Here is a 60,964-nt window from a genome sequence, read left to right on the forward strand (position 1 = left end):
CATTACTGATCATGAACAGCCAACAGCACTGTAACTCATGCCTGAATGAAGCTTAACTAACACTCTTATTTTCACCGCAAGGTGGACCCCGACCTTCTTGTGCTTGGAAACGCTAGACAGCCCTTCAGGACCATGCACGGGGGCCACTATAAACAGCAAAACCACCAACGTAAAGCACAAAACTCATGGTGCTAAATAAATCCCGAAATGGGCAGTTTACAATCTGGGCTGGAATCAGAAGGCAAAACGGTGCCTTGTTCGAACTCACCTGGGAACATGTACAACCAGCACTCGAATTTTTCATCGCACTTCCTTGTCTGCAAATGACCCGGAAGGCACCATGAGTATTGATTTGAGTGTCACAAATGTTACCAATAAATTTCAGCCAGTAGGCAATTCACAAATACGGAAACAACTAATAATGAGGATCGAATGTCCGTGATTAATCAATCCCCTTTGCAAATCAGGAAAATGACACTCAAGGAGCGTTAGCAATTTTTTTAACGTTTTAATTTTTTTTTTTACATTTTTATTTATTTTTGAGAGACAGAGACAGAGCACAAGTGGGGGAGGAACAGAGAGAGAGAGAGAGACAGAATCCGAAGCAGGCTCCAGGCTCCGAGCTGTCAGCACAGAACCCAGCGCGGGGCTCAAACCCACAAACCGCGAGATGGTGACCTGAGCTGAAGTTGGACGCTTAACCAACTGAGCCACCCAGGCGCCCCGGAGCGTTAGCAATTTCATTGCCTCGATTCAGTATAATGGCATCTGACTACGTTTCGGGTGTTATTCTCACCCCACTCTGGTGATGTTTGGGGCCAGGTAATTCTCTGTCATGGGGAGTTGTCATGTGCCTTGTAGGGTGCTGAGCAGCATCTCCGGTCTCACACACCCAATGCCAGTACCATCTCCGTTCCCCAAGTCATGAAAACCAAAAACGTTCCCAGACATCACCAAACCTCCCACGGGGGACAGAATCCCCGCCCCACCGTGAGAACCACTGGCTAGGGATCTGAGAGATAGCAGTGACAAAGTGCAACATCTCTGATGTCAAAAAGCTTACCTTATGGAGGAATGGCTAACGGGGAAGGTGAGTTCGTATTTAATGGGGACAGAGTTTCAGTTTGGGAAGATGGAAAAGTTCCGGAGATGGATTGTGGTGATGGTTGCACATGGTGAATGTAATTGATGCCACTGAATTTCACGCTTAAAAATTATCGGAATGGCAAGCTTTATGTTCTGTATGTGTGTTTTAACCACGGTGAAAAGTAAACCAGGCGAGCTGGGTTCACGCGCCGGCTCTTTGGCGGCGGCCACAGCACCGCGGACAGCTCCCCGCGCGCTCTCGTGAGGGAGGGGAGGTCGCTTTGCAAACGCCGTTCTGCCCAGATTGTTTTTCTCCAGCGCCTTCATCCATCCAACTCCTACTCACTTCTCAGGGCCCACCTCACATCGTCACTGCCCACCCTCTGCCCCTGAACGTCTTCCCATGCACCCTCCCCCAAGCCACTCTGCTTCAAAGATGTCTCTAAATCAGCCCAGACTCCTTTGCCCATCTGTTTCTCCAAATGGGAGTTCGACAAAAGCGAAGTCTTTCTTATTCACACGCTAGACCCCAGTGCCCAGCACGAGGACTGGCCTGGATTTCCCACTGAATTAACACACGCGTCTCTTCCCAGGGCTCCACTTCCTCCAGCCAGGGCGCATAAAGTCCGATGGATCTCGAGCTTCAGGCTCCAGGCTGTCATCCCCTGCTGTGGGGCAGTGCCTTTCCGCCTTTGGCTTGGAGGGGCACAGACCCTGATGCAGTGAGTTTGGCAGCAAGGTGAGTAGAGTGTTGTCTGGTATCCACGGGGCGGGGGGAGCCGACATCAACACGTTCTACCTGCATCTCCTGGACCTCCCCTTTGTGTGAGGTGCTGCTGACCTCTGCAGAGAACACAGCAGGGTACAAGACCACCCAAGTCTCATTTATCTTGAATTTTACATTCTAGCTAGGGAGTCAGAGAATAAACAAACAAACAAAAAATAAGTAGGCAGTTTCAAATAGTGGTAAGTGCTGTGGGGGAAAAGTCAGGCTCCTCAGTGTATGACCCAGCAATTATACTAATGTATGTACTGAAAAAAAAAAAAAAATCAGACTGGGCAATGGAATGGGGTGATGAATTGGGGGGCAAAGTAGGGGTGGTTAGGGAAGGCCTCTCTGAGGAGACTACTCCTGAGCTGGCACCTGAATAATGTGAACCTCTTCTGGAAGAGCATTCCTGGCAGAGGGAACAGCATGTTCAAAGGCCCCGTGGTGGGGATGAACTTGATGTGTTCACAAAACGGGTGGAAAGCCACTGCAGTGATTAAGGGAGGCAGGGCAGAGTAATGGGCATTGGTTGCTACTCAGGGTGTGTTCGTTTTCTGGGACTGCTGTAACAAAGCACCACAAGCCAAGAGGCTTACGACAATAGAAATCAAAATTCTCTCACAGTTCCGGAGCCCAGACGTCAAAAATGAAGGTCGGTTCCTTCTGGAGGCGGTGAGGGAGAATGCATTCCATGCCTGCCCAGCTTCGGGTGGTTGCTGGCAATCCTTGGTTCTCCTTGGTTTGCAGAGGTAAAGACACTTGGCTTTGGCTCTGGGATTTATCCTCAATCCAGATGATCTCATCTCAAAATGAGAGTACTGGATCCTCAATTCTGCCTGCAAAGGCCCTTTTTCCAAATCAGGTCATATTCCCAAGTTCCAGGGGTCAGGATAAGAGCTGCCATATCTTGTGGGGACCACCATTCGGCCTCTGCTACAGGTCTAAAACCCGAAACAGCAAGGGCGAGAAACGTAGCAAAGCGTTCTCAGGCACCGTGCTAAGCGCTCTCCTACACGATCTCATTGAATGCCGAAACGCCAGTACCACGATGTTCCCATTTCACAGGTGAGGAAACTGAGGCCCAGCAGCGAAGGTCACTTACGCGGTCGTGTCTCTCCCGGCTAGGCAGCCGCCTAGCCAGGGTCCAAACCTCCTTCTAATTTCAGAAGCTGCAACTCGTGATACTATTATACTGTCAGGCTGGAGTCCTCCAGGGCAGGGCCGCTGAGCGCACAACTGTAGGGGGCGCCTTTCCATCGGTGGCCCGAGCAAGCGTGGCCGGGAAGATTCTGCCTCCCCAGCACGCGGCCGGGTCCTTGGCACACGGCTGGGGGCCCCACGTACTGTGGTCCTCGGGACGCTTTCCCTCCCTCCTTCCTAATCTAAGGAATGAGGCCACCGCCGTCCTGTGTTTGTTTGTTTGTTTGTTTGTTTGCTCCTTGTTTTGTTTTTAAATCCGTGATGCGCCATCAGGAAATCATTTCCGCTTCTGCCCCCGGTGAGGCCCTTGGAAACACTCCCCGTTCAGCCAATGGAGAGCACCGGATTCTGGCAGGGGGCTGTGCTTTTCGGTCAGCCCTGCCCCCACCCACCCACCCTGCACACAAAAGCAGCATAATTAACTGTCTTAAGGCAGCCGAGCCTCCGCCAGCTGCGAGCTGGCAGGAAGAAAACACCTCGGAGGCACGGCCGGGCGCCGGTGCCGGTGAGGGGGCGCGCTCGCAGCGGGGCGAGGGGCAGCCGGCTGACTGCGAACTGCGTCCGTTCCCCACCTCCGGACAAAAGCGCCCCCCGTCTGCGCCGCCACGTTGCTCCGGGTGACCTTCCTTGCGTGCACAGTCCGCCGCTGCGCGCACCTTCCTCGGATGCTCTGAAGGCCCAGGGACCGCACTCGGAAGGCGAGGGATGTCCGGCTGCGTCGGCGCGGGGCTCGCCTTTGTCTGCGCGTAACCCGCAGAGGCCGCGGAGGTGAGTCTCCTTTCTCTTCGTCCCGGCCCTGCCCGGGCACGTTTGCCTGTGCGGAGACATCCGCTGTTGCAAACGCCCTCCGGGCAGGTGGGGCGGCTGGGAGCCGGGACCCACGGTCTTGGGGTTCTCTGCACGGTAGCACAGCCCTGTCTCCCGAAGCCGAGGGAAAGCAGCCGCGGGCATATACACCCAGAGCCCGCCTTCCGTGCCCACCGCTCACCTGGAAGGCAGGGGGATGCACCATTTTCGGGACGCGCTTGGAGATTAGGCTGATAAAACCCTCAGCCTCTCTCTGGGACGCTTCCTAAGAGACCCAAATGTACACGCCCCACCTCTGTGCATTGTCTATTTATAACACCGTGAGCGGATTTGGAAAGAGAGACAGAGACAGACAGACTTGATGGATGTGTACACGGAGGCTCGCCTACGGGGCGGGGAGGCAGGGAGAAGGTTGAAGACGGATCCCTCCCCCTCTGTCTGCACCTGGACGCCATGCACTGAGGACTCAGCGCCCCAGCGCAAAGGCACACCTCTGGGCTGCCCCTCACTTTGCCTCATTTTCCCTCAGAGTGAAGTCAGGATCTTAGAACAGGAGCGCGCAGGACCCACACGCCACCTGTACAGGGTTGTGGCCCCGGCCTGCCTGGGTCCAGCGCCTCCGCTGTGGGTGGGATTGGGGGGCGTCCTTCGGGGGGGCTGAGGTCACGCCCCGCTTGGGGTGAGGAAAACCAGGCAGACACCCCTGTCTTCCGAAAGGAAATGAATTTCCATTGACCAGAACTTCCCCTTGCAGTCAGGTCCTGGGTGGTGGTTATCACCCCAGGCATCAGGAAGAGGTTTTTCTTTCTTTTTTTTTTTTTTTTTTTTTTTTTTTTTTTTGGCGTACTGCGTCTTACTGTCCCTCCTCCATGAATGGATGACGACATTCAGAGCAGCGACAAGAATCCGGTGGGACACTGTTTCCCAAGTGTGTGTTGGTGGGGGCGGGGAGGGTGTCTAATTTTAGCCAGCCACCCCTCCCCCCTGCCTGGCCTTCTCCTGGCCCAGGCTCCCTCTGGGTCCTCGTCTCTGTCCCACAACCCCAAATGCAGACCCCACCTCCAGGGGCTTCAGATGACCCACCCAAACCGTTAGCCATGCACCAGCTCTGCCGAGGGGCCGCCGTGGCATCTGGAAGGGTGAGGGGCTGGGGGCAGGGGCCTTTGGTGTTGGCGTGCGAGACTAACAACCCAGGAGGTGCTTGGAGGATGGGATGCAAAGACGCAGCGGGCCCTCTATAAGGACTGTCAAACCCTGCCCGGAGACCTTCCGCAAGCATGCGATTAAGACAGGGTTTCTCAATCTCAGATCCGTGGACTTCGGGGCTGGATCATTCTCGGTCCTGGGGGCCCAACTTGCACACGCGCCGAACGGTGTTGAGCAGCATCCCTGACCCTCACCCCCTTAAGGCCAGGAGCCCCCTCCCCACGTTGTGACAACCAAAAATGCCTCCAGACTTGCCAAGCGTCCCTTGGCAGGGAGGGGCAGGGCAAAATTATCCCCAGTTGAAAGCCACTGGTTTAAAGGCACAGAACCCATGGTGTTGACTGAGTTACAGGATCCTGGAAGGTTATGCCCCAAAGGTATTGTAAAGACGATTTCTAGTCCAGCTCTTTAATTTGGAGATGGGGAAACTGAGGCTGGGAGGGGTGAGTGGCGGAGTCCTGCATGCCTCAGGGTGGACCCCAATTCTGCCTCATTCTGCACCTCTGACCGCTCCAGACAGCCCAGCTCTTAAGGCACCGTCTAGCATGCTGTCCGCCATCCTGCCCCAGCTCCTCAGAACAATAAAAACAAAACTTGAGCTTTGTGCTTGATAAGAATCATGATCCCGACTTCCAGCCCCAGTCTCTTTCCACACTGCCTTCGTTGGCCCCAGCAGGTTGTCAGGATTTGCTTCTTTATTCGGGGACAGAGAGGCAAGGCAGGTAGCCTGGAGAAGATAGAGGTAGGGTTTGAAAGTGTCGGTCCCAGCAAGGAAGCTTAAGTATATCAGTCACTAACACTTGAGTATAAATGATTTTAATTGGATTTATTGCTGCCCAGTTTAAGTCCAAGGTAAGGGAGGGATGATGAGCCCTAAGGAGCATGGACTTTGGAGCTTCGAAGCAAAGGGGGCTTATATCTGGGGGCTCAGCTCTCACCTGGGTTCCAACTCCAGACCTACGTGGATGTCATCAGCCCTCTACACCTCTGTTTTCTCACCTGCGTCATGGGGCTGGGTGACGATTCAATATAATAGTGGATCCAACACTCTTATTGATCCGAGGTGCCACACGTGGGTGGGGGGGTGGTTGTTATTACGATGACTGTCCAGTAAAACCTCCACGTGGCTCTCCTTCAGGACTCAGCTCTGCTTCAAGCCAGCGGGCCTCTCCTCTGTTCCCATGGGGACCACTGAAGCTACGCTCCGGATGGAAAACGTGGACGCGAAGGAAGAATGGCAGGACGAAGGCCTTCCCAGGTACAGCTTCCCCATTTCTGCGTCAGCCCTGGCTGGGGGCGAGGCGGGGGTGGGGTGGGTGCCCACCGCCTCTCTGAGGTGGGGCTTGGGGGACGCCGGGCACATAATGAATACTTGCCAAATTATTTAAGATGGATTCCCCCCCCCCCCCCCCCCGCCCCACCACAGCAGCGCAAAGCTCCCATTCCCATGCTATTTTAGGAATTCCAAACATTCTTCTACAACTGCCTCGTGGACGATTAATATTCTTACGGGTGTTCCCACGAATCCGGGTGAGGGTGTGTTTTTACCTGTGGCAGCCGGAGGCATCTTGCCCTAGCCCTGCTTAAAATCCCTGCAGTGGACCCCAAAGATGTCCGTGTCCTAATCCCTGGACTCTGAAAATGTGCCCCTCTGGGGCAAAGACACTTTGCACGTGTTTAGGCCAAGGATCTGAAAAGAGGGAGATGACCTTGAATTATCCAGTTGAGCCCTCCATATCATCCCAGGGTCCTTCTGAGAGGAGGCAGGAGACTCGACTCGGGGGTAGGGGCAGAGGCGACGGAAGTGACAGATTGGTGTCACAGGAGGGAGGGACCACGAGCCAAGGGGGAGGAGCACCTCTAGAAGCCGGAAAGGGGACAAAAGCAGATTCTCCCTTAGAGCTTCCGGAAGGAGCCAGGCCTGCCCACACCTTGCCTGCCGCCCAGTGAAACCGACTTCAGACTCACTTCTGGCCTCTAGAATCAAAAGAGAATGAATCTGTTGTCGTTTTAAGCCCCTAAGTGTGTGGTCATTTGTCACAGCAGCCCCAGGAGACCCTGCGGTGTGCCTAATACCCTAAATATTGTCCATGCGTATCTCGTGTGTGGTATGTTTCCCCCCCACCAAATGGAGCCCCGCGAGAGCTGGGGCCTTTGGTTGGATCGCTGTCGTCCGGCAGCACAAAGACAGACTCTGCTATACAGTCGGCACTCAGGACACACCGGCTGAGCGGGTGACGGCCACTGGTGGGAATAAGAAACCGGGTAGGAAGGAAGCGTGGGCCTCCACTGCCAGGACGCATGAGCCACCAGGCCTGTGTCCCTCTCTTTGCTCTGCTGGGTGGTGTTGGGTAAGAGAAAACACGGGTCGGCACAGGCTCCCCTAATCCGATGGCTGGACACAAAGTGCATCTCTGCCCTCCTTTAGTGCGAGGGTTTTGCCCCAGGGGATGCTGTCCAAGAGCTCGTTATATAACTGTCTGGAAAGGAACAGACGAAGGAGGGAGGGTGCTCACCCTAGAAAAGAGGATCCCCGTCGCTGAGGGTGCCGAGGGCTTCCTTGTGCCTCAGTTGTCCTGTCTGTGAATCGGGTCGATAATGCCTCACTCACAGAGTTGCTGGAAGAATTCTCTGAGGCGCGCAGGGCAAGGCGGCCGGGATGGGCCCTCTAGACGACGAGGGCTGCCCAAATACATTGCCCCCACCCTGGACGCTTCTTTGTCGTATCTCGTTCACTCGCACGCCCCCCGCCCTGATCTTTTAAAAGACACCCCCTCTCCCAAGCCCCTTGTTGAGACAAAACGGGGCAGCTGCAACTATGACTTTTAAGTGAGTTTCTCCCAGCTGCAGAGGGTCGCTGTCCCTTTTCAGTAGCCCAGTGTCTGCGGCACAGTAGCCCTGCTGTGCCGCCCCGGGACGTGAGCCAGCCCTTTGCCAAGGCTTCTGCCTTCCCCGCCATGGGAGGAGTGAGTGCAGCTCCTTCCTTCGGCACCCAGCCGCGTCTCCACATAAGCACCTCTGTCTGGTGCCAGACAACCCGCAGTTCTGTTCCTTCCAGCCCAGTGGTCCCCTTCCCGGGGGCGTCTTCCAGCCTCCCCAGGGTGTCAGAGTGCTTGCCCTGTGCCCACAGCCCCTCCCGCTGCCATGACCTTGTAGCATCTTCCTTGTCTCCCGCCCTTCTGCAGGTTCTTAAGGATCCAAAGGGCAGCCCAGAGATGATGTAGCTCTCTCTGCCCTATTTCTCCATTCGTTCTCTATAATGATATGCACCAGCTGTATGCCAGGCCCTGGGCGAAACACTCGGGACACGTAGAGAACAAGACAGATGCCTTCATGGGGCCTTTCCTCTGGGGCAGGCCATTCCCTCATAAACTTCACAACCCAACGTAAAGTTGCAGCTGGGTTCATGGTACTTGGAGAGTGCCCAGGTGGGGTCTGACCAGGTTGGAGAGATTGGGGAGGCTGGAGAGGGTGCTGGCCCCGAGCTGTGAAGGAGGAAGAGAGACGAACAGGGGAAGGAGACTCTGGGTGGGTCCTGAGTATTCCAAGCTCCGAGAGCAGTATGTGCAAAGGCCCTGAGGCCAGTGGAGGCAGGTTGAGGGGCAGAAGAAAAGCTAAGGGGGATCTTGACCAGAGCCTCACAGGTCAGAAGAGGCAGGTGCAGGGATAGGCGTCTGACTGGCATCTCAGCCCGCCTTTCCCTCCACAAGCAAGTGGCTATGGGTTCTGTTGCTTTGTAACTTTTTATTCTGATGTCGTCTCAGACTTTGAGGAAAGATTACAAGGGTGGTCCAAGTCCTAACTGTAAACCTTTGCCCAGATTTGCCAACTAACATTTCACTCCTTTTGCTTTATCATTCCCTCCCACCTCCCTCCTTCCCTCCTGTGTCTCTCCCCTCTCTCTGTGTCTCTCTGTCTCTCCCTTCCTCCTCTGTCTCTCTCTGCCTCAGCCCAGCACACGCACAGAGCTAATTTTGTGTTGCACACACCTCAGCAGGTCCCAAAAGATGTGTGCAGGAGCCCTGGGCCCTGACCGGCTGGAGCATTTCTGCCGTCCTCAGCCCCGCCCTTCTCCACGCTGGGCTCGTCTCTTCTAGTTTCCTCCTCTGTCTCAGTCAGCTTGGGCTGCCAGACAGAATATCACAGACACTTCCTCCCTTCCCTGGAGGCTGGAAGTTAGATCCATGGGTTCGTTCGGTGAGGGCTCACTCCCTGGCTTGTAGACAGCCACCTTCTTGTGTCCTCATGTAGCCTTTCCTCTGTGCATGCGTGTGGAGAGATTGCTCCTGTCTCTCCTCCTTCTTATACGGCCACGCCCGATGGGATCAAGGCCCCGAAGGACCTCAGTTCACCTTCATTGCTTCTTAAACGCCCCATCTCCAAAAACAGCCGTATTGACGGTTGGTCCTTAGATGTTTGAATTGGCAGGGGTGAGGGAGGCAGGGGAGACACAATTCAGTCTGCAAAAACACAGCTGACTACTGAGGGGTGGAGTCAGGGCTGCTAGGGTGGAGTTGGACTGCTGGGGGTGGAGTCGGCACTGCTGGGGGTGGAGTCTAGGCTGCTTTGGGTGGAGTCAGGCTGCTGGGGGTGGAGTTGGGCTGCTGGGGGTGGAGCCTAGGCTGCTTTGGGTGGAGTCAGGCTGCTGGGGGTGGAGCCTAGGCTGCTTTGGGTGGAGTCAGGCTGCTGGGGGTGGAGTCGGCACTGCTGGGGGTGGAGTCAGGGCTGCTAGGGTGGAGTCAGGCTGCTGGGGGGGCGGGGGGAGGGCGGCTGTGGTGCTGCTGTCCATGGTTCTGCTTACCACCCCAGGCCTTGTGACCCTCCCGGAGACAATGGTGCTGGGGGAGACAGGAGTGACAGGAAGGGACAGAGGTGTTGGAAATTGCAGAGAAGGAAAAAGGGTACATTTATTTGTCTGGGCATCTAAGAACCACCAAAGTTGCCAAGAAATAATTTTTTAGGCCCCACAGAAGTATCCCCTCTGGTTCCCTTGCTTGAGCTTTGCGGGTGTCATATGGCTATCAGAAAAGCATGCCTCTACCCGGAAAGAGATTCTGTGGTTGCCACGCACCAGAAGCGGCCTTGGTCAGGCAGAAACAGAGACTGGAAAAGCCCCTGAAGGGAGACTGAGGCAAGCAGTGCCCAAGTTTGATGCCCCTGGAGCACAGGTTGGGCGGGGCGCGGGGGAGGGGGGAGCAGGAGGCATGGTCAAAGTTTATTCCCAGTTCTCTTGTTTCACATCGTGAGAAACCTCAACCCTGAGGCTGGAATCTGAGGGTAGAGCTGCATCAGGTTGACAGGCCTTCTGGGTTGTGCCTCTCTGACTCATGTGATGTGCCTTCCTTCCCCCTGTCCTTCCACAAGCCACTTCTTTGAGGGCTGGCCTGTGACTCACCAAAGCAAGATAGGAAGAGGCACTTCCTCCCCTTCAACGGCTCACAGTCTGCCCAGGAAGCAAGCGATTAGCACACGTACCACGGACTGAGTGCTCATGGTGGGCTCTGGGGCAGAGTGCAGGGTGGGGTAGAGGCCAGACTCAGTCAGAACCTCCTGGAGGACACTGAACCAGCCTTAAAGGCTAAGCAAATTTACTCTAGACAGAGGAGTGAGATGTGCAAAGGCACTGGGGCAAGGAAGGCCTTGGCATGATGGCCATATTGGGTGGCCTCAGACAATAGAGATGTATGCTTTCACACTTCTGGAGTCCAGAAATCCAAAATCAAGGTGTGAGCAGGGCCCTGCTGCCCCTGAAGGGGAGACTCCTTCCCACCTCTCCCAGCTTCTGGTGTGGCCAGCAACCCTGGTTGATCCCTGGCTTATGGACACATCTCTCCCGTCTCTGCCACATCCTCACACATCCTGCGTCTGTGTCCAAATTCCCCTTTTCCCATAAGGACAACACTCACTGGACTGACGGACACCTTAATCAAGTATGGCCTCTTCTTTTTTTATTAAAAAAATTTTTTAATGTTTATTTTTGAGAGTGAGAGAGACAGACCTCGAGCAGGGGAGGGGCAGAGAGAGAGAGAGAGAGAGAGAGAGAGAATCCGAAGCAGGCTCCAGGCTCCGAGCTGTCAGCACAGAGCCCAAAGCAGGGCTCGAACCCACTCACCGCAAGATCATGACCTGAGCCGAAGTCAGACACTTAACTGACCCACCCAGGCGCCTCCCTCCGCCCCTTTTTAAGATTATTTTTTAAATTGACCTTTTCTTAACTTAATTACATCTGCAATGGCCCTGTTGCCAGTAGGTCACGTTCCAAGTGCTGGGAGATAGGACTTGAGTTATCTTTTGGGGGAGGGGAACAGAATTCAACCCAGCACAGAAAGATGAAAGTCATACTGTGCACCTTGCATATCAAAGAAAGCCCACTTTGCAGGTGGCTTGCCCACTGTAGGTAACCGAGCACTGTGCTTCCGGGAGCCATTGGGTCCGCTCTGAGTTTACCCGAGAGGCTTCAGCTCTGCACAAAATGAGCCCTTCCTGGGACTTGGGGAAATAGCAGGCTTCCACCTGGCCTTGAAAGCCGCAGCCCTGTGGGCCGGCGGGGGTGGGGCCTGTTGGGAAACAGCGGGCTTCTTCTCCGGGGAGCCTGGAGTCCTGCTCAGTCGGCTTCTCCAACTCAGGAGAAGTTCTCTGCTTTCTGGTCTGTTCCTAGGACTCCCCAAGTATCTTCCGGCCTCAGAGCCTCCGCCCAAATGGAAGGCCCTTCCCCCGGTCTTCTCTCTACACAAAAGTCCCCTCCTGGGGGCGCCTGGGTGGCTCCCTCCGTTGAGCCGCTAACTTCAGCTCAGGTCCTGCTCTCACAGTTCGTGAGTTCGAGCCCCACATCAGGCTCGCCGCTGTCGGTGCAGAGCCCTCTTTGGATCCTCTGTCCCCCCTCTCTCTCTGCCCCTCCCCTGCTCATGCTGTCCTTCAAACATAAACATTAAAAATATTTTTTTTTAAAGTCACCTCCTCAAAGAGGCCTTCCTTGACTGCCACTACTGTGCCTCACCTCCTCCCTCTTCTTTCTTATTTTCTTTGTTGCAGGTATCACCTTCCGCTTCCTCCAACTGTTTGTTTACTCAGTGTTTACATCTCTCCTCTCTTGTATCAGTCAGGGTTCTGCAGAGAAACAGAACCAATAGTTTTCCATTCTCTACATGTATGATACGTATTACTAATCGTATTATATATTTAAAATCATATTATGACAATTATATAATATGTCATATTATAGAATTGTAGGTTTACATATAAGTTATATTTGTGTTACTATGTTTATTAATTTACATATTCTTTTATTTTTCAATATTTATTTATTTTTAGAGAGAGAGAGAGAGAGAGAGACAGACAGACAGACTGCGAGTGGGGGAGGCACAGAGGGAGAGGGAGACACAGAATCCGAAGCAGGCTCCAAGCTCTGAGCTGTCAGCACAGAGCCTGACGTGGGGCTGAACCCACAAACCGTGAGATCATGACCTGAGCCAAAGTCAGATGCATAACCGACTGAGCCACCCAGAAACCCCATTAATTTACATATTCTTTATTAATACATTATGCTATTGTATGTTTTGTGTTATATACGCAGTTATGTGCAATTACATACAATCGTATGTATAATTGTGTGTTTTTACATGTAACATAAAGTATAGAACATATTGTATATTTTCTATTTTATTTTGTACGTATTTTATTTGAACAAGTTTTAGGGGGGCGCCTGGGTGACTCAGTCGGTTGAGCATCTGACTTCGGCTCAGGTCATGATCTCACGATTTGGGAGTTCAAGCCCCTAATTGGGCTCCATGCTTTCAGCGCTGAGAATGATTTGGAATCTGTCTCCCCTTCTCTCTCTGCCCCTCTCCCGCTTGAGATCTCTCTCCCTCAAAAATAAACATTAAAAATAAAATAAAATAAAATAACATAATTTTTTTAACTTCATTTATCTATTTTGAGAGAGACCGAGCATGAGCAGAGGAGGGGCAGAGAGCGAGGGGGAGAGAGAGAATCCCAAGCAGGCTCCCCACCGTCAGCACAGAGCCCGATGCGGGGCTTGATCTCACGAGCCGCGAGATCATGACCTGAGCAGAAGTCAAGTCAGGGTGGTTTCTTGCCCCGGGGAAACCTCGATGCCTTTCCCTTGCGTGAGACCCCTATTGTGGAGGGAGGTCTCGTACTTAAAGTCGCCACCTGCTGGACGCGAACACGTCTACCAGAAACCTTCAGGGCAGCACGGAGACTGTGGCTGCAGCCCGGAGCCCAGACACCTAACGTACGTTTGTGAACTGAAGGAAAAGTCTCCCTCGGGTCCTCAGTTTCCCAGTCTGCACCAAGGAGCTGGATGCTTTCCCCACCCTGACATTGCGGCTGCAGCTGGGCCACATTCTGCTAGGTTAGGGGCCGAGGTCGGCTTTATGTGGACCCGCCCAGGGTTGGGAGGCTGAATCACATCCTGATGAGAACCGGACATCCTGGGCTGCACAAAACCCCCCGCTGGGGTCGGTGCACATGTGCGGACCAGGCACAAGGGGGCAGTAGAGGGCAATGACTGGAATCAGCTTGGCCACCGGGTAGTTTCTCTGACTCCAGCCTGTGGGGCCAGCCTCAGTTTCCTCCCCTGTGCAATGGGCTCCTACCTGCCTCCGAGGGTTGCTGTGGGGAGGAAATAAGATCGTGTAGCGAACATTCCAACCCGGCACACAGCGAATGCCCTGTCCATGGGGTAAGTGAGGGTTCAGACTCGGTCTAGACCAGGATTTGACGCCTCGGACGTTGATGGGCAACTGGGCGGGCAGGTGCACGTGAGAAACGGAACCAGAGCAAAAGTCCGGCCCCCAGGTGAGCGGGAGGGGCCCACATTCAGCTCCTGGGGGGTTGTTACCACTCACGGAGGGCAGGTCCGTAATTGAAGAAAAGACGGAAACCCGAAATATTTGTGTCATGTCTCTGACTCGGCCGCAAATTTAAGATGCTTTTAAGTGCTGTGTGGGCAGGACAAGGCTAGAGGTGGGGCCTCAGCCGTAAGTCTGCAGTTGGGGGTCACCTGGCAGGTGGCTGGTGTCTCTCCTGGACTCATTCAGGAGTCACCCGTGTTGGGAGCAAGGGTGGCAGCTACAGACAAGACCGAGAGAGCAGGCGTGTGACTTGACTCTTCAGCCCCCGTCTGCCCTTTCTGTCCTTCTTCAAGGCGTGGTTTTCTTTTGAGGGAAAATTCCACATAGCATAGGATCGACGGTTTTCCGTGCGCAATTCAGTGACGTCTGGCACATTCACAACGCTGTGCAACCGTCACCTCATCAAGTTCCAGAACATTCCATCTCCCTAAAAAGTAACCCTGGCCTCATCAGCTGCCCCCACGAGCCCCCTTCCCGTCCGTGGACGGGCCCGTTCTGGACGTTTCACGCACGTGGTTCACACCCTGTGTGGCCTCTCGTGTCTGGTTCCCTCCGAGCGTCGTGTGTTCGGGGTCCGTTCCTGGGGGGCAGCGGGTGTGGGCGCCTCGCTCCTGCTCGCAGCCGAGTGACCTTCCAGTGCGTGAGGGACACATATCCCTTCACCCATCCATGGACACGGCGTGTTTCCACTTTTTGGCTACTGTGAATCGTATCACACTGGGGTGTAGGTTTTTTTTTAAGCTTATTTATTTTTTGGTGGAGGGAGGGACAGAGAGAGAGAGAGAGAGAGAGAGAGAGAGGGAATCCTAAGCAGGCTCCATGCTGTCAGCATAGAGCCCGACACCAGGGCTCGAACCTACGAACCGTGAGATCCTGACCTGAGCTGAAGAGTCACGCTTAACTGACTGACCCCCCCCCCCCCCCCGCCAGGCGCCCCTGCAGTGTGGGTGTTTGTGTGGACACACGCGTTCATTTGCGTTCATTTCCTTTGTGTCTGCTCGTTTGACCTTTGACCTGTATGACCACAAAGCAACTTCCCGTTCTTCCTTGCCCTCCCAGACCCGCCACTGCGCCTGGATGTTCTGTGAGTGGGGGGAGGGGGGGCAGGAAAGGAAGACGGAAAGGAAGAGGAACAGACAGAGGGAGCGAAGGGCTTTGAAAAGGAAAGGAGGAAGCATTCCATCGCCCTCCTCTCCCCACGGCTCTGGCTCCCCTTTGGGCTGAGCCCACACTGCTGAGTTGCAGAGGTGAATTAGCACTTCCCTGAGTCAGCACGCCCTGCAGCAAGGGCCTCTGGCAGCCCCGGGCTCTCTGCAGACCTTCTGCCTCCCGGGATGGAGTATTTCGCCGGGAGCAAAGGAGCCGGAGCGCCTGGGTCCAATGCACCGGCGTTGAGCTCCCCAAAGCGGTCCAGGCGTTGCCAGGAAAAAACCGCCTGGTTTTGCAAATCCATGCCCGGCCAAGCATCAAGGGCCACAAATGCATGGTCGGTGGCGTTACTTTAAAAGACACCCAGGGACTCCCCAGACCGCCCCCCCCCCCCCAGTCTTGTCCGTGCTGTTTGTTTGCACTCTGCGCTCTGGTGACTGATACCTGCTCTCTGCTGGGTCCGCAGGCCACTCCCGGAAGAGACAGGGATGGACCCGCTTGGCAGCCCCACGGAAGACACGTCCTGTAAGTTTCCACGGGTGCAAAAACGGGCACGCTGTTTCCAGGTCCCGCTCTGCCTGAGGCCGTAGCTGTCGAAATGTCCGAGGCGGACCGTCAGGGAAGGGGGGCCTTCTGCGCGAGGCCTGGAGGGAAAGCGACCATTGGGGGGGGGGGGGTGGGGAGATGCGCGGCCGAGTCATGTGGTGTTGCTGTGTATCCTTCAGCTGGTTGCCCGGCCTCTCTGTGCCTCCAAGTCCTTATTATTAAATGCAGGTCGTGAGCTCCCCGCGGAAGGGGGACTGCCAGGATTAAATGAGGTGACATGTGTTAAGTGCCCAGGGGATGCCAGGCGCAAAGTCAGCCCTGGAGGGCTCTGCTGTCCGAAGCGCTCAGGAAGGCTCACGGCTCTGAGGATCCAAAGCCCCAGAATTTGGGGACGGGGGGTCCAGGACAGCCAGAGGAACTGTCCTGAACATGTGTTCTCCTCAGTGGCATCCCCTCACGTGGTCTTGCTGGGGGGGGGGGCCACTCTGTCTGCATCTCCCCCATGCAGCTCATCACAGCTCATCCTACCCTTTCGGAGGAAAGACTGACCAGAGAGGGACAGCCATGCCCCTGATGTCACACAGCAGTAAGAGCTAAGACCAGCTCGTCCCAGCTTTCTGGGGCCACTCAGGATGGTTGGTCCCCCTAGAGTACTGGGCCTGCTTCTGACCTGAGCACATGGACCCTGCCTGTCGTTGTCACCCCCAGAGGGTGATCTTGGGCGAGTCCCCTGACTGTGTTGGAGCTCTGTCTCCTACCTCTGCAAAACGAGAGGCGTGTGATAACCATACCCCTCTTCCTAGGTGTGACTGGTTGAATCACAGCCCCCAAAGCACATCCAGATCCTAATCCTGGAATCTGTGAATGTCCCCTCACGTGGCAAAAGGGACTTCGCAAGTGACATTTAGTTAAGGAGATGGAGAGACTTGGTGGTCAATTTTATGTGTCCGCTTGGCTGGGCCACAGTACCCAGAGATGTGGTCAAGCATTATTCTAGAGGTTTCCATTGAGAGTCACTCTTTCAATGAGATTCCCATTTAAATGACTAGACTGAGTAGAGTAGATTGCATTCCCTAATATGAGTGGGTCTCATCTAATCAGTTGAGGGCCATACGAGGAAGAAGACTCGGGGCAAAATTCCTCTTCAGCTGTGAACACGTGCAAACCCCGGCAGGTTATTTGCTTCCAAAATATGATGGTGGGACAGGCATGGGATAGATGTCCTCATTCCGAAAAGCAGAAACAGGAGGAAAGAAAGGGATCGTCAGTCCCAGCAAGTCTGAAATTTGGCAGGACAAATTCCATCAGATTTTTTTTTTTTTTTAGTGAAAATTCTATTCGATTTTCTTTCTTTATTTATTTTTGAGAGAGAGAGAGAGAGGGAGGGACAGTGCAAGTAGGGGAGGGGCAGAAAGAGAGAGAGAGAGAGAGAGAGAGAGAGAGAGAGAGACAGAATCCCAGGCTCCACGCTGTCAGCACGGAGCCCGACACGGGGCTCAAACTCACGAACCCTGAGATCAGGACCTGAGCCGAAACCAAGAGTCAGACGCTTAGCCGACTGAGCCCTGCCCCCCGCCAGGTGCCCCATGGCTATTTTGTTTTTACCGTTTTCTGCAAAAGCACACATTTACATCCCAGTGTGTGTCCTGAGGCGGTCACCTCTGACCCGTGGTTTAGGGCTGGAGAAATTCAAAGACAAAAAGGGGAAGGAGCTTGTCCGTTGAATTACGTGTCGATGAATGTCTTCATCTGGCGAGAGAGGGGCAGGGCTCTCCTATTGGCTCATTTATTTTGTCCTCACTGTCCACCGATGATTCCGTCCGCTGACGCTTCTGGGGGAGAGTTCCCAAGGTCTCTGGAAGAACAACCTGTCTCCCTTGAGCTGGCTCGGGGGCATCTGGGGGCTTACCCCCTCCCCCCCCCCATAAGGCAACCTCCATCAGGGGCTAGCCCTGCTCAGCTAGCTGTCGGATCAGCTTTAACCCCTTGGAGGCAGCCCGGGGCGGGGGGGGGGGGGGGGGGGGGAGACCACCTCATACAAGGAGACCAAAGTTTCAGCTAAGAGTCTTCAGGAAAAAGCAGTTCAAACCATGAGGCATACCCACTCTGACCAGCTCCAGAGAGTTCCCTCTGTGCCTCAGTTTGCTCACCTGGTAAAGGGGACAATAACAGAACTCGCCTTGTGCGGATATTGCAAAGTCGAAACAGGAAAACGCTTTGGGGGGGGGGAGGGGTGCTGCGAAGAGGGCCTGGCCCGTGCGACGTGATCGGTAAACTTCAGCGATTACGGAGGTGAACGTCACCGAGAGGTGAAAAGCAGAACGTAGGCGTCCTCTGCCAGCCCCCTCCGGAAGGCAACAGTGATCGCAGGTGTCGGCAGGCCCACCGTCTAGAGCCGGGCAGGCCATCCGTGTGACCCTGAGCTGACTCACCGTTGCGAGTCTCACCTAGCGGCCGGTAAAATTAAGTCAGGCTCCGTCTGCGGGGGTCACAGAGCCGGGAAGCAGCGAGGTCCAGGCGCCCGCCCTTGACGTCCAGGCGGCAAGGGCACGGCATGAACCTGTCCGGAAGGGATGTCGCCTGACTTGCAACCACATGGTGGGGCAGACCTCTCGCCGGGTCAGGAACCGGGGAGGGGGAGCAAGGAGGAAGAAGCCACAGGTGTTTTGTTCTCCCGTTTTCCAAACAGCCCCTCCCAACACATTGAACTTCAACGGAGCTCATCGTAAGCGGAAGACACTGGTCGCCCCCGAGATCAACATTTCGCTGGATCAGAGCGAGGGCTCCCTGCTGTCTGACGACTTCCTGGACACCCCTGATGACCTCGATATCAACGTGGACGACATCGAGACCCCGGACGAGACCGACTCGCTGGAGTTTCTGGGAAACGGCAATGAGCTGGAGTGGGAAGGTGAGGCCCAGGGCTGCTCCCCACGGGCTCAGCTGGGACCGGGGCTCCAACCCAGGGCTCACAGAACAGCCCCGGGAGGGTCCCTCCTCCGCTGCGACCCCACACCCGTTTTTCTTGAGGACTTGAGGGTTTTTCCAGGGGGCGTGGCTCTCCCGTGATTCTCAAAGGTGACCACGTCCGAAATGAAGTGCCTCCAACTCATTGCACAGCTGTCTGGGGAGCATTTACTCGGGAGCAGATCTTGACTGGGGTGCGGGGCGGGTGGCGGGTGGCGGGGATGTGGCAGGAAGAGGGAGTGCCCGGCCCCAAGCACGGTCGCCAGAAAGAGATGCGAGGCACCAAAGCCAAAACGCACAAGCTGATCGCCCCTGGTGCTCAGTGCTGTGAGGGAAACAAGGTGAGATGTTGGGACGGGGCAGAGGGGCTCACCCGAGGGGTGGTCCTGTCCCAGGGGACACAGGGCCGCGTCTGGGGACGTCTGGGGCCGTCGCACTGGGGCTGCTCCTGGCACTGAGTGGGGCGGCCAGGATGCCCACCCGGGACGCCCCGAACGTGTGCAGTGCTGAGACGGGGAAGGATCAGCGTTACCTCTTTAGCTGTTTGCTGGAACTCGGCCTCGAAGCCACCCGGCCCTCAGCGGCGGGAGGGAGGGAGGGAGGGAGGGAGGGAGGGAGTTTCCACCCCTGATCCAATCACCCTGCCGTCACGGGTCTACCCCGTTTTTCTATTTCTTCCTGAGTCAGTTCTGGTGGTTTGTGCGTTTCTTAGAATTTAATTTTTTTTTTTTAACGTTTATTTATTTTTGAGACAGAGACAGAGCGTGAACAGGGGAGGGGCAGAGAGAGAGGGAGACACAGAATCTGAAACAGGCTCCAGGCTCTGAGCTGTCAGCACAGAGCCTGACGCGGGGCTCGAACTCACAGACCGTGAGATCATGACCTGAGCCGAAGTCAGACGCTTAAGCGACTGAGCCACCCAGGCGCCCCGCGTTTCTTAGAATTTAGCCGTTTCGTCTAGGCCACCCGACACGTGTGCGGTGATTTGTGGGATTCTCTCGTCATTGTGTTTATTCCTGTCGCCCCAGAGGGGTTTTAGATGGGCCTCTGGTGGCTGAGGTAGGGGACGCACTGGAAGGAGGGGTCAGGGCTGGATGAAACATGGGAGGCGGAGGAGGACCGGGCCCTGGAGAGCCGCGTGCGTCCCTAGGGGCTGGGCAAGCGTGCAGGGGGTCCCGGTGCCAGGCTGCATCGTCTCTCCGTGTGCCAGTCTCCAAGGAGGGCACAGAATGAGAGCGCCCGTGCCCTTGAGCGCCCTCGCGGTTTGATGAAGCAGACAGACGTTCACAGGCTCTGAGCCCCAAGCCCACAGAGTGCTCTAGGAAGCCAGGCTTTCTGGAGAAGGTGGCATTTGAGCCGGGCCATGAAGGGAGAGCGGGGGGAGGGGGGGAAGTGGACGAGCAGGGCCTCTGGGCGGGGAGAAGCACGTGGGCAAGGTCACGGGGGAAGCAGGAGGGTCACGCGTCCACAGGCAGCAGAGGCAGAGGGGGCCGGGGCGGGAGGCTGGAACCCAACGTCTGGACTGAGACGTCCCTTCTGCTCCCTCCCCCACCCCCACCCCCGGCTGGCTTCCAGATGACACCCCGGTGGCCGCCGCGAAGAACATGCCCGGTGACAGTGCAGATCTGTTCGGGGACGGCGCAGTGGAGGACGGCGGTGCCACCAACGGGCGCCTCTGGCGGACGGTGATCATCGGAGAACAAGAACACCGGATTGACCTGCACATGATCCGACCCTACATGAGGGTAGTGACCCACGGAGGTGAGACCGCACCCCGCGAGCTCCCCCTGGCTCCAGCCGGGCCGACCGGAGGTCATCAGAGGCTCCCTCTGAAGCTGTCTCTTCATCCGAGACACAGGGGCGTTAAGCCCGGTGTCCCCATCAAAGGCAGGCCGATCAGGGGTCTGCCGGCTCCCCAAGAGCTCCCATGACTCAGAGCCGTGCCCTCCGGGAAGGAAGGGGCTGGCTGGCGAGGGGGTGGGAGCCCGGGGTAGAGCCCGGGGCAGCTCGGAGCGCGAGCCACTCACTGGCCGCCTCTCCCCAGGGTACTACGGCGAGGGTCTCAACGCCATCATTGTGTTCGCTGCCTGCTTCCTCCCGGACAGCAGCTCCCCCGACTACCACTACATCATGGAGAACCTCTTCCTGTAAGTGGCCCGCCCGCCCGCTGCGCCCCGTGCCCATGGCTCCAAGAGCCCCAGCCCGTGGGCTGGACCAGGCTCCCGGGACCACCCCTCGTCACTCCCACTTACTGAGCGTTTACTCTTTGGCGGCCCGCGAGGCCACGCGCTTCACGTGTGGAAACGCAGTCCACGCTCCGGGCAACCCTGTGGGGCGGACACCTCCTCCTACAGGTGCAGCCCCCAACACGCAGACAGGTTCAGTCACTCGCCCAAGGACACAGGGGTGCAGCTTCATAACGATGGAGTAACGCAGCTGGCAGGTGACAGAAAGAGCTCAGTAAACATGATCTATTTCTGTTCTAGTGATGATGGAGGTTTCCTTCTGATTCGGTGGGGCTCCGGGTGCCCGGTGGTTCAGAGGGCGAGGAGGCACCTGGGGGAGGTCAGGGCAGGAAGGGGCCCCAGAATCCAGGGAGCCCAGCCTCTCCCCACCCCCCACCTTCAGGTGGGGAAGTAGAGGCTGAGACAGAGGAAAAGGTTTTCTGGGGCTCCGGGGTGGCTCAGGTCATGATCTCGCGGCTCACGAGTTCAAGCCCCACGTCGGGCTCCGCGCTCACAGCGTGGAGCCCACTTTGGACCCTCTGTCCACCTCCCTCTCTGCCCCTCCCCTGCTCGCTCTCTCTCTCTGTCAAAATAAACAGACATTTAAAAAAATAATAATAACAGTAAACAAAAAGAAAAGTTTTTCTAAAGTTGCTCAGGGAGAGACCGGGCCGGGACGGGACCCCGGACCCGTAACGTCTGGTGCGGTGGGCCGTCCACTGTGGGTGCCCGTTCCCCGGCCGTTCCCGGGGCCGTTGGGACCCCCTCTCCGGATTAACGGAGACGCTAGATGCTGTCGTGCGCGTAAAACCCTTGGTGCCTAATAAGTGCTTAGTGAAATGGTGACCCCTGCTATCCCTAGGCCCACGGACACTAACTTGGGGTGGGCTGGGGTCTGCAGGCGTGCCAGGCACCCCCGAGCAGGCGGGGCTGGCCCAGCACGGCAGGCGGCAGCAAAGAGCGCAGGCGCCCACGGGGCGTCCCGTCCCGCGGACGGGGGGCGGGGCTTCCTAACTCTGGCTCCCCTGCCGGGCCCCCCATCTTCCGCACACGTGACCAGGTACGTCATCAGCAGTCTGGAGCTGCTGGTGGCCGAGGACTACATGATCGTCTACCTGAACGGCGCCACCCCCCGGCGGAGGATGCCTGGCATCGGCTGGCTAAAGAAGTGTTATCAGATGATCGACAGGAGGTGAGTTCGTGGGCGGAAGGGCCCGGGAGGGAGGGGTTTTCACCCCCGCGGAGCAGGGGACCCCGGAGGCCCCCCCCACCCCCCGCCCGGAAGGCGGCGTGGCCGTCGGACAAACGACCTCAGACCGGACGGTTGAACAGACTTGATCGGCTCCTGAGTCTGTTCCGTGCGTCTCCTGGCTCCTGGGGGGGGGGGGGGGGGCACCGGCCGTCCTTGGCACCCCCCCCCAGCTTGGAGGCGCGCCGCCCCCGTCGTGGTCACGCGGCCTTTCCCCGTGTGTCTGCGTCCAAACGTCCCCTCTTTATAAGGACACCAGTGATTGGATTACGTCCCATCCTGCCGTGGTGTGACTTTTAGAGAATTATGTCGGCCATGACCTTATTTTCTAAACGATGTCCCCGTTCTGAGGTCCAAGAGGTTAGGACTACAACATACAAATCTGGGGGGGGGGGGGGGGGGACGCAGTTCAACGTGACCACAACAGGGGGTCAGAACCAGGGTGCCCCAGGACATCTTTCGGGGATGGGCCGCGCGGCCACGCAGTCAAGAGCTCAGGCCCTGAATGAAGTGACACCTGGGGCTAGAGGTCGGCGTGGCCCCCACAAACCCCGCAAAGGGGGCTCGGCCTTCCGGACCGCCCGCCCCCAGCCTGGATCTGCCCGCCGGGAGCCCCTCCCTCCCCAGGGCTCGCTTGCTTTGCCTCCCCACGCAGATTGCGGAAGAACCTGAAGTCGCTGATCATCGTGCACCCGTCCTGGTTCATCCGCACGGTGCTGGCGGTGTCCCGGCCTTTCATCAGGTGAGGCCACGGCCGGGGCGGGCTCGCGCGTCTTTGTGGGGAATCCGAACCTCCCAGCTTCTCTGCGTCGGATGCGGACCTTGGCCTCAAGCTGTTTAAATCATGTGCGTTGTTAGTATTAAGGGACGAACGCAGGAAAGGTACTAGCAAAGCAGCTGTCCCAGCCTAAACGCCGGATGCCTCGTAACATGACAGCCACCACCGGAGAGGCTGACGCTGTCACGCCCATCGCGTGGATGAGGGATCTGGGGCTCAGAAGGGTCAAGGCACGCGGCCAGGGTCACACAGCCAGGTGCTTGCCCACCACACTCCCCCCCGCCCCCGTCCACTCCAGAACCTGTGCGGGGACCATTAGGACGCCAGGAGGGCCTGACCCGCTCCCGGCAATAATGTCACGAGCCACGTGTGCCTTGGGGGGTCCTCGAGACCACCCTCAGGTTTGACGAGTCACTGGAAGGACTCCCGGAGCTCAGAAAAGCTGTCGCGGTTTCCTACAGAGGAAGGACGCGGGTTAAAGTTGGCGAAGCCCGGAGGTGCATATGGAGGTCCCAGGCGGGCAGTTGTCCCCTCCCCGGGGGTGGCAGCAAAAGCCCTGAATTGTCCCTGCGAAGATGTGTGACAGCATACAGGAAGGTCCACCAACCGGGAGGCTCACCTTGCTGTGTAGGGTTTCACTGTGGTTTGGCCACATGGGCACCGAGTAGCCAGGGGGCTGACCTTAGTCTCCGACTTGAGCCGCCCCAGACGTCACGCCAATGTGACGTGCCCAAGATCTGCACCGTAAACCACGTCTTTTTAAGTACATATATACATTTTTTTTTCAATGTTTGTTTTGAGAGAGAGAGAGAGGTAGCGTGAGTGGGGGAAGGGCAGACAGAGGGGAGAGAAAGGATCCCAAGCAGGCTCCATGCTGTCAGCACAGAGCCGGATGTGGGGCTCGAACCCATGTACTGTGAGATCATGACCTGAGCCGAAACCAGGAGTCGGACCCTTAATGGACTGAGCCACCCAGGCGCCCCGAGAGAGAGAGAGAGAAAATCCTAAGCAGTCTCTGTGCCCAGCCCGACTCGGGGCTCGGTCTCATGACGGTGAGATCACCACCTGAGCCAAAATCAGGAGTCAGACGCTTAAGAGACTGAGCCACCCAGGCGCCCCCTGAATGTATATTTAATTTGACATGATTCAGAGCATTGAATCGAATCCAGATCCTTCGGGGGAGCCTGGTGGGCTCGTTCGGGAGAACACGCAGCTCTTGATCTCAGGGTCCTTGGGTTCGAGCCCCAGGTTGGCAGTATAGATTGCTTAAATACATACACTTAAAAAAAGAAAGGAAGGAAGGAAAGAAGGAAGGAGGAAGGGAAGGAGGGGAGGAAAGGAAGGAAGGAGGGAGGGAGGGAAGGAGGGAGGGAGAGAGGGAGGGAGGGGAGGGAAGGAAGGAAGGAGGGAGGAAGGGGAAGAAAGGAAAGAAGGAAGGAGGGAGGGAAGGAGGGGAGGAAAGGAGGGAAGGAGGGGAGGGAAGGAAGGAAGGAAAGAAAGAGGGAAGGAAGGAGGGGAGGAAAGGAGGGAAGGAGGGGAGGGAAGTAAGGAAGGAAAGAAAGAGGGAAGGAAGGAGGGAGGGAGAGAAAAAGGGAGGGAGGGGAGGGAAGGAAGGAAGGAGGGAGGGAGGGAAGGAGGGAGGGAGAGAAAGAGGGAGGGAGGGGAGGGAAGGAAGGAGGGGGGAAGGGGAAGGAAGGAGGGAAGGGAGGAAGGAAGCTCACGCTTTGTCTCACTCTGTTTCTCAAAAATAAATGTATAAAAAATATTTTACAAAATGTGACTTGCCCTGCATAAAAGCAGTCAGATTTGCTCATAACACCACACATGGCCGCTTTGTGACGCCCCGTGGGGAGCGTCTGTCATGCCTAATCACTTACCGTCGGCCTTTCTGCCAAGCAGCTGCTTTATTTTTCCCATTAGGGACGCTGTGTGTCATTCATTCCTCATGTGTCTCCCTTTGCATCGGACGCCGGAAAGCCTGAGCCGAGTTTTAATCTGACCTCTCGACGTAGATATGAAACGTCTCAACACGCTTTTGTAGACCCCTGACTCCGTCTTACCTTTTTTTTTTTTTTTTTTTTTTACCGTTAACTCGATTATTTTATCGTTTGCTGTTGTGCCGTATCCTCTCGGCCTTCTGTTTGTCATTTAGAAAAATGACTCGACTTTCAAAAAAAGCTTTTAAAAACTTGTTCCGATGCTGCTTTATTTTTGAAGAGACGGAGTGCGAGCGGGGGAGGGGCAGAGAGAGAGGCAGGCGGGGCCTCGGAAGCAGGTTCCGGGCTGTGGGCGCAGAGCCCGACGCGGGGCCTGGTCTCCCCGACTGTGGGATCGCGACCTGAGCCGAAGTCGCCCGCTCAACCGACCGAGCCGCCCGCCCCGGGGGGCCCTCGAAAAAAGCTTATTTTATACTTTAGCTAAATTAGGTTTCAGTTAGATTTTTGAGATTAATAGTAACCGCGAGTTCAAAGCCACACGCTGGTGACAGAGCCCCGCGTGGCAGCAGACAGCCTGGCTCCGGGCGCGGGCCGAGAGCGGCTGGTCTTCCTGAAAGGACGGGCTGTGAGTCTCTGTGCCCTCGCGCGCCCCGGGCCTGGACTTCACACGTGTCCCTCCTCGTCCCACCAGCGTCAAATTCATCAACAAGATCCAGTACGTGAACAGCTTGGAGGACCTGGAACAGCTCATCCCCATGGAACACGTGCAGATCCCCGAGTGCGTGCTACAGTGAGTGTCCCTGTGCTGTCGGGGCGCCCCCTCCCCCGGCCCCAGCGCGCCCAGGCTCCGCGCCTCCCCTCTCGGGGGCCCGAGAACCGGACGCCCGACGCGAGTGGGCGCGGCAGACCCGGGGAGACGCGGTGAAACAAGCCCACGTGAGATCGGAGAACACGTGGGCCCCGGGCATCTCAGCGCAGGGCAGGGCCGGCCCCCCGGGGCCCACAGCTTGTTGTATAAATAAAGTTTTATTGGCACACGGCCCCGCCCAGCCATGGCTGCCTTTGAGCCACATCGGAATTGAGCAGCTGTGGCGGAAACCGGCCTACGAAGTCGAAAATATTTACGCCCTGGGGGGGGGGGGCGTGTAGACCGAGCCACGTCCGCGAGGGGGTTGCTTTGCAATGACCCCGTTCAATTGCTGGTGCTGGATCAGACACAGAAAACTAGTCGGCTGAGCCGTGTCTACACCAGATGCTGGACGAGGCCAGCGGAGTCACTGCCAGAAACGTGAAAAAGACCGTCGGCCCGTCAGTCCCGGCTGCCTTTCTGCGCCCAAGGCTGGCGCGAACTCGGACGTGACAAGGAGATTGTGTCTCCGTTCCCAGAAGGGAAGGGGTCCCCAGGCAGCGCGCCTGTGGGGGAGGCGGGCGTCTGAGGAGTTGTACGTTCTGTCTTCCAGGTACGAAGAGGAGAGGCTCAAGGCCAGGAGAGAGAGGTGTGTACAGAGTGCCTCGGGGCGGGGGCTGGGCCGGGCCCACCTTGGGGGGGGGGGGGGCGGGTAACAGGTGGCTTTGGCCCAGCAGGGGCCGATGACGCCCTCGCGTTTGTTGAGGGCTTCGAGTCAGACCGGGGTTCGAATCTGCTCCGTCACGGAGGGACGGTAGGCGAGCAAAGAGTTCACAGCCACCGTGGGGGTTACTCTGAGGAATGAGGACAAGGGGCCCCCCCGGGCGGAAAGTGGCTCATAGTAATCACGGTAAAATCAAGTCATCCGCTGACAGAGGGGGCACAGGTTCCGTTCTCGGCCCCGACAGCCCCAGAAATGCCCCTTCACTAACCTACTGGTTCGGTTTTCGTTGGTGGCATCACCAGGGGTGGCCGTCACGGGACCTCAGGGCGATCGCGGCCCCACCCAGTTATGAGGCCCTCATGCCGTCCCCCGGATACGTTCATATTCCGCCCCCACCCCCCGGAGCTGGGCAGGGCCAGGATTCCCGACAGCATCTTGCAGCCCAGGAATCCGAGGCTCAGAGAGGCACGGGCACCTGCCCCAGGCCACACGGCAAGCCTGGGGGAGGGTTGGGGCTTCGGGGGGTCGAGAGCGTCTATCACTGCCAGGCCCCGTGCCAGCCTCCTCCGGGGAGACAGGTGAAAAAGAGTCCTGGTCCGGGGGGCTCCAAATGGCAGAGGAGAGGGGCGCGTCACCGAGTGAGGAAAGCGGGTCCCGGGCAGGGCGGGTGATGTGGGCAGATGAGCCACATAGTGAGCAGCACCGTGGAGGCTCCACGCGGCGTCACGTAGTGATGATGGGCCGCGGGCGCCAGGGAGGGAGGCCGAAGGCAGGCAGGACGCCCCGTCCCGTGCGTGGCCCCCCGCGTCTGCTCGCGTGGTGGCAGGTGGCAGGGGTCCTTCCTTCCCGAGGCCGAGTAATATTCCCACGCGTGGACGGACCACGTTGTGTTTGTCCCTCATCCACGGAGGGACGTGGGTTTGCTGAGGCTGCTGGGAGTCGTGCCGCTGCGGACACGGGCCGCGAACACCCAGCTGAGTCCCCGCGTTCCCGAAGTGGGGTTCCGGGAGCACGTGGCGATGCTACCTTGAACGTTTTGCGGAACCGCCACGCTGTCCCCGGGGCACGTGGGCCACCCCACGCCCCCCTCCCCCCCCCCCGCAGGACAAGGGCTCCCCCTCCCCCTCCCGTGTCCTCGTCACTTGTAGCTCTGGTTTTGTTTACTGTTTATTTTTGAGAGAGAGAGGGGGGGGGAGGGAGGGAGGGAGCACTCCTGCGGGCGTGTGTGCTCGGGAGTGGGGGAGGAGCAGAGAGAGGGGGGCAGAGGATCCGAAGCGGGCTCTGTGCCCACAGACTGACGGCAGAGAGCCCGACGCGGGGCTCAGACTCATGAACCGTGAGATCATGACCGGAGCCCAAGTCCGACAGTTGACCGAGCCACCCGGGCGCCCCGACTCGTAGTTCTGTTTTTGAGACAGCAGCCGCTGCTGGGTGGGAAGTAGAGATGTCTGTCTGTCTGTCTGTCTGCACTTTTCCCCCTTCCTTTCTTCCCCTGCCCTTCTCCATCTCTCGCTCTCCCTCTCTTTCTCTCTCTATCTCTCCCTGTCTCTCCCTGTCTCTGTCTCTGTGTATGTCTCTCCCTGTCTCTCCCTGTCTTTCTCTGTCTCTGCCTCGGCCTCTCTTTGGCCTCCCAGTCTTAGCTGTGGAGGCACGGAGACCAGCACCGCAAGCCGGAATCAGGGCACAGGGGACCGTGTCCAAGGGGCGAGGACCGGTGCCTCCGGGCTGACAGCTGAGAGGAACTTTCGGGGTCTTTCCTCCTCCCCGTCCTGTCCCCGCTCGTGCCCCCTTCCCCATGGTCGTCTCCGCCGTCATTAACCTCTGGGTTGATCTCTGTGCCCTCGGGGCCCATCCTGGGGCAGTGAGACTCCCCCACGCCACCCTCCGAGGCCACAGTGGGCAGATTCATCACTCACGTCCTCTCTCTCTGTCCCCAGCGCCAGGCTGCAGCCCGAGTTCGTCCTGCCCAGGTCTGAGGACAAGCCGGAGGCGGTGCTGGCGGAGGACAGGTAACTGTGCAGGTGGCCACGGCGAGGGCGGCCGAGCCCGCACGTCCGGTAAGAGTGACCGCAACACTCTCGTGACGAGGACAGCAGAGAGCAGGTGTGGATGGCCAGCACGACGCTGGCCCCATCCTGAATGCTCAGTCCCGGGGCCCCTCTTCCCTCCACCCCGGGCCGTCACCACGGGACACCTGCAGAGGCCGGAATTATATTTAAACCAATAGTCGGGCGCCTGGCGGTCGGTTGAGTGTGGAACCCTTGATCTCAGGGCTGTGAATTCGAGCCCCACCCCGGGAGCAAAGATTACTTAAAAAAAATAAAAGCTTGGGGCGCCTGGGTGGCGCAGTCGGTTAAGCGTCCGACTTCAGCCAGGTCACGATCTCGCGGTCCGTGAGTTCGAGCCCCGCGTCGGGCTCTGGGCTGATGGCTCAGAGCCTGGAGCCTGTTTCCGATTCTGTGTCTCCCTCTCTCTCTGCCCCTCCCCCGTTCATGCTCTGTCTCTCTCTGTCCCAAAAAAAATAAACGTTGAAAAAATAAATAAAAAATAAAAGCATTACAGATAAATAAACAAATTAACCAACTGTCCATAAAATGTGAAAGTCCGCTCCTCTCTGGGGCTGGGCTGCCCGTGCCCGGCCTCGGGGGCTCAGCACATGCCCGCCCACCGCCGGGCAAGCCCCCTGGATGGCCAGCCCCAGCCCCGTCTCTTCTCCAGGGGCTTCTTCACCCTCTTTTTTTTTTAAGGTCATTTATTTATCTGGTGGGGGGGAGGGGCAGAGAGAGAATCCCAAGCCGGCTCCGTGCTGTCAGCGCAGAGCCTGACGTGGGGCTCGATCCTACCAGCCGTGAGATCATGACCCTGACCCAAGATCAAACGTCAGACACTTAACCGCCTGAGCCCCTCGGGCGCCCCCCCGCAACAAACAGTTTTAAAGTGCACGTTCCGGTGGCCTTTTGGACCCTGGCAGAGCTGTCCGTGCAGCACCCCTCTCTAGTTCCAGAACTCTCTAGTTCCAGAACGTTCCATCACCCCGAACGGACCCCACACCCGATAAGCAGTTCCTCCTGTCACACCCCCCGCTTTACTTTTCTGATGCCCAGCACATACTGCCCCAAGCCCTGTGGCGCCTTGCCCCCGATGGGTAGAAAATGCAGCGGGCTCTGCCCCCGCCCCTGCCCCCCTCCCCTCTGCCCAGCCAGCCTGCCCCCTGCATTTGACCCTCGCGTAGCCTCTGTCTCCTGCCCTTGCGCCACGTGGGGGCAGCGGCTGCGTCTGGGGCCATCCCCCCCCCCCCCCCAGCGTCCAGGACTCAGGGACCACGGGTAGCTGATGCGGCCGCGAGAGGGGTTCTGCTCTCCGGTGGAGGTTCTGGCTGGTGACCTTTCTGCACGTCCCCGTGGGCGGCCCCCACTCGCTTGGTACCAGCTCAAGGCGAGGCCCAGCCGGCCGCACGGGGCTCGCGGCCAGATGCCAGGTTCCCCCCAAATAGGCAAATAACGCGAAGGCTTCTCTCTTCACAGGCCTGCTCCAGCCACAGATCAGGAAACAAGGTAGGTGGGGAGCAGGGCCATCCCGGTGCCTGTGCCTCAGTGTCCCGAGTGGAGCCCAGCCGCGTGGGAACCGTTTGCCCCACGATTTACTGTTTGGGGGTCGAGGGCTACCGTCCTGGGGAGTCAGAGAGGCTTGGCTTGCCCGTCCCTGCGCAACTCTGGGGGCGCCACCGACGTGATGCCCCAGAGCTAAGCCACACGGCAGGCTTGACCGGAGCCAGGCCCCCAAAGCCCGGGCTTTGTAACGCAGCCACGGGCACGGCGTTTGCCCGCGGCCTGTCTCAGGGTCCCCGCCTGCTCCAGATGCCAGGAAAAGCCGCTCTGTGTGCTGGGGGTCATGGAGACCACCCTCAGGTTCGGGGGTTTGCTAGAAGTGCCCACAGAATTCAGCAAAGCTGTCTCGCTTACAGTCATGGTTTAATATGGTGGAGGGATGAGTACGGGTGAGAACGGGCATAAGGAATGTGATGCCCGGGCCCGGAGAGGCCAGAGGTGAGCCTCCCGGTGTGGTCTCCTCGGGGGGCTTATCCAGGCAGCCCTTAGCTCGCCCGGCTTGTCCCCAACCAGGGACGCTACACCCACGTCCGGGGTATTTCCTGGGGGCGGTCCCTTACGCTTGGCTAACCACTCCCGTGGCTGAGCTCGGTCTCCGCCGTCCCGAGGTCCCGCCGATACCCCCACCCTACATCCCGCTGTTAGCACACGACCCACGGTCCCCAGGGAAACAAACAAACAAAGACACTCTTACCAGACGGGGCACTCCGAGCGCTGGGGCTCCGGTAAGCACCCGACTTCGACTCAGGTCACGATCTCGAGGTCTGTGAGTTCGAGCCCCGCACCGGGCTCTGTGCTGACAGTTCGGAGCCTGGAGCCTGCTTCACATTCTGTGTCTCCCTCTCCCTGCCCCTCCCCGGCTCACGCTGTATCTCTCTCTGTCTCTCTCCCTCTCTCCAAAATAAATAAACATTAAAAAAAATTCTTAGTCTAAATGGTCTTAGACCAGTACTGCCCCGGGCACACCGAATGGAGGCAAGTTCTCGGTGCCTTTCTGACAAGATCGTCTCAATCTGTGCCTTCTGGGGGTGAGTTTCACCCACAGACGCAGAACGCACAAGGAAGTCCCGCACCACGAGCGAAAGCCAGCAGATTTGAGAAAAAGCACAGTTAGACCCTCCTGTGAATCCTCAGGTAGGGGTGGTGAATTAGGAGTGTTTAAAATTATTAAAGACCCCAAAGAAGAAATTGTAGGAAGCTACCGGGTGGACGCGCAGACAGATAGGTGGGTGAATAGGTGGGCGGAGGGAGGGACAGCGGATGGGTGGCTGGGTTGAAGCCTCCCTCTGGTCCGACTGGTGACGTCGGCCCGGGGCCCATTCTCCCGAGGCATCGATTGAGGGGTCCCCTTTGGAAGCACGCCTGGAAGGTGGGTGGCAGGCAGCAGACCTTGATGGGCTGGTCCCGCTCTTGCTGCCGAGGGCCCCCCAAAGCCGGGTCGGATCGTGCCGTCCACACACGCACGCGTTCCCCGCATTCTTTCTGTATTTTTTAAGGATAATCACGTATTTTATTTTTATTTATGTATCTGTTTTAACGCTTATTTGTTTTTGAGAGACAGAGCACAAGTGAAGGAAAGGCAGGGAGAGAGAGAGGGAGGCACAGAATCGGAAGCAGGCTCCAGGCTCCGAGCCGTCAGCACAGAGCCCGACGCGGGGCTCGAACCCACGGACCGCGAGATCATGACCTGAGCCGGAGTCGGTTGCTTAACCGACTGAGCCACCCAGGCGCCGCCCCCCACCCCCCCACTGCTGCCCGAGTTCTTTAAAAACAGTAATAACAGCCTGGCCTGTGTTTATCCCTCTCTAGCATGTCCTGAGGTGACAAGACTACAGAGAAGGACAAGACAGAAGATTCCAGATGGCAAGAAACCTCTGTCAGACGCCCTCTGGTCCTGGACCTCCCCCCCGCCTTGTCCTGACGCCCCTGTCTTTGCAGGGGGCCAGTCCCCGCCATCCATCTCTGAAACCCAGCATCCTTTTGAGCTGCTTGAAAACGTTTTTGTTTCGTTTTGTTTTCAAACAACGTGGTATGTTCCGGAAAAGGACCTGGTTCTCAGCCCTCCACACTCACGAGCTCGCGGCCGAGAAGGGGAAGACGGCCCAGGGCGTGGCCCGTGTGCCCTCGACGGCTTCAGAGACCCCCTCCTCGCCCTCACCGCCACCATCACTGCACAAAGTCCTGGTTCAAGACCCTTCTCTTGTTTGTCACCTGGCCCACCCCAGAGCCACGGATGCCCGCCAGCTCCTTGGCCGGATCTGGACTCGTTCTTGTGCCTTTTCTCCTAGAACACCCCCTGCGGCCCTGGGCACGTGGCCCGGAAGCTCAGCACCCCCAGCAGCGCTGTGCCCCGGGGACCTCCCGTCCCGGCACCTCATGGCTTTACACTTGACCAGCTCCCCTCGCCTTCATCTCCCAATCTTCTTTGGGATTAATGGAGTCCACGATGGCACACGCGAGCTGCTGAGAATCACCCCTGCCCCGCAGTTGCAAACCCGCCCCCCCTTCTAGAACATTCTCAAGCCCCTTTAATGGACGCCACACCACAGGGCAATCCTGATCAATACCTCCTACTGAGGGAATGAAGTGTCCCCACTTTCCTGCCCCCCCCCCAACACAGGGTTGGGATGAGCCCCTCAGGTTCCCGCCATGGGAAACCGGCTCTGAACCGCGATACAGGAAGATACAGGTTTATTACAGGTTTTGAGTGTTTCGAAGTTCACTTGGGAAAATAAATCCCAGTGGCCTGGATGCTATTGAGACCTGCGGTCAAAGGAGGTAAATTTACCTTGGACAGAAGTCAGACTTTTCTAATGTGGTCCGCACGCCCGTCAGGGTGGCCTTTAGACGTAGTGAGTTCCCCGTCCGTGGAGGCATTTAAGAAAAGGCTGGAAAGTGCTTACAGAATGTGGTCCTCTGCGGTCCCCTCCGATCCTCAGAGTTTCTGTTTCTATGAATCTGAGCAAAAGTTGAGCGGGTACCTTCTCCAGGCCCCTCTTCCCGGCCCCGTCGCTGGCTTCTTAGCGGTCTAGTTCAAGTGCCCTGGGTATGAGGTTCTCGGCCTCAGGGGAGATGCCGGAGGCTTCTCGACCTGGGCGCATGGAAGTGTTTTGGGTTATTCTGATGCCAGGAGGGAGCTGGTGGTGTTTGGTGCTGAGGGAAGGGAACACCCGACATTTTGCCCCGTGGGGGAGGCTCCTGAATGTCCTGAACGTCACGGAGCCGTCCCGCGTCCAACGCCAGAGGCTCCGCCTCGAAAAACGCAGAGTCTGGGAGCCGAGTTGGGCCCCGCATCTTCTGGGTCGGCGCAGCTCTGCCCCGGGAAGGCCGGGAGGCCTGGGGGGGGGGGGGGGGTCTTACGTTTGTGTTTCTGCTGTGTTTCCCAAATGTCAAATAAAGGACGGGACCGTGTTCCGGGCCCAGGCGTGTCACCCGGAGCCTGAGGCGGCCGAGGCCAGCGGATGTGCCTCTCCAGGCTGCCCTCCGACAGACCCCCACAGCCCCCTGTTCTGCCTGTCGCTTGCCCCTGCCCGGAGCGCCTCCTTTTAGGAGGGTGCCCCGGGCATCCCCGGGGCCGCCCCAAACTCCAGGCCCGGGAGGCGGGCCCTGCTTGCGGGGTCCACGCGGGGCCTCCACGAACACAGTAACCAGTAACCGGGGGAGGAGGCCAGAACCGGCTGCAGGCTGAGCGCTGGGAACTGAGGCCGTCCGCCCGGTGCGACAGTGCGTGCCTGTGGAGGCGACAGAGGGACGGACCGAGGCGGGCCCCGGCCCACTGTGACGGGGCCTGCAGCCACGCAAGAAACCCCAACAGGGACCAGCTGGTTCCCCGCGGCCCGCCCGCCGCCCCTCCGGACCACCAGCAGCCACGGGCAACGGGCAAGCGGGGCCAGGGACCCCAGCTCGGCCGCCACAGCGGCCCCTCCAGGATAGAGGCCCCGGGAGGCCGTCCCCAGGCGGGAGAAGTCCCACGGCACGGCTCCCTCCACACGTGTCCACGTGGGCAGCCGCCCGCGGCTCCCAGCGGCTTCGCGAAAGATGCGTCTCGGGGGCAGTTCCAGCCAAGATGCAGTGGACCGCGAGCCCCTGTCGCGAAGGGACGCCGGGTTTCCCTCCTGGGACACGTGGGTCGTGTCCTCGGTCGTGGCTCACACGCTCATCCTAAGGACGGCCAGTGTTGTGGTTTTTACACCCAAAGTCGTCGTGACTCCCGTCGTGATGTTCAGGCATGGTTTCCACGGGCTTTGGGGGATTTGTGCGGAAATAAAGAGGCAGCAGCTGAGAAGGGAGGGTGGTCACTGGTGTCCACTTCCCCGAGGTGTGACGCTGGCCTGGGTCCGGGCGCAGAGGGGCGGCCTGGGGCGACCGCGGCTGTGGCCCTGCCGCTCTTGCTTCGGGGGGGGGGGGGGTCCCCGGGGCCATCCCCAGGGCCCCTTCCGGATCTGCCTCTCTGTGACTCAAGTTCCCTTCCCGACCCCAGTCCGCTCTGGAACCAAGCAGGGTTAGCAGGTGACAATGGTAATAGTTTAATTACTGTATGTATGTAGACCATTATTGCTACTTCTGGAACAGAAGACTATTTCCTCTCTACGCTCACACCATTCCCGACACCGGACTGGGGAAGGGTCCCCACGCTCTCCAGCTCCCGGGGATCCCCCCCCCCCCCACTGCGTCCTGTGACCCGACACCGGCAGTCCAGGCGGACCCCGCGGGTGAAGGGCTCACCCCCACCTCGGGCGCCAGTCGTGAGGGCTGGGCCCCCGGGTCACCCCCACGATGTCCCACTTGGCCAAAAGCCAGGGGCTCCCACAACCTTCCCCCAGCAGCTCACAGAGCTCAGGGAAGAGGTTTCCTTGCATCTCGCCTGCTGATGACAAAGGGGCTAACTCGGGAACAGCCCGAAGAGGGGCGCGGGCCAGGGCCCACCCGCCGGCTGAAGCTGCCATCTGTCCCGCCCACCACCCCGTGGCTCTCGGGGCTTTCCGGAAGTCACCCCGTCAGCATAAGTGCAGGGCTCGTTACAAACAGCAAAGGGCACTGCTTTCCTTCCTCGCTCCGGACCTAGGAGGGAGAAAAAGACTATTGTCCCCGCCCAGAAGTCCGGAGGGCTTAGGAGCGGTGTGTCAGGGAGGCGGGGACCAGGTGCTTCTCTCTGGTCACACATCACATAGCCCAGAAGAGGAGCCTCGGGTGCCAGGAGCAGGACGGGCATGCACACAGGTCGCTGGAGTCAGGAAAGCGCCCGTCCCGGCCGCGGCGGTGGCTTCACCGGGTGGGTGGCATGGGGGTCACAGGTGCCACTCCCATCGGGGGGTGATGGGGCCACACGTTTTGTCCCAACCCATCGGGTCTCTGATTACCCTGAGGGGTTTCTTGAAACCTCATTCGTTCATTCATTCATGCATTCATTCACTTATTCATTCATTCATATGTCACTCATTCATTCACTTATTCGTTTGTTCACTCATTCATTCACTCATTCATTTCTTCATTCACCTGCTGGCACCCGGCCTAGTGGAGAAGCTTGACCCCTGGGGACCAGGAGGAGAGGCTGGGCCCTGTCCCGGAAGGAAGGGTCCTCTCTGGTCTGAGACCCAACAGAGAAGCAGCAGTTAGGAGGCCAGCGGGCAGGTCCCGGGTGTCCCCGGTGGAGGGCCCAGCCCAGACGAGGGCCCCAGGGGCCGGCTCAGCAGGTGTGGGGGTTCCAGTGGGACCCAGTGCTCAGTGAGGACCTGACCTCTCTCTTTGCTAAATTTACCATCGGTGGCATTTAGTACACACGCGATGTTGTGCAACTGTCAGTGCTATCTAGTTCCAGAACATTCCATCTCCAGCAGAGGGAAACCCTATCCCCGTGAGCAGTCGCCCCCAGGCCCTGGCACCCACTGACCTACTTTCTGTCTCCGGACCTTTCACACAGAGGAAATCAAACACTTCGCGACCTGTGGGCCGTTTGGGGACAGACGTGTCACACAGGTGGGCCGACACCAGGAGGCCTCCCACAGGCGCCCTGCCCGGGCCTCTGTCTGGGCACGGCACTGTCACCCGTGGTCTGGGCTCCGTGCCCCACAAGGAGACTCCCCGGAAATTCTTGCCGCCCAAACTGGGTCACAGGCCACACCCCGAAGCCGGCTTCCACACCTGCCAGCCGGCCAGGCGCCTGGCGGGGCTCAGGGGTCAGGAGGCCCAGAATGGGCCGGAGGTGGGAAGAGGAAGTGAGGGCCACGCCCCCCACGACCTTTGCACCAGGTCAGTCCTGGATGGGGCCACGCAGGGAGTCCTTCTTCACCGGCGACGACAGGATAATGGTGCTCCCCGTCTCCCTCGGCTGTCGCCGCAGTTCCTGCCGGCAGAATCAGGGGAGGGAGGTCGCGGAAGCCTCGGGGACGCACAGGGCAGGCCGCGGGGGTGAGGGTGTCGGGACAGGGCAAGGGCAGCTCCCGCTCTGGGTCTCCCCCAAGCTGCGGCTGGCCACACACCGGGGGGGGGGGGTGACGTCAAGAGAGCCAGAGCCGGTCGGAGCGGGAACGGGAGACTGAACTCAGGCCCCGCCGCGGCGGGCAAGCGCTCGGTGTTGCGTCCGGGGACACGCGGCGCTCCGTAGCCAGAGAGAGGCGGCCCGGTGGCCAGAGAGTCGCTGAGGGGAGCCACGAGGGTTAGGGGGGGAGTCTGGCTAAACGGACTTGGCAGGATTCTCGCCGGCACCAGGTTCCTAGGTGGAGCGCAAGGAGGGGGCCCCGTTGAAAAGGAGCTCCGCGGGGCCAGGCTAGTTTGGTCGAGGAGGCAGCCTCCGCCGGGGCAGCGGGGAGGTGACAGGAAGAGGGTAGGACTTGTGACCACGTGTGGGGACCCCGGATAATCCAGGGGAGGCTCCCGGCCGCAGTTTGCGGGGATGGGGACATAGTGCCCCCCTTTGGGAGCCCTCATCAGGCCTCTGCCGGCCGCTTCCTGAGCCGGGAAAGGACAGGATTCTGGGGTCGGGGAGCAGGGGTGGGAAGGCCCCAAGCATAGGGAGAGAGGCTCTCTTTGGGTTTGAGCCCCCACCTCCGGAAGGTTTCATGAAGGGAGGTGGGGAGAGGGAGGGGGAGGGTGCCCTGCCCCTACCCCTCATTTACCTGCTCCCCTGCGGTCAGAGCTGGTGCCACAGGGTCTTTGCACATCCTGTTTTCACTTCCCTGAACCTCTTTGTCTTATCCAAGCCTCCTCCCTCTGGCCTGCTTTGCCTAAATCACTTGGACGGCCCCTCCTCCAGGAAGTCTTTCTGGTTCCTCCACCCCCTCCCTCTACACAGGGAGGGCCAGGTACATCTTATTCTCCGCTGTGTCCCCAGCACCCCACAAGGCAGGGCCCACAGAAGGCAGGGGCCCCCTCAACGGTAGGGGAAGGAACGAATGAAAGAGGAAGGCAGGAAATCAGTGATTCGAGCCACTTGGGACAAATGGGGAAACTGAGGCCATGGGTGAGAGGGAGCTGTTACAACCCGAAGATGAAGCCCCTGGCCCTGGTCTCCAGAGACCTCCCACCCCTGCTCCCCAACCCCGGAGGAGGGCGGCGAGGCCCTGAGAGGCAAGGGGGGGGGGGCTCACCCAGCTGGCGAGTGGCGGAACCAGAACTCGAACCCAGGATTCTTAACCGGTGGTTCCTTACGTGTATCGGGGACTCTCTGGTGTGTGGGGGCCGGGCCCGCCCTGGGACCCTTTTGGGAAGTCCTCAGGGTCAAAATCACGCACGGGCAAAAGATCCATTTGGAGCGTGCAAAGACGGACAGATGGATTTCACTGGAACAGAAGACAAGCGAGAACAACTCGCCTCCGGGGTGCCGGAGGCTGGGGAGGGATCGTGACGGCTAGTGGAGACAGGGCTTCTTTGTGGGGGTGATGGAATGTTCTGGAATTAGAGGTGGTGGTTGCAGAACACCGGGGATGCACCATATGCCAGTGAATCATTCACTTAAAAATGGCTAATTTTGGGGGCACCTGGGTGGCTCGCTCACGGAGGCGTCCGACTTCGGCCTCGGGTCTGATCTCACGGTTCGCGGGTTCAAGCCCCCATCGGGGTCCGCGCGGACAGCGCGGAGCCTGCTTGGGGTTCTCTCTTCCTCCTCTTTCTGCCCCTCCCCGACTTGCAAGCCTCTATCGAGGTAAATAAAGAAAAACGTTAAAAAAAAAAAAATCTGTGGGAAGCGCAGACCGTGTGGAATTCAAACTTCAGGGTCTGTGAGTGAAACCCTTTTATTTTTTTTAATGTTTATTTTTGAGAGAGAGAGAGAGAGAGGGACAGAGCGTGAGCAGGGGAGGGGCAGAGAGAGAGGGAGACACAGAATCCGAAGCAGGTTCCAGGCTCCCAGCTGTCGGCACGGAGCCCAACACGATGCCATTGGTCTGTGTCTCACTTTTCAAGTCGCTGCGTGGGGCCGGATGGACGGACGGAGAGGTTTGGGGACTGACTTTTCTTTTTCTCTCACAAGGGGGCGCTGAAGGCCTCCGGGGCCGAAGGAGCATCTCGGGGCTGGCGGGGCGGCTCTAGGGCCCCCCTTCCCCCCCCCCATTAACAGCAGCGCCCCCATGTGCGCGGGAGCCGTGGGCTTGGCCGGCCCTGCCCTCCTCCCTGCACCTGCTCACGACCCCGGGCGGGGACACAGGGCACGTCGCCTGCCCCCCACCTGCAGGAAAGACGGCACCCCAGGGACCCAGCATGGCGTGGTGACCCCCCCCCCCCAGTCTAAGAGGATTCATGCTCGGGGGCGCCCGCTGTGCTGCCCCCAACACGCCTTTCCTTCATCCTTCACTGCCGGCGAGGGACACGGATGGGGCCACCGTCCCTGAGGGAGGGCACGACTGGCAACACGGGGAGGTAGTGTGTTGGCCAAGAGCCGGGAGCCCGACGGGGCGGCCTTCGAAGCCGTCTGCCTCCCCTTGCAGACAGCAAGTGGCTCCGCGGTGGCCCCGCGTGGCCCCCGCGGCACCTGCCCACCGCCTTCCATGGAGGGGCCCCCACGACAGATCTGCTCGATGGAAGCAGCAGAATCGAATCATCCACACCTCAGGACAGCGCCGCCCGGGGTGGTGGCCCCAGCCTGCTCAGCCCTGTGTAAGCGCCTGCCCTGGATGTCCAGGGGCGTCCCTGGAGCCATCTCCCCCACGGGGGCCCCCGGAGCCCCTCCCCTGCCTCAACCCGGGTGCCCACCCCTCTTGACCCTCTTCCCCGCCGCCCACTGGCCCGGCCAAGCGGCCTCTCGCCCACCTGCTGCCGTCGGCCGCGCCTGGTCCTGAAGGTGGGAGCGGACGGGTCAGATTCTGCTGGGGGAGCGAGACAGGGCCTCCGTCGAGGGCCAGGCCGCGGACGAAATCTCAACCTGGGCATGTCCCCGCCCGAGGGGGCCGCGGGCTGGAAATGGCCGGGCACAAGGCAACTCGAGACACCAGCTCCAGGCCCACGTTCCAGGGCTTCGGAACCGCTTCTCTTTCTGGGGAACACACTTCAACCCACGGGAGCCACGCTGGGTGCAAACCCCCCCCCCGTTACCCCTCTGCCACCGGGCCCTGGGGTCCCTCCGCTGCCGACCGGGATCCAACCAGAACGTTCTGCTCTCCCCTCCCACTGTGCCCGACCCCATGCGTGGAGCCCCCTCATTCAGCGGGCGTAACGCTCTGCCCGCGGTCCGGGCTCAGCCCCACGGGCCTTCCGCTTGTCCCCGATCCAAGCCTCCTGTCTTCCCGACCGACCGGCTTTCAAACTGGGGCCCCCACCGCCCCTGCTCGGGATCAGTAATTTGCTAGCACAGCTCACAGGGCAACAGCTTACTTACTAGATGACCCGTTTATTTTTTTAATGTTTATTTAGTTTTGAGAGACAGAGCACGAGCGGGGAAGAGGCTGAGGGAGAGGGAGACACAGAATCCGAAGCAGTCGGCACAGAGCCCGACGCGGGGCTCGAACCCACGAACCGCGAGATCATGACCTGAGCCGAATGCTAAGATCAGACACTTAACCGCCTGAGCCCCCCAGGCGCCCCGAGACAAACATCAGTTTCAAACCCTTCCTCCGGCGAACTTCACACACCGCAGCCAAGATCTGAGCCAAGCGACGGGCGGGAGGAAGGCAACCCGTGGTTCCCATAGTCTGTCCCCCCCAAATCAAGAAACAGGCACGACACCCCTACTTTGCACAAGGAAAAACCAGACGGCATCTCCAGTAATGGGGTGTCTCCAGTCTCTGTGGGTCAGGGGTCCCGACGTGGCCCGCCCGGGTCCGAGGCTCAGTGTCACCCGAGAGGCCGCGATGCAGGTGCCAGCCAGGCCTGGGTTCTACCCGACGGCTCCACTGGGGAGGGGTCCGCTCCTAGGGCCACTCACGCGGCTGGTGGGCCTTCTTCCTTGCTGGCATCTGGGCCTGTGACATGGCAGCTCGCTCGTCAAAGCCAGCAAGGGACAGTCCGCCAGCAAAACGGAAGCCACAGTCTTAGGTGGCCTGATGGGGGGACGGACCTCGTCACCTCTGCTGTATTCTGGTGGTCAGAACCCCCTACTGGGCCAGCCCACCCTCGAGGAGCGATAGCAGGGGCAGAGATCAGAGGCTGCGGGCCAAGGTCAGAGTCAATAACTACGTTAGCCCCAGGCTCCGCGAAGTGCTTGCACCGGCCGGCCGGACGCCCTGGCTAGGTGTGGTGTGGCCCCAGAGGGGCTCCCCGTGGACACCCCTCCCCAGGTAGGAGGGGGTGGGGCCGAGTGTTTGCAGAGCAAGGACACCTGCCCGTTATCCCGAGGGGACGCTGGGGATCTAGGCCCGCAGCCGGGCGGACCCTGGACAAAGTGCATGTCGGTTTGTACCCGGTCTCACTACTCCCTCCTCTCCCACGTCAGGACAGACGTCGTCTCAACCCTCCGCAGCCATCGCCCAGCGCCCGCCACTGTGCCCGGAATGGGCGAGACCTGCTCAGCACTGGCTGGACGGGTGCCGTCCACCGGTCCCTGGGCCCCCGGGGGGTCTGGAGGCCATCTGGTGCCACGTGGCAGACGGGTGCGGCCTGCCGACTTTACACACGTTACGCACACCAGGGCGCCCCCTCCCACGACCGGCTCTGTGCCACGTGACCCACGGGGCCGTGCCGCTCAGTCATCACCTTGAACCCCAAAGGGCCAGACCAGGTTCTGGGCCGGACGAGCCGGCCATAAAGGACAGTCAGGGACGAACGGGGGAGACCCGACTGAGCTCAGCAGTCCGTGAGCTGAAATTTACTGAAATGCTAAAACCTGAGGTTGTTCACCCAAAAGAGATTAAAAAGGAGCGATGGTAAGTCGGATCTCAATGTTTTCCTTTTAGTTAAAGGAAAAACAGAACACGAGTGAGGAGAGATGCGCCCCTGGGTGTAGGGCACGAGGTAATAAAAGGATAGGGCACCACTGACCCCAGAGCTCCAGCTCCCGGGAAGAAAGTAAAAACCATTCCCTTTTTGGAACCACGTGCCAGGCCCAGAGGCAGCAGCAGGGGGAACAAGGACCCCCCCATCCCTTCCAAGCGGACGGGGTGGACGGGGTGACCTCTGTGCTGGTGTCCTCACGCTGGGGCACTGGGGCCCGGCAGCATCTGAGGCGGCACAGAGGGACAGAAGGCCCCTCTGACTTCGTTCCAGCTGTCTGGAAGCTTCCATCGCAAGTGAGACCTGCCAAACCCCAAGATCAGGGCAGCCTCCGAGGCCCCCCAGGTCTGCCCTCGTCTTCCCAAAGAGCATGGGGGCAGCAGTGGAGGGGCAGAGACACGAGAGCCAGGCGTGGCCGTGGCACTGGGTGGCCACAAGACTGGCCACCCCGGCCGGGGCCTGAGCACAGAAAACAGCCACGTGTCGGGGAAGCGGGGCTTTATTTCCTTTAGGCACATGCACGTGTGATACACAGAGCTCGCGGACGGGTACAAGGCGGGCCCCACCCCGGCACTGGGGACGGGCCTAGGCACACGGGAGGACTCCGGCCAGCCCCAGGGCTTGGTTCCTCCCGCCCCCGGGCCAGGCTGGCCTCTGTCCGGAGAACTCCTCTCGGGCTACGGAGGGGCCACACAGATGTCACTCGCTTAACCCAAACCGCGGCACAAGTGCAGAGCTCACGGCCAGAGAGCCTCGTTTTGGTGAATCCGGGACCTTGGGGCACGTTCCCTGGGGCGCCGGGCCCTGCTCGAGGGCGGCACCTAGTGGCGGGTGCGGGCACTGCCCCTGCAGCCCCTCCTCCACCTTCTCTGGCCCAGCGGGGAGGGTTCGGCCGGCTGCAAGCAGCCTCAGGGGCTCGCCGGGCAACTCGGGGGACACTGGGCCTTCGCAGAGCACTCTGGGGGCGACTACCCCACAATTCGGAAGGCAGCACTGGGACGGGAGGCAGGGGCGTGACCGGGCCGTGTGGGTCATCGCGTGTGCTTTGTGACCGGCGCGGCAGAGAGGAGTGAGGGGCAGCGATGGCTCCTGACCTGGCACCTGGGGCCGCCTGGGCCTGAGAGAGGGACAGACACAGCTTCTGCATCAGGGTCCCGCGTCCAGCCTCACGCCCCCTCGCCACCCGCCCCAAACCGACGCCTCAAGGGCTGGGCCATCTCCTCAGCTCGGGCCCTGGTGCCAGCTCAGCCCGGGGGGCGCAGGGAGGGCTGGGGACCGAGGGCGCCGGGTCAGAAGCTGCCTCTCGTCTCCAGAAGAGGCGGGACCTCGGTGTCCAGCAGAGGCAGGTGAGATCCCCCGCCCGCCCCTGGGTTCTGAGCTCCAGGCCCAGGCCTTGCAGGAGGCTGGCCCTGTGCCGCCTGGCCGGCTCTGTCCCGCGATGCCGAGCGCTCGCGGGGCTCTCGGGGCTCCCCAGGGGACGCTGACCCGGAAGCCGCAGGACAGAGGGACTGAGCCCGGGGAGGGCGGCCTTGGGTTCCCGGCCCCGCGAGCACGTTCCGGCCCCGCGACCTTCCCACCGGGGCCCTCGTCGCGGGGCTGTGGAGGGGCCGCCCGCCCGCCAGGCCCTAGCGGAGGCCGCAACCCCCGGCCTGCAGCTTCTCCTGCCCCATGGCGCACACCAGGTCCTGCACGAAGCGCATCTCGGAGGCCACCTGCTTGGCCAGGGCCTCGTAGCGGTTCTCCAGGCGGCTGAAGCGGCGCTTGAGCCCGCTGGCCCCCAGCAGGGCGCCCTTGGCCTCCTCCTGGGCCTGCCGCCGCAGCGCCTCGGTCTTGTGCAGCTCCTGCCGCAGCCGCCGCAGGTCCTGGCCGATGCTCTCGTTCTCCTCCCGGTACCAGGCCTCCTTCTCCTCGTAGATGGCCGTCAGCGCCTCGATGTCCTCGTGGAACAGGCGCCGGCTGTGCTCCAGGCCGCGCAGGCCCTCCTCCGCCGCGGCCACCTCCTCCAGCACCTTGGAGAAGCGCTCGAAGCTGACGTACGTGTTGTTGGGGGGCATGCTCGAGTGCGACTTGATGGTGTACTCCTTGAGGCGCGCCGTCTTCAGGCGCCGCCTCTCCGGCTTCCGGCCGCCGTCCTCCCGCCGCACGTTCCGCCGCCGGATCGCCTGCGGAGGGAGAGGCGGCGCCTAAATAAAGTCTTACCGGCACACGGCCCCGCCCCTTCGCGGGGGGGGGGGGGAGGGGGGGAGGGGGGGAGGGGGGCGGGCCTGGTTCCGGCATTTCCCTGCCAGAGACCCAGCGGAAGGAGACACGGGCCGCCTGGCCCTTTACAGAAGACTGCCGTGCCCGGCCGAGAGGCCACCCCGTTCTGGAAGTTTCTGTGCAGGGAGCCGTGCCGCGTGCAGAGGGGCTGGGGACCCCACCGGGGATCACACGGAGGGGCTCCCACACCGTCCCCGTGCACACCCCGCCCTCTGCCAGCCGGGTCCACTCCCCTGGGGACCCTGCCCCACACTCAGGCCTTGTCACACCTGCCGTCCTGGAGAGGGAGCGGCCCCACCCATCTCACCTTGATCCAGGAATGCTCCAGGCTCTGGGCGATGGTCATTCTTCTCCTAGAAAAGCCCCCCCCCACACCCTGGTTAGTCACACGCCCGCCACGTCCCCATCCTCCCACGAGGCTGGCGGGGAGAACAGAACAGGGAAGGGGTTTTCTGGGCCCTCCCCCTGCAGCTCGGCTCCCTGCCCCCACCTCAGACGGCTCACAGACACTGGCCCCCTGGGGACGCCCCTCCAGCCGGGGGCAAGTCCCTGAAATGACCTTGGAACTACCTGTACCCTCAGAGCATCCGCTCCGATCAGCCAGCAAGGAGCCCATCAAGAGGCCTGCTGCTCTGGGGTCGTCACGCTTTCCGAGCGGTTTTGTTACCCGGGGCGGGACCTAGCGCTGGGTCTCGCCAACTCAGGCGCCCACAGGAGGGACAGGCAGGCGGCAAGAATGGGCAGCTCGGGCCAGGGAGGACTCTGGCCAAGAGCAGCACCTCTCTGGGAAGGAGGGCTCCGTGATGCCGGAAGCTTTAGTCCTCCCTAGGAGAAGACCCCCAGGAGTCTGCAATTGCCCACGAAATCTACCTTCAACAGGAGTCGCAGCTGTCAACCAGGATTCTCGACAAGGATCCATTCACAGCTCTTCAAGACACGGCGGGGACCGAGCTAAGCCGTCCACTGGCCCGCTGCCAGGCCGTGCCCGACTCCCAGTGACGAGGAGGGGACAGCACGAGGATGTGCTCTCGCGGACCAGCGGCCTCCCCTGCCCGCCCCCCGCCCGCGCCCTCTGCCCGGCCAGCGCTCCTACTTGGGGTCTTTGACAAGCAGCCGGCGGATGAAGTCCTTGGCCAGCTCACTGGTGTTGCTGAAGTACTCCTCGTCGAAGTCGTAGTTCACGGCCGAGATGTTGGTCAGGGTCTCCTGCTTCGTCTCGCCCAGGAACGGGGAGGCGCCGCTCAGACTGGAAGACGGGCACGGGGCTCAGCGGCCCCTGCACTCGCCCCACTGACACGCCGCGGCCTGTGCCACCCCCTGGGCCTCCCGCGCGCCCCGGCCCCGAGCTTCCCACCACACAGCACAGAAACCTCGCGCCCAGCCTCCGACGGGGACTCAGACGAGTGGGCAGAAGTCTCGAAGGAAGCTCGAAGCACGTCCCCCAAATGTTCAGCGATCAGAGGCCACACTGGCAACCCGCGGGGGAATCCCGGCCGAGTGCGTCCACACGCAGTCCGGGCACGGCCCGAGAGACCACACGAGGACATCGTGGGCCTTCCTGATGAGCCGCGCTGGGGGGGCCACACCACCGCCCCCTGGGGCTCTGGGCACACGGCACTGTGACGGACAGGGAGGAGTACTCATCTGGGGGCACCCGGGGGGCTCGGTCAGTCAGGCATCTGACTCTTGATTTCAGCCCAGGTCACGATCTCACCATCGTGAGACGGAGCCTTGGGTGGGGGCTCTGCACCGACCGGTGGAACTTGGGATCCTCTCTCCCTGTCTCTCCCTGACCCTCAGGTGCTCGCGCTCTCTCTCCCTCCCTCCGAGTAAACTTAACAACGACGACGACAAAAAGATGCCAGCGTCATGGGAAGACGGGTGAGGGGCACAGAAACCGCACTGGTTTTGTAGCTGTTTTGAAAGTCTAGCCTTTCTTCAAAACTTAAGAACCTAAAACTATGAAAAAACCCATCGTAAGGCACCGTCAGGGTGGATCGCTGTGCCACCTGACGAGGGAGGAAAACGCAGGGGGAGCCTGCCTGGCGCAGGGGTGGAGGTGAGGAACAACCCAAACGCGGCACCCAGGGAGTGAGGCCGGGCCGGGCTGCTGGCCAGCAGGGAGGGAGGACACACGCGGTCCCCACTCGGCCCTGCGCCAGGGGGTGTGGGGCCTTCTGAACTCACACCTTTCCGTCCTGCACAAATTCATTCACCCACCCAGCCACCCAGCATCCCGCCCCAGCAGGGCCCCAGGAGAAGCAGGAGGCCCCAAGCAGGCACTCACAGGATGTAGGTGATGACACCAATGCTCCTGGAGAGAACACACGAGAAGGACAGTCAGCTCAGTGGCGGCGGTCAGCACCCCAATTCCCAGAATCTCTCAACGGCTGGGGATCCAGAAGCCCCCGGCCCCCTCTCCTTCAGGGTCTGCAAGGCCTCCACCGAGGGCCTCTGTCTCTCCCGCCCTGGCGTCTCAGGGTGAGATATGAGCTCATCTGCCCACATCACCTGCCAAGGCTCAAATTGGGGGGGCTGGGGGGGTGCAGGCGTGGGCTCGAAGGCGGGTTGACAAGCTCCACGAAGAGTGAGACAACCAACGTTTCGGGCTTTGAGGCTCCCAGTCTCTGCTGCCTGTTTCATTTTTAACAACGCCTTAAACACAAGAAGACCACTCGGGACCCACAGACCCGCTCTGGCCGCTGGGCCATCGTTTGCCAAGCCCCGTTCTAAGTCGACGGTCTGTCCTGCCCACACCCAGCAGATGGGCCACATCCCCGCCTGCGGCTGTGGCCTGGCAGTGCTCACGGATGGCTGGGGGGGGTTCGGGTGCTTTGTCCCAGGGGCGTGGGCCAGCCCCCCACCCCCACCCCAACCCCCCCGCCACTCACCACATGTCTGCCTCCAGACCCAGGGGCTCGTAGTTGACGATCTCGGGAGCTGCGGGGACGGGGAGACAGACGGCGTGGGGTCGGACGCCGGGTGCACCTGAGGCAGCCCCGGGGACGCAGCCACGGGGAGCGGGTGGCACAGCCCGCCTGCAGGGACCGCCTGGCGGCGGGGGGCAGGAGGCCGGACACCAGGGCTCGGGAGAGGACACCCGCGGGTGGGACCCAGGCCCAAGGCGCCGCACGGAGCCGTACCCACGAACTCGGGGGTGCCGAAGATGTTCTTGAACTCGTTCCCCGCCTCGATCTTGTGGGCGATGCCGAAGTCGATGAGCTTGATGCGTGGGTTGGGCACGTTCTTGTCCAGCAGCATGATGTTCTCTGGCTGCGGGCGAAGGAGGACGCCGCTGCCCAGCCGGCCCCGCACCCCCACCGGGCCCGGGCCGAGGCGGTCTGCGTCCCCCCCCACCCCCGGCAGCAGCCGCCCGCGGGCGCGCTCCGAGCCGGAGCCCCTTGCCGCCCCCACGCCCCAGGTCACCCGCCCCGGCCGGGCCCCCGCTCGGCTCACCTTGAGGTCGAAGTGGGCGATGCGCTTCGAGTGCAGGTAGTGGACGCCGTCCAGGATCTGCTTGAGGAACTGGGTGGCCTCGTCCTCCGTCAGCGACTCCTTCTCCGCCAGGAAGTCGAAGAGCTCCCCGCCCGAGACCAGCTCCAGGATGAGCACCACATCCGTCTTGTTCTCGAAGATGTCGTGCAGCGTGATGATGTTGGGGTGCCGGATCTCCCGCAGGATGTTCACCTCCCGCTCGATCTCCTCCCGGCTGACCCCCCGCCGGCTGGACGACAGGCGACGCTTCTTGATGAACTTGGCCGCGTACTCCTTCCCGGTGCCCTTCTGCCGGCATTTCCGCACAATGGCAAACTGGCCGCTGCGGGGACAGCGGAGTGAGCGGGACCCCGCGAGGGCCGGGGGGCGGGGGAGCGGGAAGGTTGCAGGCTTCCAGAACCTTCTGGGACTGCACCTCCCAGCCCCGCCCCTCCGGGAGTCCACACGGCAGGTGCAGTCTGGTGGCCGCGTGGCATCTGTGTGCCACAGAAGGAAAGGGACACAGCTCGGGGTTTATGGAAGGGAGCTGGAGTCCACCGTGGGGCCAGGAGAAAGCGGGTGACAGGAGACATGCTGAGGACCCGCTCGGGGAGCCCGTGCCGCTTGGACGCGCACAGGTACTTCCGCGTGGGCAGGAGGCCAGGGGCTCGCACCCATCACTCACCACCCCATGCCACCTGTGTCTCAGGGGGGCAGAGGGCTGGGGCAGCCAAGAGGGGGTCTTTACTTTTAAGTGACACAATTCTATACAAACTCGACTTTCCAGCCTATTTCATTATGTTTGAAAATCGAAGAGAAAAGAAATAAGCCATTGACTTTGAAGGAGCTTCTTACAAAACCGGCCAAGTAAAAGGAACACACCCGTTTTCAAGCTGACAAAGAGAGGACAGGGGACCGGAGCCTGCGCCCACAGAAACAGGCTGGCGGTTCCCTGAGAGGTTAAGCACCGGTTCCAGGAGCCTCGGCAATCCCGCCCCAGGTGTCCCCCCAGGAGGAAGGACAACACGAATCCACAGAGAAGCGTGAACACAAATCCTACGTCAGCAGGATTCGCGAGAGCCTAAAGGGGGGACACAACCTGTGTCCATCAGCAGATGAATGGACACATAACGTGTCCACTACACATGCACAAGTCCCTCCACCACCAGCAGGAGCGAGGCGCCCACCCCCGCCGCCCCGCGGACGGGCCCCGAACACACGACGCTCAGGGAGGGAACCAGACACGAGAGGCCACGCGGGACGTGAGTCCGCGTGTGTGAAACGTCCAGAACAGGCTCCTCCACGGACGGGAAGGGGGCTCGTGGGGGCCGGGGGCGGGAGGGACTGCTGATGGGGACGGGGCTTCTTTTCAGGGTGATGGAATGTTCTGGAATTATTTGGAGAGATGGCTGCAAAACCCTGTGAATACACCGACGATCACTAACTTGCACACTTGAAAGGGGTGAACTGCACAGCATGTGAATTACATCTCGAGACAGCTGCTACTAAAAGAGAGACAGAAAGCCTGTTCCGTGCACTCTGGGGAGCTGTCCAATGTCCAAATTATTCTGCTATCCAGGAACTTAGTTACATGAACTTACTTTAACTCAAGAGCTGACTGAAAAAGGCCAGACAGCGAATATTTTTAGCCTTATGGGCCATGTGGTTTCTGTCATAATTCTTGTGTGTTTTTACAACCTTTCAAAAAAAATAAAGAACCATTCCAGGCTCCCAGGCAGACAGGACCACACTAGGCTGGGCCGGATTTGGCCCAAAGGCCACAGTTTGCTGAGTCCACGTCAGCGGGGACCAATTCCAAGACAGAAAGTACACGTTCCAGACAGAAAACTTCACGGCACCTCCAGGGCTCGAGAGAAAACAGGCTACATGAGATCTCGGGGAAATGAGGGAGAGAGTGTAGAGGAAGGAAGGGCAGAGACGGGGGCGGCCAGGCCCTCTGAAGCTGGTGACCGCAGAGGGAGGGCAGGCTGGCCAGAACGACCCTGGGAACAGACAGAGGTTGGGGCGCCTTTGCCAAGCCGACACGGACCTCAAAAAGACCGAGGGACCCAACCGGGTCTGTCCGGTAAGCGGACCCACCCACGGTGGCGTCACAGATGTGCTCTACACACACACAATTGGAAGATGGGTGAAGTTCAAGGTGGGTCAGTGGGAGATGCAAAATTAATACTAACATGGCGGGCTGAACAACAGTCCCTCCAAAGACACCCACGTCCAAATCCCCAGAACCTGTAAATACAGCACTCTCATGACAAAAGGGACCTTGCAGGAGGGAGCAAGCCAAGGCCCCTGAGACCCTGGGGGTGACCCTCGGTGCCCGGGGGGGGGGGGGGCCCAGCGTCCTCAAGAGGTCCTCACAGGAGGAAGGCAGAGAGACGGGTGGACCCCACGCTGCTGGCCACTGAGGACGGAGGAGCGGCCGAGAGCCAAGGCCGTGGCATCGTTGGAAGCCGGAAAAGGCCGGAGAGGGGTCTCCCTGGGGCCCCGGGGGGTACCAGGCCTGTTTTAGACTCCTGACTTCCAGCCCTTCTAGGCCACTGAATCACAGTGAGTTGTTACAGTGCTGACGGGAGACTCAAGCACTGATCTGAGAGCCAAGCGCACGGGTCAGCCGAGAAAGGCAAAGCGTTCCTGATCAGGCCTCGCCCCGTGCCCCCTGATCTGCCCCAGCAGTCCCTTGGGACATTATGCTCCTGCCCCCCCCCCCCCACGTCTGTCCACTAACACTCCCCCCACCCGAAACACTTGCCCCTCTCCTCTGCCTCCACCAGCCCAGCTAATTCCTCCAGGCCCACCTCCCGTCCCACCACAACTCCCCCATGGAAATGACATCAGATGCCAAACACTCGCCGCGTGGCGCTGTGCTAAGTGCTGGACCTGTGGCCTCATTTTCAAATACAAGGATTGTGTTTCCCTGCTTTACTTCTTTTTAAAGTTCATTTTAAGAGAGAAAGAGTGTGTGTGAGCGGGGAAGGGGTGGGGAGGAGAGACAGACAGACAGACAGACAATCCCAAGCAGGCCCCATGTGGCAGCACAGAGCACGATGCAGGGCTCGAACCCACGAACCGTGAGATCATGAGCCAAAACCGAGTTGGATGCTTAACTGGCTGTGCCATCCAGGCGCCCTTCCCCTGCTGTATCTAAGCAGAGCCAACAAACGGAGACGAGTCAGGCAGAGCTCATGGGAACAGGAAGACACTACTAAAGGGTGAACCGTGTCCCCCAAAAGTCCATGTGTCAGCCCTAACCCCCAGCACGTCAGAATGGGACTACCCAGAGACAGGGCCTTTCTAAAGAGGTGATTAAATTAAAATGAGCTCACAGTGGGGGCGCCGGGGGGGCTCAGTCGATTGCGCATCCAACTTTGGCTCAGGTCACGATCTCACAGTCCGTGAGTTCGAGCCCCGCGGCGGGCTCTGTGCTGACAGCTCAGAGCCTGGAGCTGCTTCGGATTCTGTGTCTCCCTCTCTCTCTGCCCCTCCCCCGCTCGCACTCTGTGTCTCTCTTTCTCTCTCTCTCAGAAATAAACATTTAAGGGGCGCCTGGGTGGCGCAGTCGGTTAAGCGTCTGACTTCGGCCAGGTCACGATCTCGCAGTTTGTGGGTTCGAGCCCCGCGTCGGGCTCTGGGCTGATGGCTCAGAGCCTGGAGCCTGTTTCCGATTCTGTGTCTCCCTCTCTCTCTGCCCCTCCCCCGCTCGCACTCTGTGTCTCTCTTTCTCTCTCTCTCAGAAATAAACATTTAAAACAAAAACAAAAAAAATGAGCTCACAGGAGCGGACCTGAATCCAATCTGACCGATGTCCCTGTAAGAGGGGAGTAGGACACAGATGCACAGACAGACGCAGAGCCCTGTGAGGCCACAGGGAGAAGGTGGTCATCTGCACGCCCAGGACAGAGAGCTCAGGAGGAACCAGCCCTGCCGACGCCTTGATCTTCAGACTCCCCGCCTCCAGCGCTGGGAAAGCACAACTGCCTGCTGCCCCCAGTCACACTACCGGGGCCGCGCGAGCCGATACGGGCACAAACGCCACTCTACGAGGCGGAAGCCAGAGCGAAGCCCACACCTGTCGACCCACAGACTAAGTCATTCCTCGAGACCATCAACGTGAACTCCAGCTGGGAAGAAAGAATCCCCCGACCCCTCCCAAAGACACGCACACGTACAAACTTGCTTCCGGGTCATTTGTCCCCATGGCCCCTGGGACAAGAAAACGTGGCCCTGCTTTACTCATGGTCCTCGTCAGCACGGCGAGGCCCAGCAGCTAATTTGCCAAGACGGTTAGCGGTGACACCGGGGGAGACACAGCTGGGCTGCGGGCCCCGCCTTCAGGGGTGCCAACCGAGCAGGGCACAGGATGCTGTCTGGGGCACAAGGACGCACACTCTTTCCAACGTGCAGGGCCACAAGTCGCTGGGACACCTAATGGGCCCGTCCCAGGGTGGGCGGGTGGAAGCCAAATAAATGCCCGCCTCTGGTTCCAGCCCGCCTGGCCTTTGCAGGGCCTGGTCTCCAGACCCGAAGCCCACTTGGCCACTCGCGGTCCGCATGGCCTTGGGCAAGCTGCTTCCCTCCTCTCGGCCCCCGCTTCCTCATAAAGTGGGGATGACGACCACGCCCCCCTTGTGAGCGACATCTATAATTTCTACAAACTGCACCACAGCCTGTGCGGCATCCAGTGCCTTTAATTCCTCATTTCGTGTTATCTCCAAGCACGTTCTGGATCGTTACGTACAGCGGCGCTGTCCCAGATGACAGCCACCGGCCACACAGTGGCCCGCCAAGCCGGTCCAAACGGAGATGTGGAGCACCGGGGGTGGCTCAGTCGGTTGAGGTTCCGACTCTTGATTTTGGCTCAGGTCACAATCTCCCGGTTTGTGAGATCGAGCCCCGTGTCCTGCCCCAGTTCTGGGCTGGCAGCGTGGGGCCTGCTTGGGATTCTGTCTTTCCTTCTCTCTGCCCCTCCCTCCTTCCCTCCCTCCCCCAGAGTAAATAAATATTTTAAAAAAAACGAAAAACTGAGATGTGTTGTCAGCTTCTAGAAACACACCAGATTTCAAAGCTTCATAGAAAAACAGCAGAATTTTTCCTTCGTAATTTTTACCGCACAAGCAAAAAGGTCATACTTTGATCTATTGGCTTAAATAAAATGTATTAAAATTATTAAAATTGACACAGCCTCTACCAAATTTCAATATACTTCCTACGTGGCGAACATTATACAGGTTGCCTGGCTCTTTTTTCTTTTTTGTTCTTCTAATTTTTTTTTTAACGTTTTAATTTATTTTTGAGAGAGAGAGAGACAGAGTACAAGCTGGGGAGGGGCAGAGACAGAGGGAGACACAGAATCTAAAGCAGGCTCCAGGCTTTGAGCTGTCAGCACAGAGCCCGACGCACGAACCATGAGATCATGACCTGAGCCAAAGTGGGATGCTTAACCGACTGAGCCTCTGAGGCATCCCTGGAACAGGGGTTTCTTTTTTTTTTTTTTTTAATGTTTACTTATATTTGAGAGAAAGAGAGAGAGAGAGAGAGAGAGAGAGAGAGAATGAATGGGGGAGGGGCAGAGAGAGAGGGAGACACAGAATCCGAAGCAGGCTCCAGGCTTTAAGCTGTCAGCAGAAAGCCCGACGCGGGGCTCGAACCCACACACTGCGAGATCATGACCTGAGCTGAAGTCGGAGGCTTAACGGACAGAGCCGCCCTGACGCCCCTGCCTGGCTCTTTGTTAATGGCTGCATAATATTCCACCTACGGGGGCGGTGGTTCCGTGGCAGCCACTGAAGAGGCTCCCCGTCCTTTGTCCATATAAATCCTTACAGCAACTCTCCCTGTTCTCAGGCCACGGGGTCCGCATGCATACACATTCCCACTGAGTCAATTCCTAACAGTGCAAACAGTGGATTAAGGGGAATATACACAGGACGTGTATATTTCCTTCGTATTTCCTTCGGACTTCTGCCGAGCCACCCTCGGGAGGAGGTCCTAACACATTTTCAACAAGAATGAGGTTTGGGGGACGAGCGGGGGGAGCTCCGTTCTCTACCACTCTGTTAAGGAAATTCCTAAAGGAGGGACTTCAGAATCCCAAACGGGCCTGAAATACTTTGTCAGCCAAGGCCTGATGCACGGCTCAGTTATTTACATTCCCTTTTGGTGACATCATAGGGCTGGTCAGCAGCGAACTCACCAAATAAGGTCTGAGGCTCCGGCAAGGAAAAAAAAAAAAGGATGATGTCTGGCTAGTCCAAGGCAGGGGTGCTCCCGGGGGACAGGAAATCAGCTGCCTGGCTGGAACGGGAAACCTCCTCTCTTTCCCACAAGAATGCTAACCAACTGGCAGGGATGTGGGCCCAGACAGGGGGCCTCTCCTGGAAACGTGCAAGGGAATCGGTCACCTCCCTCAAGAAAGGATTAAACAGAGGGACAGACCTTTACCACCTACCGCTCTGTCTCACACCACACGGCAGGCACTCTGTTAGGGGCTCCATGTGCTTGATATTTTTCCCCAAGGGAAACGCACAGAGAATGTTAGAGCAAGAATTTGCGGACGGGGCCGCCTGACCCCAGAGCCTAAATTCCTTCTACCAGCACACGGCACTGACTCATCCCGTCTTGGAGGGTAGGAAAGAGGACAGGAGGGGAGACGCCATCCAGAAAACCCCGCAACACCTCCCTCCCTCCCCCAAGGCCAGCACAGAGCTCACCTGCCCAGCTCCTCCCCCATCTCATAGTAGTCCTCCACATCTTCCTGCCTGAATGTTGACATGGTGGTCGGTCAGTCAGCCTTCCGGTGCCTTCCCCTCCAGTGAAAGGCCGGAGACACGATCTCAGGGAGTCCCTTAGCTGTGACCCTGGAGGAGACAGGGCAATAGGGAAGACGTGACATGCCAGCCATTTCTCCTAGGGAAGAACCACCTGCCCCCCACCCGCTCCCCAAGATAAGTTCCACGCTCCTCACAGAAGGCACATGCGTGTGGCGGGCGGGGTACTTTCCTGTGTTAGCGCACTTACACACCCCACCACCCAAAAGGGTGGCAACCCCACCGTGCCACCTTGGCCCCGTAACTCCGCCCGACCCAGACCTCTGGCTCCCCACACACTGCCCCAGCCTTTCTCTGCCTCTCCTTCCTAGGTTTCTCCCAACCTGCTCAGCCAAAGCCCACCCCTACGTTCCTGCAAGTTCCCCCACACTCGTCACACCCCCAAAGCCAGGGGCTCCCTCACTCCTACCCAATTTGCTAAGGTGCTCCAGTCCCGACACCCACCTCCCTGCCCATCAGCCACGTTAACCCCTCCTCGGCCTCACCCATTCCCCCCACAAACCCCCTGACCGCCCCAGATCTCCTAAGACCTTGCGCGGACGTGTGCTTTCCCCCAATCCTGAATTCCTCAGGAACTGAACAATGGCTTCCAAGCCCCTGCAAGGTCCCTGCCCGCCCTTGCCTCCCGCTGACGTCCACCGCCCCAAGGAGACTAACTCTTCCCCGCTCCTCCCAGGCATCCCTCCAGGTACCAGAGGCTCCCCAGCCCGTCTCCCCGGCCACATCTGAGAGTCTCCTCCGTTGTCCTCTCCCCCAACCTTCGCACACGCTCTAGGGCAGGCCCCTCCAAGGTCTCTCCCAGCCCCAACGACCCCGCTCCGGCGTCCCCCAGGCCGCCACGCCCCTCGCGAGCCCGGACCCAGTCCTTTCCCCGGGCCCGCTTATCCCAGGGGTCTCCAGACGTCCCCCCAATGGCCCCCGAGGCGCCGCCTCGGCCTCCCCAGCCCGTCGGCCACGGGCCGCGCCCGCTCCGCACCCTCCGCGGCTCCGCGCCCCGGGCTGCCCTCTGCCGCGCTGGCCACCGCCGCCCTCTCCAGCCCAGCCACCGCGGCCGCCGGGACGCGCCGACCTGCGTGACGTCACCGCGCCCGCCGGGGCCCGCCCTCGAGAGGCGGGGCCCACCGCCCATTGGTCAGCGCGCCCGCCGCTCGTGACGTCCCGCCCCACCCGCTGCCTCCCAGGCCCCGCCCGCTGGCGTCGGGGCCCCCGAACCCGGATGCCGCCTCGCCACTGGCCGCCAGGCTCGTCGTCACGCAGCACATTGGCTGGAACTAACGTCGGTCACACTTAGGAAGTCGGAAGGCCGACTTCCGGCCCCCGGGCTGCCCCACCCGCTGTCCTCTGACCCGGGTCCTGAAGCTGAGAGGTGCGGTGCTGAAATCCTGCGTCCCTCTTCCTGCCCTTCCTTGAGCAATACATACATACGCGAACGCAAAGCCCAGCTCCCGCCTGGCCGCTCCTGGGGTGGACACCCCCGGGGCCGCTTTAGTCCCTGAGTTGCAGCTTCCTCCTCTGTGAAATGTTACCCCCATTCCAAATACACAAAAATGCAAATGAGGCCAGTCCGGTGTCCCCTGTCGTGCTTGATCCTTGACTCCCATGGTTTCCCAATAGGTGCTACAACAGCTAGTTAGTACGTACCAAACTATGTTACTATTTCTCCCGTTCTACAGATGGGGAAGCTGAGACCCAGAGAGGTTAAGTAACCCACCCAAAGTCAAACAGCCAGTAGATGGCATAGCTGAGATTCATTCCCGGAAAGACCCGAACCCAAAGCCACTGCTGAACCACTGCAGATGCCACCTGACAAAAGACCCCGTCTTTTGACTTTCACCAACCACCCTGACCTCATGCCATTACCATCCATCGTCTCCTGATTGAATCGTTACATCTTACATTAGTCTGGTACACTTGTCACAGCTGGAGAACCAACAGTAACACATTATCCTAACCAAGTCCACACTTTATTCAGATGTTTTCCCTAATGTCCTTTCTCTGTCTCAGAATCCCATCCAGGACCCCCCGTGATATTTTGTCCTTAGAGTCCTCTGGCTGTGAGCTTCTCACACTTTCATTTTTTGAGGACTTTGGTGGCAGTTTCAAGGAGTACTGGTCAGGTATTTTGTAGAACGTCCCTCAACTGAATTTGTCTGGTGTGGTTTTCGGACACTGGGGTGATGGGTTTTAGGGAGGAAGACCACAGAGGTCAAGTGCCCTTCCCGTGACACCTTAACAAGGCTCCGGAACATCAACAGGACACCACTGTTGATGTTGACCTGGGTCACCTGGTTCTAGGCAGTGTTTGTCAGGTTGCTCCAGAATACGTTCTTCTCTCTTTCCCATACTGCATTCTTTGTAAGTTACTTATGCAAAGGCCGTACTTAGGAGTTGGGACGTCATTTTTCTTGGGGTGAAAAAAAAGGCCTGACAAGCTATAGGAAATTAGACTTGGGCACGTGGCAGACATTTTCTCACAAATGAACAAATCAAACCTCTCTGGGGCACCTGGGTGGCTCAGTCGGTTAAGCATCCGACTTCAGCTCAGGTCACGATCTCACAGTTCATGAGTTCGGGCCCCATGTCAGGCTCTGTGCTGACCACTCGGGAGCCCGGAACCTGCTTCAGATCTTGTCTCCCGCTCTCTCGGACCCTGCCCTGCTCAAGCTCTATCTCAAAAATAAATGTTAAAAAGAAAAAAAGGGGGGGGGGGCGCCCCTGGGTGGCTCAGTTGGTTAAGCATCTGTCTTCAGCTCAGGTCATGATCTCGCAGTTTGTGGGTTTGGGCCCCGCGTCAGGCTCTGTGCTATTAGCTCAGAGCCTAGAGCCTGCTTTGGATTCATTCTGTGTCTCCCTCTCTCTCTGCCCGTCCCCAACTTGCACTCTTTCTCTCTCAAAAATAAATAAACATTAAAAAAAAAAAAGTAAATAAATGTTAAAAAAAATTTTTTTTAAAGTCACTCTTGATTTCGGCTCAGGTCACGACCTCATGGTTCGAGTGTCTAAGCACCATGTCGGGACTCCATGCTGGCAGTGCAGAGCCTACTTGGGATTCTCCAAACTTAAGAAGCCAAAACCGTCACTTCAAGGGAAACAAGGGACCGTATTTGTTGCCAATGGTAAATTCGAGCTTTTAAGCAAAAAATTAAAAATCTCAAAACTTGCTTGACCGTTTCCTGCCTGATAGCCAGCACTTCTGTGATGAAATCGCTAACGAATATGACCTTTCGATATTTTTTAATGAAATGTGCCAACAGCTGTTAGAGCAGCAAACTTGGTATATGCCATTATTTCCAAGTAACCAAGACAGGAGGTCACGAAATCGTGCAGCGGGGAAAGGACACTTTCAAAGCGCAAGATGGGCCAGTGGTGTTTAGTGTAACGGTATGAAAAGCTCCTTAACGTGGTTTCAGATACCACACTGTAATTACTCTTTAAGAAATTACCCCCGGTTGGGGCGCCTGGCAGGGGGGTGGGGGGGGCCTCAGTCCTGACCTAGAGCAACCAGAAGAATCACACAAAATCAGTACAATGAAAACAGTGAACGATACACACAGACACCTACTTGCGACACGTCAATGCTTGGGTGTAATTACAGACCTCATGTTGCCAGGTCAACCCCTGCAAATGGCATTTCACATTTGACAGAAAATGCACGCGGACAGAGGTGCAGGATTAGCAAGCCAAGGACCACAGGTGGCGTATGAATTTATAGTCGGTTTAAACTTAAAACACACTTCAAGTTTCTATTTATGACAATGGGGTCTTTGACAAAATTACTGGATATTAAAAATGTGCAAAACTAAATGCCATGTGGCATCCTGGCTCGGACCCTGAAACAGTGTAGAAAACTTCCACGGAAAACCAAGAACACCATTGGTCACTTAGCACATTTCTTAACATCTTTGCAAACTTTTCTGTAAGTATAAAAACTATTCAAAAACAAGCGTAGCTTATAAAAGCGCACAAAATACTTGCGTGCGTGTCAAGCACATTATGTTTTGAAGTAACGTTTCCCAATGTGAATGACCTTTGTTGTTGGAAGGTGCTGGGGTCGGAGACTGAACCAGACAACTCACACGTGCGGTGCTGTCCCATGCAGTCCTGACATCCATCATCCCAGGCTCCTTCTAAATGTTGATGGGGTCCCCTACACTGGTGACCCAGAATACCTCCCGAACTTCCATAGCAGCTGCCCACAGGGCACCCTCACTGTTGAAACAATGTATCCCGGATGTTCCTTATGCAAGAGGCACTAGTTAGTAGGAAGATCTTAGTCCTACGCTGCCTAGAATTTCGTGTTTACGGTTAAAAGTCTAATGCCCAAGATTACTTTTTCTGAACAGCCATCCAGCTGGACAAGTGACCTGGCGGCAGACCGTTCTGTGGTGTCCCCTCGCTGCAGTCACGTCCGAGCCGACCACGATGGAGAAGGCAGCTCCGGCCCCATCAGACCACAGCAGTGGATTTACAAGGTCACCAAGTCAGGGCCCATTTCAAGTGCCCAGCAGGCGGGGGCCATGGTGGGCGGCTGTCCCCCTGCACAGGGTAGGTGTGAGGCTCCACCATCATGGCGTGTCCCAAGGACATCAGATGTGACAGATAGGAGCCCTGTGTGACTGCTAGATGGGCCTGGTACCTGGCCCTGGCACACTTCAAGGTCAGCTCCGGCCTTCTGTGTGGCAGCACTTGGGAGCCCGCCGCGGGCTGACCGGACAAGGAACCACGTGGACACATACACAGTCACCACCATATCAAATTTATTATTCCAATGGCACTAATACAGCTGGGGGTGCTCACGGTGACACTGCACAAAATTTCCTGCCTTCTAGCTTCTGTCCAAAGATAAAGGTCTACCCGCTTGTTCCTTCCCCCTTTCTGGGGGAAAATCCACTACGGGCCATTTACCCAAATAAACCTCTTAATGCGTTTTGTTTTGGTTTTTTTTTTGGACATTTGAGTTTCTGAAATGGAAAAAAAAAAAAAAAAATTGTTGAGTGTCCCATCCCGCCCCCCCCCACCCCCACCGGCCAAATAAGTCCCTGCTGCCAGGGCATTTCTGTTGCCTCTGATATCTTGAAATAAATATCGAAAGAAACGGCATCGAGTGTTCACGTTGAGTGATGGCACAGAGTGGGCCCCAGACCCCGTCAGGCGGAGCGTCACTGTGGACAGTCTCGAGGTGTCATGGAGAACGCGAGGGCTTACGTGGTCGATCGCCAGCCGGGTGCAGGGGCTGTGCGGAGTCCCACCCGGGAGGGGGGCTGCAGGGAGGGCGGCCTACAACTTGTCCAGGAAGTTGTCCAGGGCTGGGATGCCTTCCTTCAGGCCCTTGCGCTTGCGTGTTTCGGCTACCACCTGGCTGGGGCGGCTGGTGTTGTCGAAGGGATCCCCGGGCAGGATCTGCCAGTGGTCGAAGACGCACTGGGGGAAGGCCTGGCCACCGGTGTTGGACCTCAGGTCAGCAGTGAAGCCTGCGGGAAGGGACAGGGCTCACTGGCGGGCTCGGGAGACCTGGCTCCTGCTGCCACCGTGGCAACGCCCGGGAGGAGACACTGGGCACGTGGAGATCAGAGCCCAGTCACCCCGACCGAGTCACGCTAACGTTAACGCTACCCTGTATCTCGCCTGGGCCCTGCACCAAGACTGCTCGTTAGTAAGGGACACAGAGTTGGCCACTCGGGGGCCTCCCTCTGCCCACCCACAGTACGAACCCGAGCTACTTGCTGCTGGCTTCCATCTTGGCGCCAGGTTACACACCCAAGTCGTCTCCCCCTGCAAATTCACCACGTCCATGTGATGAACAGACCACGTGATCCCCCACAACCGTGCCATGCAGACCCCATCAGCGTCTCATCGGAACCGGCTCTAGGCCTTGCTGGAGGCAAAACCGGCCACGCCCTCGACCAGGCTGCCCGGAACCGGCCAGCCCCCCGGCAGCGGGTGAGGCTGCACTGGGCCAGCACTTACCGAAGGACTCGTTCACAGGCAGGTAGGCCTTCACGACAAACATGGGGGTGCCGGCCACCTGGGACTCCTCAAAGACGTGACCCCGCTTTCTGTTCAGGACACCATAGATGCCACCAACCACTTGTTCTGGACACTGTCAGGAAAGAATGACTGTTCTTAGCAGCTGTCGAGCAACACAAGACCCAAGAACAGTCGAAGGACCAGGCCCCCCTACCTGAATCTCCACAAGGTAGATCGGCTCCATGAGACGGGGCTGGGCGGTCAACACACTGGCATAGAGACAGCGCCGGGCAGTGGGGATGATCTGGCCGCCGCCACGGTGGATGGCATCCGCGTGCAAGGTCACGTCGTGGACGTCGAAGCGCACGCCCCGCATGTTCTCCTCGCACAGGGCTCCCTGCACAAAAGGGCGTGACCGCCATCAAGGTCCTGGGCCCGCTGCAGCCTTCTCCTCCAGAAAAGGTAATACGGCTCTACGCCAAGGCCCCCAGGGGCCCCCCAAGACCAAAGTGTCACATCCTACCCAACTCAGCCTCCCTAGGACGCTCTTCCCAGAATGCAAGACCCTGAGCCCTTCACCCTCACGGAACACGGCCCCCCAACCCCCCAGCAGCTGTGAGTCTCCTGCCTGTCCGAGGACCCCACAGGTAACTGATCCATCGTGAGCCGGACTCTCGAGTGGCCCCCTCACCTCTTTGGTGGCCCACTGGAAGCCAGCTACCACGCTGTCCTTGATCTCATTGAGGTACTGCACACCCTTGGTGATGTCGGTGAGGACGTTGGGGCCGGTGCCGTCGGGCCCAAAGCACCATATCTTACGGGCCTCTGCCACGTCCCACTCGTACTTCTCGGCCAGATAGCGGGCCCGCTGCTTGAGCTCCTGGCGGGCGGACACCTCGCCCTTGTCAATGTCCTCGGCCAGGCCGTCGGGGAAAGGCCGCGCCTTCATGTACAGCCGGTTGTGCTTGTTCGGGGACTTGGACAGGCAGAGCACGTTCGACTCCTCGCTGACCGTCTCCCGATAGGACACCACAGGGTCGGATTTCTACAAAAGTCGTGAGAAGGTCAGGCCAGCCCCAGGAATCAG

At 59.0% G+C, this 60,964-nt stretch overlaps 3 protein-coding genes across 4 annotated transcripts in view; 1 reads left to right on the forward strand and 2 right to left on the reverse strand.

Moving 5' to 3' along the window:
- Nucleotides 1-3,475: 3,475 nt before the first annotated feature.
- ATCAY (ATCAY kinesin light chain interacting caytaxin) lies at nucleotides 3,476-32,761 on the forward strand. 2 transcript variants are annotated; one of them, XM_045491507.1, is made up of 13 exons: nucleotides 3,478-3,823; nucleotides 6,207-6,326; nucleotides 15,560-15,618; nucleotides 18,329-18,550; nucleotides 20,182-20,367; nucleotides 20,651-20,753; nucleotides 21,892-22,023; nucleotides 22,736-22,822; nucleotides 25,487-25,585; nucleotides 26,256-26,291; nucleotides 28,304-28,375; nucleotides 29,891-29,920; nucleotides 31,784-32,761. In XM_045491507.1, the coding sequence occupies exons 2-13, from the start codon at nucleotides 6,250-6,252 to the stop codon at nucleotides 31,791-31,793; spliced, it is 1,113 nt and encodes a 370-aa protein (XP_045347463.1). In that variant the 5' UTR covers nucleotides 3,478-3,823; nucleotides 6,207-6,249; the 3' UTR covers nucleotides 31,794-32,761. The 2 variants fall into 2 exon arrangements, with proteins under 2 accessions (XP_045347464.1, XP_045347463.1); XM_045491508.1 differs by lacking the exons at nucleotides 25,487-25,585; nucleotides 26,256-26,291; nucleotides 28,304-28,375; nucleotides 29,891-29,920; nucleotides 31,784-32,761 and adding an exon at nucleotides 24,779-25,050 and having other exon boundaries at nucleotides 3,476-3,823.
- Nucleotides 32,762-41,815: 9,054 nt separating this feature from the next.
- DAPK3 (death associated protein kinase 3) lies at nucleotides 41,816-55,003 on the reverse strand. The gene is made up of 9 exons (XM_045491510.1): nucleotides 54,887-55,003; nucleotides 53,794-53,940; nucleotides 47,048-47,408; nucleotides 46,735-46,864; nucleotides 46,483-46,531; nucleotides 45,879-45,905; nucleotides 44,685-44,837; nucleotides 43,899-43,944; nucleotides 41,816-43,494 (listed from the first exon to the last, which is right to left on the reverse strand). The coding sequence occupies exons 2-9, from the start codon at nucleotides 53,853-53,855 to the stop codon at nucleotides 42,958-42,960; spliced, it is 1,365 nt and encodes a 454-aa protein (XP_045347466.1). The 5' UTR covers nucleotides 53,856-53,940; nucleotides 54,887-55,003; the 3' UTR covers nucleotides 41,816-42,957.
- Nucleotides 55,004-58,645: 3,642 nt separating this feature from the next.
- EEF2 (eukaryotic translation elongation factor 2) overlaps nucleotides 58,646-60,964 on the reverse strand; it is a 9,374-nt gene continuing 7,055 nt past the window's right edge. The window contains exons 12-15 of the mRNA XM_045491509.1: nucleotides 60,569-60,922; nucleotides 60,092-60,274; nucleotides 59,878-60,010; nucleotides 58,646-59,381 (exon numbers count right to left, since the gene is read on the reverse strand). Of these exons, the coding sequence (XP_045347465.1) occupies nucleotides 59,188-59,381; nucleotides 59,878-60,010; nucleotides 60,092-60,274; nucleotides 60,569-60,922 (864 nt within the window). The 3' untranslated portion in view covers nucleotides 58,646-59,187. The remainder of the gene's footprint in view (nucleotides 59,382-59,877; nucleotides 60,011-60,091; nucleotides 60,275-60,568; nucleotides 60,923-60,964) is intronic.

This window comes from Leopardus geoffroyi, chromosome A2, assembly GCF_018350155.1.
Source record: "Leopardus geoffroyi isolate Oge1 chromosome A2, O.geoffroyi_Oge1_pat1.0, whole genome shotgun sequence".
Lineage (NCBI taxonomy): Eukaryota > Metazoa > Chordata > Mammalia > Carnivora > Felidae > Leopardus > Leopardus geoffroyi.

Bases quoted from the DNA above. Each gene is read 5' to 3' on its own strand.
- ATCAY (XM_045491507.1), top strand. From the start codon at position 6,250: ATGGGGACCACTGAAGCTACGCTCCGGATGGAAAACGTGGACGCGAAG. The intron at 15,619-18,328 runs GTAAGTTTCCAC...TTTTCCAAACAG, and splicing joins CCCCACGGAAGACACGTCCT to CCCCTCCCAACACATTGAAC. The intron at 28,376-29,890 runs GTAACTGTGCAG...CTCTCTTCACAG, and splicing joins GCGGTGCTGGCGGAGGACAG to GCCTGCTCCAGCCACAGATC.
- DAPK3 (XM_045491510.1), bottom strand. From the start codon at position 53,855: ATGTCAACATTCAGGCAGGAAGATGTGGAGGACTACTATGAGATGGGG. The intron at 45,906-46,482 runs GTGAGTGGCGGG...TGTTCTCTCCAG, and splicing joins GGTCTGGAGGCAGACATGTG to GAGCATTGGTGTCATCACCT. The intron at 44,838-45,878 runs GTGAGTGCCTGC...CCCGTCTTCCAG, and splicing joins GGTGTCATCACCTACATCCT to TCTGAGCGGCGCCTCCCCGT.